The following is a 72,089-nucleotide window of genomic DNA, read 5'->3' on the forward strand; positions in this document are numbered from 1 at the left end:
TTGTAAGTAGACCACTCCCTAATACCCCAGGCTCTGGCTGTGTATGACCTCTTTGCTTACAACCTGTCTATATAGGTTTGATGTCCTGAGTTCCTCAAAGGCATAAAAACATCCCCAGGTTCTCTTCTTTGGAGAATCATCTCAAGCAGTGCATTCTCTCAGGGATATTGCCCCCAGAGCCCCAGGGTTTTAACTTCATGTGGATTTTGGTGCTTGGGTCTGTAATTATATTGGACCTATCTCTTTCCTGATTAAAGACTTGGTTTTTCTGACTATTAGTGGTTCTGTGTTTTTCCAAGTTGACAATACTAAGACAAAAGGTAAGAGTTTTTTTTTATTTGATTGATTAATTTAGAGCATTTTTCCAGGATTACAAAAATCATGTTCTTTCCCTCCTCTCCTCCCAACCCCCTCCCATATCCGACACACAATTCCATTGGGTTTTACATGTGTCTTTGGTTAAGACCTATTTCCATATTATTGATATTTGCACTAGGGTGATCATTTAGGGTTTATAACCCCAATCATATCCCCATTGACACATGTGATCAAGCAGTTGTTTTTCTTCTGTGTTTCTATTCCCACAGATTTTCCTCTGAATGTGGATAGTGTTCTTTCTCATAAGACTTTCAGAAATGTCTTGGATCATTGCATTGCTGCTAGTATAGAGAAGTCAATTACATTCAATTGTACCACAGTGTACCAGTCTGTGTACAATGTTCTCCTGGTTCTGCTCCTTTTACTCTGCATCAATTCCTGGAGGTCATTCCAGTTCATGTGGAATTCCTCCAGTTCATTGTTTCTTTGAGCACAATACTACCACAGATACCACAATTTGTTTAGCCATTCCCCAATTGAAGGGCATCCCTTCATTTTCCAGTTTTTGGCCACCACAAAGAGCGCATCTATGAATATTCTTATACAAGTCTTTTTCCTTATCATTTTGGGGTACAAACCCAGCAGTGCTCTGGCTGGACCAAAGGGCAGACAGTCTTTTAGTGTCCTTTGGACATAGTTCCAAATTGCCCTCCAGAATGGTTGGGTCAATTCACAACTCCACCAGCAATACATTAATGTCCCAATTTTGCCACATCCCCTCCAGCATTTATTACTTTCCTTTGCTGTCATGTTAAGTAATCTGCTAGGTGTGAGGTGATACTCAGAGTTGTTTTGATTTGCATTTCTCTGATTACAAGAGATTTAGAACATTTTTTCATGTTTATTGATAGTTTTGATTTCTTTATCTGAAAATTACCTATTCATGTCCCTTCCTCATTTATCAATTGGGGAATGACTTGATTTTTTTGTACAATTGATTTAGCTCTTTATAAATTTGAGTAATTAGACCTTTGTCAGAGTTTTGTTATGAAGATTTTTCACAATTTGTTTCTTTCCTTCTAATTTTAGTTGCATTAGTTTTATTTGTACAAAACCTTTTTAATTTATTATAATCAAAATTATTTATTTTACATTTTGTAATTTTTTCCTACTCTTCCTTGGTCTAAAAATCTTTCCTTTCCCAAAGATCTGACAAGTATACTATTTTGTGTTCACCTAATTTACTTATAGTTTCATTCTTTATATTCAAGTCACTCACCCATTCTGAGTTTATCTTGGTGTATGGTATGAGATGTTGATCTAAACCTAATCTCTCCCATATTGTCTTCCAACTTTCCCAGCAGTTTTTGTCAAATAGTGGATTTTTGTCCCAAAAGCTGGGTCTTAAGTTTTTTTAATTATTATTTATTATTTTAAATACTTTTCCATGTTTACATGATTCATTTTCTTTTCCTCCCCCCTCCCAGGCAAGAGTTTTTTGTTTGTTTGTTTTTAATAGTTCTAACCTGGAAGTAATAATGGTTCTGTGATTGCTTCCTTCATGGATTGGTAATTGTGAGACAGCAGGGGGTGGTGGAAGTTGAGGTATGATCTACAAAAGCAATGACATGAACAAAGGATAGAGTAGAATTAACCAATGGTCCGCAGGACCCAGAGCATGCCTCAGATACTCAACTGCCAATCATGGGAGGGGGGGGATGCAGAAGTTCTCAGTGGCACATGGCACCTTCACAAAACACTGACACTTTATTAGGGTATTAAAAACCTCACAAACAAATGCATAAACACAGAAATGTAAATTTCATCTTTTTCAGATGATAATGCAATAAAAATCATATTCAATATAGGGCATGAAAACAGATAAAATATTAATTGGAAACTAAAGAATGAGTGTTAAAGAACAAATTATATAAATAATTATTTCATTAGAGAGAATGCCAGCTGTTGTGGGGGGCTTGAGGTGAACCCCCAGGGTTCAGGAAGGGTACCTTTTGCAAGGATGCAAGACTCTGAAACTTAGCTTAAATATAAAAAGAGAAATTTATTCGTTTACAAAGTAATGTTAAATTTGGCCAGGAAGACTGCCTCCTAGGGGAACAGCAATCATGGAAATGCTGTTCTCCCAGATGACGTGATTTCTGGGATCTTTATACTCTTTACGACAGTGAAGACATTACTTTATGCCTCTCTGAAGATGTAACTCTAGAGTGGTATGCACTGACGTATGGGCAGAGGGGTTTGGTCATCTGACAGGGGACTACCTGAAGACACAGTGGGTGACCCTCATAGTTTAGGGGACATAACAGGTCTTAGATACAACCTGATGGTATCAAGGCATAGCCTAGAGGTGTATCTCTGGATAGTTCTCTCAGGGTTTTATAGGAGTTGATGCTTTTGGGTTAGGAGTCACAAAGATAGAAGAGAACAAAGGAATTTCCCTGCTTATAGTTTGCCTGAAACACTTCTATAGTTTTGGGGTCCAATGCCCACACCACCAACAATGAGACAACATATCAAAAATTAATGAGAAGCAGCCAAAGCAATACTTGGGGAAAATTTTGTGTATCTAATTACATCAATAAAATAGAGCAGATTGATGATTTGAGCATGCAACTAAAAATACTAGAAAAAGAACAAATTTAAAATCACATTTGGAAATCTTGTAACCTCCTGTAGCTACATTTTAACATTCTCATGGATGGACACCTCAGAAGGAGATTGGAAACTGAGGGAATATGGATAAAGGAGAGAAAGAGAGAGACATAGGAATAAAGACTCAGAGACAAGGAGTTAAAACATGAGGGATGTAGCAAGCTCCGTTGATGCTTCTCAATAGAAAAGAGGCCGGCTTTCACATGTCCCCAAACTTTTATTGGAGAGTTTAGGAATGTGGTGTGGGAGGTAACTAATGAATATGTGAAGTGGCATAGGTTTTAACATTGGTTGAATAGACAATCACATAATCAAAGAGGAGGAGGCTAGTCAAACATGAGACTTGGAAAGGAATGTGGTCTAAGAAGGTGTGAGCTAGGACCCTGTGGCAAATAATGTCCTGCTCAGGAATTCCCCTGTCCTTTGGACTGAAGATTCAGTAATACAATAATCAATAAGTAACATGGCCATGAGTCTGGTAAATGAATACATAAGATACAATATCAAAACATCAATAATAATTCCAAGATGCTAATATACCTGGTATGCTACAAATCTGAAAATCAAAGGCAAGATTAACCAAATTGAAATTAAGATAACCATTAAATAATAAAACTAGAAGCTGGTTATATGTAAAAACAAAACAAAACATTAGTTAACCTGATGGGAGAGGGGGGGAGACAAATTACCAGTATCATGAATTAAAACAGTGAATGTTACCAATGAAGATGGAATTAAAGCAATTATTAGAAGCTATTTTGTACAAATATATGCTAATAAATCTAACAATTTAAGTGAAAAGTGAATACCTACAAAAAATATAAACTCCCCAGATTTACCAAAAAAAAGAAATGGAATGCTTGAATTCTATTTTATAAAAAGATTTTTTTTAATGAATTTGTCTTTTCCTGTAACTGAGAAAAAAAATAGATAGCAGTGTTCCTCCTTTGAGGAAGGAAATAAACCTATACATTTATGGCACCATGGACACATGCCTATTTCTGGAAGTATGCATATAGTAGAAAGATTGTTCCATCATTTAGTAAATGCTTAGGTATTTTGTGACAGTTTTCCATCCATTTGCTACAAGGTGAAGAAAACCTTTTTCTGGCCAGTGAACCAGAACTGAGAGTGCATATGTCTCTTGCAAGTGTGCAGTGACACTGAAGACTACTGTTTAAACAGATCATTGCTTCTACCAAAATATTTCTATTGAACCTATTGGTAAATATAGAGTATTTCCATGTTATCCAAAATGAATTCTCCAAATAATTCCAAAAAGACGTTTCTCACAACTTTATTTTTGGGCACTGGGTGAAGGAGTAGTCAAATTCTATTGTAAGCCTCTACCTCTTGTTCTTTTGTCTTTTTCACCTGGAAAAATTTGGTGTAATTTGAATTATGTACTTAAAAAAAAATTTGTTGCTTGTGAAATTGTATGAATCTAGACCTTTAAGTCAGAATGGACCTTGGGGATAGAGGACTCCAGGATAATAAAATATTACTTTGTGTAGAGGCAGCTTGGTGATTCAGTGGATAAAATACTGGGTTTGGACTCAGGAAGACTCAAGTTCAAATTTGACCTCAGACACTTAGTTGTGTGACCATGGGCAAGTCACATTTAACATCTGTTTGCCTTAGTCCACTGAAGGCACCAGTATCTTTGCCAAGAAAAACCCATGGACACTACTGGCATGACCTTGGGGTTACAAGGAGTTGGACACAACTGAATGACTGAACAAGAGGCTAATACATCCATAGGGTCCTAAAAGAAACAATAGGTAAAGAATTTGAAAAGTTCTCTCTCAACTATACTTTGTTGCCTCAGTTTTTGTCATTTTGGGCTTATAGTTTAGCAATGATACAAGTGATTTTAATTTAGTGGTTGTCTGTTACTGATCAATGAATTTTGCTGACTTTTGATCTTCAGAAGTATAATAGGGAACTTAAAACATTTATTTTTTCAAAATTTTGTAAATCAGCTAACTTTTCTATTTTCTATCATCCAATTCTATGGTCTATTTCATATATCCAAATTTCTTCTAGTTGCTTAATTATCTTGGTTACTTTTTAAAAGCTTTATTCTATATTTTAGTGAAGCAGTTGTGTTTTCACTTTTGAATTTTCTTCTTGGTTATATTCTGTTCAGCTATTTCCTAATTGATGAGCATTCCTTCAGTTTTCAATTCTTTCCCATCACAAAAAATTGCTATAAATATTTTTGTACATAGAGGTCCTTTTTGTTTTCCCTTGATCTTTTTGAGGTTCAGGCCTAAAGATGGTATTAATAGTGGGTCAACGAGTATGCACAATTCTATGCACAGCCTTTTGGGCATAGCTGAAAATTGTTTTTCAGAATGGACCAATTTACAACTCCAACAATTTATTGTCGTATCTATTTAACTTCTAGCCTTCTAGCTTTGGAAGATGGCCTAGTCTTAATGCAAAATGCCCAAATTTAGGCCATAAACCCCCTTTTTTAAGGTGAGATAAGATTCTTCACTCTGATTTTTTCCTATAGGTATACTTTTCTCTGATGACTTATTTTTGCTGTTTGACTTGGATAAGTGGGTTTCTTTGCTACTTCCAATATGTGTTAATTGTTGAACTGATTTTGATGGAAAGGGAGTCAAGCTTTGCTTCTACCAAAATATTTCTATTGAACCTATTGGTAAATATAGAGTCATTTCCATGTTATCCAAAATGAATTCTCCAAATAATTCCAGAAAGACGTTTCTGGAACCTTGAAGTCCTACTTCCCCCATACATGAATCAGAAGTTAAATTGAATCAGAAGATCTCATCCCTAGACTAACAATATAAAGAGAGCAGATAGATATAATTTTAGCACAGTAACCACTCTCCCTAAGAGAAGAGTGACTAACCCTCTGCCCTCTTGCTTCTTTTGGCAGTAAAGTGTCCCTTAGAGAAGGACGGGGAAAGAAGTTAAAGATAACTATTTTCCATTTAAGCCACACGATACCTACATGCTGGGGGAAATAGTCATCACATATCTCATCTTTTCCACATGAATAGCATTTGACTTAACTCCCTAATGTAATAATCATACCAAAAGGGAGAATTTAGTTTGCCATGACTTGATCTTTTTTTTTTTAACTCTTTACCTTCTGCTTTAGAATCAATATTGTGTATTGGTTCTAAGGCAGAAGAGTGGTAAGGGCTAAGCAATGGGGGTTAAGTGACTGGTCCGGAGTCACATAGTTAGGAAGTGTCTGAGGCTACATTTGAACCCAAGACCTCCCATCTCTAGGCCTGGTTTTCAATTCACCAAGCCACCTAGTTGCCCCATGACTTGATCTTAATTGAAACACACACATAGGCATTTTGTGATTACCTTTTCCTTTCCTACATATTCATTAACCATCCCTGAATATATTGAAGTTGATGTCAAGTTCACTAGCTTTATAGTCTGCAGACTCTAACCTCTGGATTTTTTGAGGATGCGAATGTTTTGTCTTTGTCTAGTCTTGAGAGCCCTCTCATTCTCCATAATCTGTGAAAAACCACTGGAAAGGAATTAATGCTGCTATTGGTCAATTCTTATAGTTCATTTGGACCTGATGACTTGAACTCAATGAGGGCAATTGTGTAGGGACTCATCTTTCCTCCTATTATCTTGACTTTTCTGTTTCCTTTGATCTGTCCTTTCTAGTTCAAAGATAGATTTCTTGGCAACTTCAAACACTCATAATTCCAATGAAGTCTTCTTTATCATCATCCTACCTAGCCAAATAGCACTTTTTAACTTGCTAAAATTTAAAAAACAAAAATTTTTAAATCTTCCTTGCCATTCTCTGATCATCTTGAGCTTTAGTACTTTTGATATTATTCTTTATGCTGACCTGTCACACTTTGGCATTCATACCATGTTATCTGCCTTCATTTCCATCTTCTGTAGTTTTTGAGTTTAACCTATGTATCTACATCTTGCTTTATACCACTTGGCCCCCTTATAAGTTTTCTCTTTCTGTCCTCAAACTTTCATTTAAGGATTTTTCATTCCTCCTAAACCGATTTTTTCCCCCTTCACACATCTAGAATCTTTAGGCCATGGGCATCTATCTAGATTTTGGACTCTGATAACTTAAAAGATTAAATAACCAAAGAAAAACAAATGCTTGAATACATGGGTCGAAGGGATGTGATTGAGGATGTAGACTCTAAATGAACATCCTAGTGTAAACAACAACATGGAAATAGGTTCTGATCAAGGACACAAGTAATACCCAATGAAATTGCTGTTGGTTGTGGGAAGGGTGGATGGAGGGGAGGGAGGAAAATAATGTGATTATTGTAACCAAGGAATAATGTTCTAAATTGACTAAATAAACTAATTCAAATGGGGGAAAAAAAGATTAAATAGCAGACAAGATGCTGACCTGTAGGGATAGTGAGAGTTCTCTGTATCAAGAAAAATTACAAGTCCAGAACTAGCCTCTCTAATCAGGAAAGACTTGGGTTGTAGTCTGGCTTCTAAGTGTTTTAGGCAATACTTTTAAGATCAAAGTTGCAGAAAAGGTACTAACCTATATAGGTCCAGGTTTTATTTCAATCACTTTAGTTCATTTGCTAGGCCTGAGGATCAAAGTTCAAAGCTGTTTTGATTTGTACATATATATTTTACATATATACATGCATTTATCAAGCATATACTATGTGCCAGGCACTATGTTAAGTGCTGAGAATACTGTATGAGAATAGCTGGATTACTTGTTTGTTTGCAAATGGACTGTAACACCAAATTATTAGCAATAATAACAAAGTGAGCATTTCTATGGCACTTCAAGATCTGCAAGACGCCTTCCATGATCCTCAAATCATCCCTCAGGGTGGACAGGTAAGCAGGTCAGTAATCTGGTGACAGAACAGGGGCTTTGGTTGTGGTGACAAGTCTGCTCTACGAAGCCTTCTTTCTTCCTACCAAGGCCAGAGAACTAAGACACCCGAACCGGGGGCCTCCACTGGCAGTTCAACGCATTCCACAGATTGCTCTGGAACCCGACCCAAGGGACCGGGTCGATCTGCATACAGGGCCATAAAAAAGTACCACAGTAACCTATCGCAACATCCCACCCTAAGGTGAGGGGACCGGAAATCCTTCCCCTCTCGGAGGCAACCGGAAGAGCAGAAGCTGTTCTTCCCCCTTCCCCCCTTCCCCCAAGGGAAGGCTCTGCGAAAGTGGGGCTGGGGGGGTGAGGAGGTGACTTCTCTGCTGGAAGTCACTATTTCCCAAGTTCCAGGGTCTTTCCCCTGTGGGCTGAACAACAGTTAAAAAAAAAAAGTTATACACTAGGGGAAACAATGGCGGAAGTCTCTCGAGCTCTAACGAGCTCCGCAGCCAGCCGGGAAACACGCTCCGAAAGTAGATTTACGTGCCTGTATATTCCTCTCTGCCCCCTCCCAGCATCCTCGTTCTTTCCGTTGTTTTCGGCTTTCAACCAATCCGGAAGGCTCCCTGAACCGACCAATCAAAAGACTCCCTGTGGCAATCTACCAATCATGAGGTGGAGGCGGGAAATTTGAGTGTCCCGGAGGTGGACTGTCAGACTTCATTTTGAAAATTGGGCGTTTCCGGTTTGGGAGGAAGAACAGAGTTTTAGAAATTTTTTTTTTTTTTAGTTTTCTCAGGTCCTTTTTTTTGTTAGGAAAATCCATTTCACAGGTAAGTCTGTCTGGAGAAGATAGTTGGGGGAGGGAGAGAAGGAGAGAGTGACCGAGTGAGGGAAGCCCCTGTCTGTGCCTCTGCCTCCTTTGGGTCCCCCTGGGGAGAAGTGGCTTGTGAAGGTTCCTTCTCCCGGGAGGACTGTTGTAGAGAAATGAGAAACTGAGGAAATTACTATTTAGTCCTTGGGTAGTGGAAAAAAGAGCTATGTGGCAGCTACTGTTGAGAGCGGCCTCGGGAAATCAGCAAGCCTTGGGTTCTAGTCTTTTGACATAAACCCACAAACTGGTTGTGGGACCCTGAACAAATCAATTATCTTCTCGGTGTCGTAGGTGGTTCTTGAGGAAACTGTGGAGATGGTGCCAGTCTCCTTTGGTAGAGGGAGTTTCCTTATTTAGGGGTTTCTTCTACCATTGGAATCATAAGTCTAGTCCTCATGAAATTTTTGTTGTTTATGTTCAGTCGTTTCAGTCGTGTCCGACTCTTCATGACTTCATTTGGGGTTTTCTTGGCAGAGATATGAAGTGGTTTGCCATTTCCTTTTCCAGACCATTTGAATGAGGAAATTGAGGCAAATCGTGTTAAGTGACTTGCCAAGGGTCACACAATAACTGAGGCAGATTTTAAACGCTGGTCTTTCACATCCTAATGCTCTGTTCTCATAATATAGCTTGAAATTTGATACTACTAGGCCCCTTCCCACATCCTTCTCACTTTTTTCATTATTTTCCCTTAGATTCTTACATATTATTATATTATTTTTCTATCTCTCTAATTCATTGGCAATTTGTTATAACACTAAATAAATTAATTTAGGACATATTGTCATTTTATTGGCTCAGCTATTAGGAGCTAATATCCCCTTATTTAGCTCTATTTTTAAATTTCTGTAAAGAGTATTTTGTAGCTGTATTTATATAATTCCTGTGCATTCTTTGGTCTGTGGATTCTTAAATATTTTATATATTCTGTAGTATCTTGATGAAATTTCTCTTTCTTGTCCTTACTAGTTCTTTTGGTAATATACAGAAAGGTCCATGGTTTTTGTGAGTTTGTTTCATATCCAGCTTCGTTGCTGAAAGTATTTCAATTCTGTTGGCTTTCCAAGATTCATTAAAAATACTATCTGCAAAAAAGCAATATTTTGTTTCATCTTTAACGGTACTTATTTCCTTGATTTCTTATTCTTTTTGTTATAGTGCATTGTTGACTGTTAAATAATATTGATGATAATTGACATCCTTGCATATATCCCTGATTTACTGTAAAGGACTATACTTTATCTCCCCTTACATTTAAAGGCTACTATTGGCTTTAGAGAAACATTTAACACATTAAGGAAAAGAGCATTTATTCCTGTGCTTAATGCTTTTCTTAAAATACCAAATGCATTGTTGAGATTTGTTTTTTAAAAGCTTTTTCTTGTGTAATCGTGCTTTTGATTGTTTTTGTCATTAACATGGTCAGTTATTTATAATTTTGGTATTGAACCAACCTTCCCCACTTAGTCATGATGAACATTATTTTTGATTTGGTGTAACACTTTGTTAATGTTTTATTTAAAAATTTTACATCAGTCATCTTTAAGATTATTGGACTAATGTTTTTCTTCTAATTTGTTTCTCTCTAAGTATCAATACTTTGTCTCAAATTTGTAGCACTTTGTTAGTATTCCTCCTATTCCTAATTTTTCCAACAGTTTATTTAGCATAGAAGTTAATTTTTATTTGAGTGTTTAAGAATATTTAGTTGTAAATCCATCTGATCCTGAGTGGGGTTTTTTCCCCCAATTGGGGAGTTCTTTCTGGCATATTAAATTTCTTTTTCTGAAACATGATCATGTGATTTCTGTACTTGTTAATTGAGGATATTTTCTATGTTTATGACTTGTTTCGCTTATTTAAATATTCATTTTAGGCAAACTGGCATATAATTGGACATTTGAAATTTCTTTTATATATTGTGATTCCTACATAATATTCCTGATTCCTTTTGTTAATGGAAATTTTGTTTTCTTTTTTTAATCTGTCTACTTAATACTTTATAATTTTACCTTCCCAAATTAGTTTCTTGTTTTAAATATTAATTCAATGAGAATATTTTTTCTATTTTGTTACTATCTTTTTTGGTTTACGGAATTTTATTTTTGTGTTTAATTGGGAGCTCTTCTAGTTGTATACCCAGTTTTTGATTTGTTCTCTTTTTGATGAAAATAGATATGTAAAATTTCCCCTCCATACTTCTTTGGCTGCATCCAAAAATGTGGGGCTTGTTGTCAGTTTCTTTAATTATTAATTTTTCATATTCAGTATTCATTATTTTTATAATTTTCTCTCTGATCCACCAATTATTTTAGGATGTTTAATTTTCATGTCAGCTTGAATCCTTTACGAGTTTTTTGTTGCCTTGGGATATGTTTACTTTTTCTGCATTTGTTTATCAGGTTTTTTTATGCCCTACTGCATTTCAGATTTTATAAAAGTGTCATGCACAGCTGAGGAAAATTTTCTTTTTTTAGTTTTCAGTAATTACCAGTGATGTAACATCTGATTTTTTCCCTAAAATTCTATTGAAGTATTTAATTTTGCTCCTGTCCATCAATTCCTTTAAGACAGATAAATTAGCCAAAAAGATGTCCAGTATAAATTTGTCATATAATTTCAATTAGACTGCCACTACAGCAAAGCAGTTTATACTTTCTTAATGGATTTACCATCCTTATTTCAGATCTTCTCATCTCTCTTCAAACTTCCTATCCTACTTTCTCAACTGAGGATCTTGTCCTATCATCCTCCTCACTAACCTTCATTGTCAGCCTATCTACTGACAGCTGTCCCACTTTCTGCAAGCACACCCCTTTGTCTTGCCTATCTTGCCTTTTGTGGCTCAAGTCCTTGAGAAAAGCTGTCTTCTGTGCCACTACAGGATCTCTTTTCACTCTATTCATCTCATTATTCAACAGAAGCTATTCTCTCCAAAATTACCAATGATCTCATTAATGATAAATCTAATGACCTTCCCAATCTTCATCCTTCTGAACCTCCTTGTAGTCTGTGACACTGTTGATCATCCTCTTTTCATAGATATTTTCTCTCCTGGTTTTCTTCCTACTTGTTTAACTTTTTCTGCTCATTTTTCTAAATGTTTCAGATTACACTATGGCAGTTTCCCAAGGGTCTGTGCAGGGACCTCTGTTCTCTCTATTTAATCTTAATTGGTGATTTCCTCAGCTCAGTTATCTCTATGCAGATCATTCTCTGATCTATTTATCTACCCATAATTTCTTTCTTGAGCTCCAGTTATATACCACCAACTGCCTCTTGAACATTTTGGATGTTCCATAAGCAACTCAAACTTAGCATGTCTAAAATGGAACTCCTTTCTCTTCAAACCATCCCTTCTTTCCAATTTCCCTATTCCTTTACTTCAATCCTCCCAGACACCCAGACTTACAACTTTGGTTTCATCATTGATTCCTCACTTACTCCATGTATACAGTCTCTTAAAGTCTTATCATTTCTATCTTCTCATCATCTCCTGTATACATTCCCATTCTCAATTTACATAGAGATGCCATATTGATATCAATATTCATCACTCAGCCTAGATTATCATATTATATTATATTATTATATTATATATATAGTATATACTATACTATTATAATAGCCTGCTCTGCTCTCTCTCTCAGGGTTCTCCTTCTACACAGTGAATAAAGAAATTTCTATAAAGCTCAAGTCTGATATTGTCACCCCCCTACTCGCCCCCTCCCCCATTTAGTAAACTTCACTTACACCCTATTACTATCAGGATCAAATATTAAACCCTCTGTTTGATTTTTAAAGCCATTCATCGCTTGGTCCCATTCTACCTTTGGAGTCTACTCTTCAACCTATAACTATCCATTGACACTAGACTCCTTACTGTTCCTCACAAATAACATTTCATCTCCTTGCTGCCTTTTCACTAACTTACTCTTATGCTCAGAATACTATCCCTCCTCACCTTTCCCCTTCAAGATTTGGATTAAATTTGACTTTCTGCAAAAGGTCTTTTCTGGTCTTGCTTCCCCTCACCCTCCCTTAACAATTACCTTCCATTCTTACTATGTATATATACTTAGTCATTTGCACAGCGCACACACACACACTGTATATTTACTTGCATACTGACTCAATAAAATATAAGCCCCTTCAGGGCAAGAACTGTTTTTGCCCATCTTTGTATCTTTAACATTTAGCATAGTACCTGGCACATAGAAAGTACTTAATAAATTCTTACTAACTAACTGGATCAATCACTGATTTCTATTTGTTCCTTTCTATTTTTCATGGAATATGCTTCTTGAGTAAAATATTCTTGTCAGGTCTTAACAACAAATTATTCGGGGGGGGCCATCAAACCAGGATGAGAAAAATGGATCTAGGGTTACAGGAGGGTCGAGCTGCCAGACTGACAGATCAGACACGCAGACATCCTCTTGTTGGGCAGTGACAAAGTTTAATGATTTGGGGTACACACTTTATAGGAAAAATGATGTGGACTAAGGGATTAGATAAGCCTTTTTCAGGAACAATGGTTAGTAATGATTCACAAGATAGAAACAATGGATGTAGATTGCCTTAGTGACTCTGAGCAGTGTTTTCTATAGGATAATAAATCAACATGTCAGCATATCAATGTATATACCATTACTGTATATTCTTCTCATAGAACTCTTGTATCAGTAGTTTTCTTGACAGGACATCTAGTATTTGGGGAGGGGGAAATGTTTGCTTTTCTCATGCTGGGGAGCAGACTACATGCTTGGCAATATCTAATCTATGATTTCCTAGAGACTTTGCAAACTGGGGTGCATTGGGCATTCCACATCCTTGCTGGAATGAAAGCCCCTAATCTTCTTATGCTGTTCCCACATTTTCTATTTTCGGTTATAAGCTATTCTCTTTTTCCTTACAAACTCACATTTCATTTATAATTTACTTTTATTCTTTTACTTCAGATATTCTACCTTTTTTTTCTTGTAGTCTTTGAAGAAAAGCATTTTTTTCCTCTGAGGTTCTGCTTTTCACTGTGATACCACTCTTCTGTGTTTACCTTTTCAGCTTTTCTGAACCTATAATATTTCTAAATTGTTTTTTATGGTTTCTTCTTTTTATTTATATTCCTGAGTTTCTGATTTGAGATTTTGTATTTAGGCCTGCCTACTTGATAGTGGCAATTCAGATGGGGTAATTGGCATAAGACTCCAATCTCAACCCTAATCTTTCATTTCTGCCTCTGTCTCTCAGGAGTCCATTCTTGAGTTCTAGCCTTGACCAGGCTCTATCTTCTCCTTACCTGATCCTCAGTGACAATTTAGTGTGCTCTCTGACACACCCTAGTAGGATGGTTAAGGCAATGTTAATCTCAGGTCTCCTATATAGCTCATGTGCTGAAATGGCTTTGTTTCTTATAATGGGTCCCAATGCCCTGTCTTTTTTCTTTGGATAGTATTCTATGGGGGCTGGTTCTATCCTCAGCTTGTGTTCTGAGTTTAGTGTCTGGATCTTGCTTCAACTTTCCAATTAGTAGATCTTATGGTGGTTTCTGGCTGTTTGTGTTGACTTCCTTGGCAGAACCTCCCCACTTCCAATAGTTTCCAGTTTACTTACAATAGTGCTGTTTTTCTTTTGAGACTTCTTTACCCACTTCCACCAGTTTCTGGCCACATTTTTGTGCACTTTTGGATTGAAAAGTGCATACTTATGATTCTTTATATTTTTCTTTATCATTGTTCTTTCTGAGATTGTTTTCAAATTTTCCTGGAATTTATGTGGCAGAACTAGACTTTTCTGTATTAGCCAAAAGTCTAATCACTTTATTTTAACATTTTCTGACCCCAATGGGAGGCAGAACCAAGATGGTAAAATAGCAGGAAATACAATGAGTCCCCATCAGATCTAGAAAATTAATTAGACCAGGTCGTGATTGAGAAATTAAAGAAAAAACAACAACCACATTTGGCCATTTTTCTGCCTCCAGCCTGCATAGAGAGAGGTCTATGGACATTGGGTCCTGGATCTGGCCAGATGTACACAGTGTGAAGCATTCCAGGACAGAAAAGGCTATGTACCAGGGTAAGAAGAGGTCCCAGATCAAGCACCGAGAGACCTAAATATGCAGGCAAACTTAAAGGCCTGATACTCAAACTCAAACCCATGTTAAGAACTTGCAAAGATCAAACCGGGGACAGCAAATAGACTTTACTCTAGATCACACCATAAAGAGAGCACTAAATACCTGGAGATCTTTAATAAACTGAGTTGTCCTTAAGATCCTAGCATAGCACATTATTTAAACCTCCCATCTCCACCACAAGGAAAGCAACAGCAGTGCCAGCTAGACAATTCCCTCCAGAAATATACAGCAACTATCCTCAACATAAAGTGGAAAGTTAGGAAAAAGACTGGAAGGATAAGCAAACTTAAAAAGAACCCCTTCATTAAAAAAAAAAACTGTTATAGTGACAGGGATAGTCAAGATACAAATCCAAAAAGCAATGACTAAAACATTGACAAAACCTCTAAGAAAAACACTACTTAGGCTTTCATTCTCCTAAAAATGATCAGAGATGAAGTAAGTTTAAAAGAAAGTTCTAAAAAAAAGTTTTTAATAAATGAAATGAGAGAAATAGAAAAAAAATAGAAAGAAACAGGAGCTTTAAAAGAAAGAATTGTGAAAGAAATTCATAGCTTGTTATAAGAGATACAAAACCTTGCCCAAGCAACAAACTCCCTGAAAATTAGAATGAACCAATTAGAAGATAATGACTAGATGAGGCAGCAAGAAATAGTAAAACAAAGTCAAAAGACTAAAAAAATAAGAGAAAATGTAAGGTACTTCATAGCAAAAACAACTAAAATTTAAGAATCATTCGACTACTTGAAATCTATGATTTAAAAACAACCAAACAAAAACCCTAGACATCCTTTCTCATTTGAGGAAATCTCATACATTTCCACACCTCTTAAAACTAGAGGGCAAACTTAAAATAGGAAGAATCCAGCAAAGCATCCCCTGAAAGAAACCCCCAAATGAAAACACCTAAGAATTTTATAGCCCAAATCCAGACTTTCTTTGTCTGTTTGGTTGTAAGCAACCAGAGTGAAATACATGTCCTGAAGAGCTACTCAGGATCACTCATGCATGAGTTAGCTGCCACCACAATAAAGAAGGAGACCTTGGAATATGATATCCCAGGAGACAAAGGATATATAGCCTTACAACCAAGAATAATTTATTCAATAAAACTATAATTCTTCAGAGGAAAAAAACCAATGTACCTTTAATAGAGGACTCCCTCTATTATTCCTGATGGAAAGACAAGAGCTTCATAGAAACTTTGAAATTTCAACATAGAAGTTGAGAGAAATATAAAAAGGTAAAGTGCAAATATTTGTTAAGAGACTAAGGATAAACTTATATGAGAAGACGATATATATCTGTTCATTCTGAAACCTGTCATCTTCAGGGGCTATAGAGGAAATCTAATTCTATAGAAAGCCTGAGAGTGGTTTTAATTTGTCTTAATGATCTTAGAAGAAGAATAAAAAGAAAGAGAAAATACACTGAAGGAGAGAGGGAAGGTTTTGGAAAATCTTTATTTCGTGTAATTGGGGTGTGTCTATACAAACAAGGGAAGAGGTGGAAGCATCTGACACTTGAACTTTTCTCTCATCTGAACTAGTCAGAAGAGAGAATATATACACAGACCTGAATCCTGAAATACTTTCCTAAATAGGAGGAAAGAGAGGGGAAAATTACAGTAAGAGTAGGCTAAGGTGGGCATCAGACCTAAGGAAAACAAACTAATGATGTACCAAAAAAAGATAAGCTCTTTTTGCAGTAGCAAAGAATAGGAAACTGAAGGGAATATTCAAAACCTGGAGAATGGCTGAGCAAACTGTGGTATATAAATATGGTGGAATATTAACATGCTTTAGAAAATGATGAAGGAGATGGTTTCAGAGAAACCTGGAAAGACTTCTATGAACAAATGCAGATTAAAGTGGATAGAACCAGAATAGTTTATATAATGACAACAATGTTGTCATTGAACTTTGAAAAAATTAGGAATTTTGATCAGTGAAATGATGACCATGATTCTTGAGGATTCAGGATAAAACATACTACCTGCCTTCTGGTAGAGAGGTGAAAGACTGAGCACAAACTGAGACATGTTTCCTTTTACATTACCATTAAGGAAATTTGTTTTGCTTTATATGTTTTGTAACAGTGTATGAGGTTTTCTTTTCAATGAGGGGAAGGAGAAAGGAGGTCATAGAATGGGTCCTTGGATACTTCTTCATGTAAAATTCTTCTGAAAGTATCTAAGTTACAGAGAACTGATGTGTGTATATATATAGAAACTTGGGTTTTCATTTTTTTAACCTCATATTTTAATGTGGTCCAAAACCCCTAATACAAGCAATTTTTGAAACAATAAATGTTATTGATTACTTGGTATAGCTAATTTTGAAATGTCTGGGGGTATATTTTTTCTATCCCCAACACAAAAAAGTATGTATAAGTATACATATAAAAATGAAATTCACAGAAGCCCATTTGAATGATTGCTTTTATACAGCCAGATTGCTTCAGATTCATGAGATAGTCAGAGAGAGCTTTATTAATACATACTTTGACAACTCCAGTAGTTTCACCAAGATTTTTTAGAAGGATATTGGACCTTTTGGAAAAACTTTAAAAAAAAAATCCAAAACACATGTGCTCATTTGGCATTACCCTCAACCATAGAAACCTTTGTGATCAACTGTACCTTTCTTTCCCATATCTGGTACCTTTCTTCCTTTTCCATTTTCTCAAAATTAAACAACTGCAAAAAGAAAAAGCTTTAGAAACACAAACTTATCCCTAGTATTGCTTTGGTTTCTGCCTTTTTTTGGTCAATAACTAACATACAAAGGAGATATGAGCAAGTTCAAACAAACTATTGCTACAGTTTGGTGTGTTCCAAAATTATTGGGTACTGTTAAACCTTTATATAACATAATTATAGACCACAAAATTTAGACCCTATAATTTTTTTCCTATATTCATCCAGAAATAAGAAGGTTAATTTATTTTTGGAATAGGATGGCATCTTTATCAGTTCCTAATCACTACAGAAGGGATGCAAGCACAGAAATGATAAGAACAAAAGTTGCTCACCGGAAATCAATTACATGGAAGGAAAACAGACATAAGAAATATGAACAGAACAGACACTTTGGCTTACTAGATGTCAATACCACAAGTCTAGAAGAGAGAAATCTTCCTCAGTTGGATGAGACCATTGACAACATTCTGGAAAAGGACAATGTCAAGCCAAGTGAGTAAAATGCATTGTAGCCTGAAAGTCATTGGAATACTTAAGAAATTGATCTAGAGAGTAATTGCTTCCTGTGGAGAAGGAAGTATTTCAAAATAGTATCACTTAAACACTTAAGGTAAAAAGTTTTTAATTATGAGTAATGTAAAAAAGTAACTATAGCCACTTTTTGCCTTAAAGAATTTAGTTCAACAAATGCTTACTTACAACCTACTAGATATAACTCACTGTACTAAAATGCTAGAGATACAAAAATTTTTAAAATTATGCAGATAAAGAATTTGGCACCTGATAGGATATAGAAGAGAGGAAGAGTGATGATTTACTCAAAGTTTTGAGCTTTGGTGACTGGGAGGGTGACTATCATCAATGTGATTTTTTTTTAAACCCTACCTTCCTTTCAGAACCAATGTTTAGTGTTGATTCTAAAGCAGAAAAGTGGTAGGAGCTAGGCAATTGAGGTTAAATGACTTGCCCAGTCATTCAGTTAGGAAGTATCTGATTCAAATTTGTACCTAGAACCCTCCCATCTCTAGCCCTGCCTCTATCCACTGAGCTACCCAGCTCCCCCTCCCATCAGTGTAACAGGAATTCCAGCATATTTGGAGAGGGTTGGAAGAAAACAAGGATGAATTCAATTTGGAACTTGTTAAATTTAAGATACTTGTGGCACATCCATGTAGAGATGGTCAGGTAATGAATTATTCAGGGCCAAAGCATCAAATTCTAGAGATTGGTTAAAAGAGAAAGGTTGCAAATACAAATTTTAGTCATTAGGATTGAAGTAACATTTGATACCATGAACCAGAATCTGTTCTCCAGTGGAAAAGAGTGTGTGCAGATATACTTAATAAAGTAAAAATAAACAGAAACATTTATAGAGAACAGAAGGCCAAGAACTAAGAGTTGAAGAATATTACAACCAGAGACCAAAAAGGAGAGAGAGAATATAGAATGGAATTGAAGATAAAATTGAAGTAAGAAAGGATAATTTCAGGAAAGCCAACCAGAAGAGAAGTTATTCTTCAAGAAGAAAGTTATTTAGCAGAGTCTGATAAGGCTGAGAAAAGATCACTTAAGTTGGAAAGGATAAGGCTACTTAAGGTATTTAAAGTTGTGTTTTCAGTAAAATAAGATAAAGAAGTCAGATTTAATTTTTTTAATGGTGATAATGGTTTTTAAAAGCATCAATAAAACATTGACTTTTCTTAATTGAGAGGACAGTGTTTGAGGACTGATAGAAAATGTAAAATGTTTGATATAAACTTTCTGAAAGTATGCAGGGAGAGCGAACTTAAAATGCATAGTTTTACAGACTGGTCTCATATCAAATCATGGTGTCTGACTGCAGTGGGGCTATGTGATATTTTTAAGTATCTGATATGTTGTATTGCCTCTTGCCATGTAAGAGTCAACTCTGAATAGTCTACGTGAACTGCTTAGTAATCAGCGAAAGGAGATGCTTCAGCAGTATAAAGAGCGAAAGCAGCTTCAAAAAATGAAAGAACAGCGAGACAGAATGAGAGGAGGAGTATTTAAAGTTGGGCTTTACAAACCGGATCCACCACAGTTTCTTAGAGGTCTTCCAGGACAGAAGACGGTGAAACCTGAACCAAAGAAGGTAAACTAACATCTTAACTGAACAAAATAGGCTAACTGGCATTTTTTTTAATAGTTGTTAAATAATAATATCTAAAATTAATATACTGCTTAAGGTCTGAAAACTGTTCTGCAAATATCATCTCATTGAATCCTCACAACAAACCTGGGATTTAGGAGCTATTATTATCCCCATTTTATAGATGAGAACTTTGAAGCAAATAGAGTTTAAGTGATTTGCCCAGGGTGTCTGAGACTAGATTTGAACTCAGGTCTTCTTGACATTGCTGGTTCAGTGTTCTATCTGGTAATACCAAGCAACCTCTTAATGGGTTACCAATCAAAGGCTTATATTACAGCAAATGAAGAAGCTGATCAGAAGCTTCTATTCTAAGATAACTATCTTTACAAGGAATATAATTAAGAAATGAGATTTTGGAGACATAAATATGTGTGAGGCACAGGAGGAGTCAGCATTTGCAAATAAAAAGGCTAAAATGCAAGTAGAAGTAAAGAATTAACCAAAAACAATATGGAATTAGCTATTGTAGAGTTGGTCGGTAAAATTTGAATAATATTTCTGAAAACAAAAATAAATTCTAAATTTTTTCTTAAACTTTTACCTTCCATCTTAGAATCTGTGTATTACTTTCAAAGCAGAAGAACAATAATGGCAATGGCTAGGCAATGAGGATCAAGTAATTTGCCCATGGTCACATAGCTAGAAAATGTCTGAGGACAGATTTGAATCCAGGACTTCCCATCTCTAAGCCTAACTCAACCCACTGAGCCACCTAGATGCCCCCTTCCCCCAACTGTCAATTTTAATTAACTATTTCAGGACTTGAAAAAAGCATTGCTATGGTGTTTTTTTTTTTTTTGCCTATCAATATCTATGTCTGTGAATCAACATGCAGTTTGTGTCTGGAAATCTTCTATAATAGCTGATACTGGGCAGGAAATATCTGATACAGATACATAGGCCTTTTACCACAGAATGGAGAATTAATGAGTTCTTTTTGCATATTCTCTTCTCATTGAAAAGGATTTGGAAATGAGAACATAAAATTAAATATCTGTTTTCAGATGATACCAAGCTCTTGTAGGTATTGAATTGCCAAACTTATGATTTAATTCATGATTCAAGTAAGTCAAAGCTATGCCAGTTTGTAAATTTAATTTACCCTCTTAAAGTTAATAATGATATCAAAGTACTTAAATCATTTACTACTTTTAAATATGTTAAAATTGGTGTAAAAGTTGTGAAATTATTCAATACATTGTCTAAGTCAGTGTGCACTAAAATGTACAGTTTTATATTCATAATTGAAATAGAACTCCGCCAATATCGATCAACATCTCAAGGGGAAAGCTGGGTGGCTCAGTGGATTGAAAGCCAGGCCTATAGATAGGAAGTCCTAGGTTCAAATCTGGCCTCAGACACTTCCCAGCTGGGGAAAGTGACCCTGGGCAAAGTCACTTAACCCCCATTGCCTAGCTCTTACCACTCTCCTGCCTTGGAACTAATATATAGTATTGATTCCAAGACAGAAGGTAAGGGTTTTAAAAAAATAAAAAATAAACATCTTAAGTATTGCCTATCCTTATCTCACATCTCCTACATTGACATAAGTGTTATCAGAGGTTCTAAGTAATGAAGACTTGGGAATTTAAAGAGTGAAAGTGTATGGGGTGGACTTCAGAGGGAAAGAGTTATAGAGGTGTTTGAGGCCAATAATTACTTTAGGTTGTCTTGAGGACATCTTCCCATCTGCCCGTACTTGAACTGTGGCAAGACCTTCTGCCAGAGCACTCACTTAGGCCAAGGCAGCCAATATAGACTGGGTTGACCCAGGATTGGGAACTGCTCTGTGAGGACAGGAGATAAATAGAAATAGCAGGGAACCTAGAACAAGGAGAGCTTAACTGTGATGAGAAAAAGATCTAGTTACTGAACTAACACCAAAGATAGGAGAGACTTTCTGATTCTGAGTGTCATGAACAGTTAGACCATACCTTAGAATTATTTCTTTAACAAATATTTGTGGACCTACATTGAAAATCTTTGTTTTTAAAACCCTACAGATAAGCAGAACACTGCAGTTAAGCTGTTCAATTTATAGAGAATTTATTCCTTATTAAGAAAAGCAAGAACCTAAGTAGATGGGAAGAATCTCTTTTGCTCTATATTTCATTGAACATTTGATTTAAAAAAAGAAAAGAAAGAAGAGCCTAGAAACACATCTCTTACCGTTAAATTTTAAATTATTTAATTTACTTGTGGATGTTTCTAGGCTATTCAGACCTCTGAATGGATCACAAGGTCAAAGGTCAAGGACAAAATGGAGCAGCAACCAAAGGTATTTTAATCGGTTTATAAGGTTTCTTTGTTGTCTTCTCAAAGAATCCATAGTAAATTTTCTGGTTTTTACATATTTCTGGATTTTTGGTACCTATAAAACAATGTTAATTTTGTGGAATTTTTAAATCAATGAGACTTTCAAGTTCCTTAATAAAAGACATTTGGAGCATTGCATATTGCTATAGTAGAGACAAGTATTTAAAAAAAGATCACCATGAAAATAATTACAACTTTTATACCAACATTGGTTGACAAGGATGAAGTACTAATTGTTTCCTTGAGGACATCTTCAATCCCCTTCCAATCTTTTAAGCAAATAAAAGCAAACAACCAAAGGAAAAATTGCTTAATTAGCAGTAGTTTTTCACTGGAATCTGAAAGGGAAATACTTCCTGAAAGTGTTTGGGCCAAAGTAGTTAGGAATCATTATAACAATACTTAGTTTTCAGGGACAGAGTTCAGTGGGGTTGGGAGCAAGGGGAGGGGAATTTAAGGGTTTTTTTTGCTGCTCTGGCAGATAGAATAATACCAGTTTTGTATTTGCCTGAAATGAATACTTGATCCATGCAAGCGATATAGAATTTATCAAACTTATGTTTGCTTTTAACATTCTTACAATTACATAGTGATTGTTTCTCATCTTTTGAGTGATAACTTACCCAAGGTTCAAACTAAAATTCTATTACAGGATTAAGGGAAATCATGGAGGTTAAAACAGTTACACTAACTACTTTTCCCCAAATGGAGTATTTGAAGAACTGACTCAGGGAAGCAGGATTAATAGTCATGTTCTACTTGATCTGAAGGGACAATAATTTGAAGTTGAGCAATAATTTGAAGTTGCCAATAGGTGAATTTAGAATTGACTTGAGGAAAGAATGAACAATTAGAAGTATTCAAGATAGTTGAATGGGCTACCTCAAAAGATAGTGGGTTTCTCTACCCTCCCATCCCCACCTTCCTGGACTTCTTTAGGCTAAAGTTAGTCAGCCATCCCATAGAAAAGATTCTTGTTCGGTTAGAATTCATTAGATTAGAGAGCTTCTGAGGTCCTTTCCAACTCTTCAGTTCTCTGATTTGAATGATAATACCAGTTAGATCATGCATTAGAATTATTTGAAATAATTCCTTCATCAACAAACTTTTTAAGAAATAAGATAAAATTTATGTGAATTTATAGGAAATTTATTCCTTATTAAGAAAAACAAGGACCTAAGTGCATCTCTTGCTCCCAGTTTCACAGAACAGTGTTAAAAAGATGGAGCATTTAATTTAGAAAGAAAGAAAGCCTAGAAGAACATTCTTTGACCTCTAAAACTTTTTTCTAAATTCTTTTATTCACTTTATGGGTGTTTAGGTTTTTCAGACCTCTGTACGGATCACAAGATCAAAGGTGAAGGACAAACTAGAGCAACCAAAGGTATTTTAATCAATTTATGAAGTCTTTGCTGCCTTTTCAAAGAACCTATAGTAAATTTTCTGGTTTTTAAACACTTATATTTTTAGCATCTAAAGCAATATTAATTCTGTGGAAATTTTAAGCCAGTTAGGTTTTCAAGTGCTCTAATAAATGACATTTGATCATAGTATATTGCCCTATTAGGGACGAATATTTGCAAAGAAAAAAAAATTTTTAAAAGGTTACCATAAAAATTATTGCAGCTTTTACACTAACATTAGTTAACAAGGATGCAGTGGTAGAAAAATTCTTCAAAGCACTCCGTAAGACCTCTCAAATCAACATATACTCTGATACTTAGTGACTTAAATGCAAAGATGGGGAAAAGTAAGGTTATGAAGAAATCTTTGGGAAAATATGGTTCTGAAGGAAGAAATGAAAGAGGTTAAAGACTTATCTATATTGAAACCTCATGAACGCTTTAAAAAATTTTATTCTAGACATATTGAGCACCTAAGTATAATAAAAGATAAAATTGGCTAAATTTTAACTGACTTGTTATTAATATGGGAATTATCCTGGAGCTAGATGTTTTTATATATAGTCTAATCGTCAACTTCTCAGAGCTGATAAGAATTGATTTTAAAAAAATGAGGAAAAATGAATGAATGGAAAGACTCTTACTATTCATAAAGCTCTGTGCAGAGCAAAGAGATTACTAAGAGAAAAGCAACACTGAATTTGCTTTTTAACATTGGATCTCAGTCAACTGAAAGATATGGAAAACATAAAATTTCATTGTGCTTATTGTTGATTTCAAAAAAAGCATTGAATTCCATAGAACAAAACTGCTCTACAAACACTCATAGCAAGATTTCTTTTATCTCTACATCAAAATTATTCAGAATTCCTTGGAAGTCATAATAGAAATCATCCTATTCAATGACACAAGGTTATTCATAAAGCAAGGAAGATGTGATCCAGACAGAGATCAGATCAAGAAGACATTCCCTTTGACTTAATATGAAAGAAAATGTTATCCACTCCAGAGAGAAAGCTGATGAACTCTGAGTGCAAATTGAAGTATAATTTTCTTCATTTTTCTTACTTTTTTTCTGTTTTAGAAAATTGGCTAATATGAAGTGATTTCACATGTATGATGGATATGTTGCTTAACTTCTTAAGGGGGTCAGAGGAGAGAAAATTTGGAACTCAAAATTATTTTTAAAACATTGATAAGAATAAATAAATAATAAAGTTTTTTTAAGAGAAAGAAGAAAAAAATGACGTTCCCTCAGGATAACAAGGTCATCCAGGTTCTTCTGTTCAAACATGGCATTGAGATTGCTTCAAGTCCCAGGACACAGAAGAACCTGCCTTGATTTATAATAACTCTTGAGGAATTTGGTCTATCCATTCTCACAGAAGGGGCCAAGTAGACTTAAGAATATTTATCGAGCAGATTTTAACAATCCCTTTGATAGATGCCCCATAGACCTCAGCAGTAGGTGTATCTGAAACAGACAGTACAGCCTGACAATAAGCTGTGCTCAGAGTTTAAAAGGAGGCAAACCAAGCAGATCACTTTAAGGAAATTACAAAACATTTTCATTTACCTAAAATTTCCTGTGAAAGCAAAGGCCCATTTTTTTTTATGTTCAAGTTTTACTGATGCTTCTATGTGACAGAACCAAAGATGAATATTATTCAAAGGGCAATGGGGACAAACAGTGGGCGTTAGCAGCCTGCAAGATATAGCCAATGAGGAACTGAAGAAGAATAAAAGATGTCATGATGAAATTGTTTGATGGGAAGAAAAGATGGTCACAAGGCAAGAGTGAGTGACAAGACAGCCATAGTGTCCACTAGTGCCATCATTATGATGGAAAAAGTAAGGAGGGCCTCCTGAATGATGAGCCTCTGTAATAAACTGTTGGAACAACATATACCGAGTCTCATTGGATGTGTTACAATTTTGCAACATTGGAGATCAATAAGATGACAGCTCCATTTGAATATTTCTCCTATTGTATCATTTGATGCCCAAAAACAGCTGTGTTAGGAAGAATAGCTGATGATACTTTTATAGATGAGGAAACTAGGGCTTCAGAGTAAAGTGACTGCTGGTAAGTAGAGGTGAGACTAGAACTGGATCTTCTGATTTCTGGCCTAGTGTTCTTTCTACTATATCATGAGATGTGGATAATCTGAGCTATAAATAAACAATCAACGTACAAGAAATTAACAGGATCTGGTCCTTCATCTTCATTTAACATTAGTTAAATGCATTGGGGTAGTGCTATGTGCTGTAGGGGAGATTTAAAAAATACATTTACTTTGCTAACTGCCCTTAAGGAACTTACCATCTAAAAGGGGACATGAAGTATGTATTCAGTACTGGAAATAGTAGAAACTGATTATTGAAGGAAGAACAGGTCACTTCTACCTGAAGTTAGTATGTGAGCTAAGCCTTGAAGGATGAGTAGACTTTTGGCAGTTATAGATGGAATGGGAAAATAGCTTATTCTAAGGAGATGGAAGAACATGTCTAATGACATGGAGGTGGAAACTGGAAGACATTTCCAGGATGTGTCAAAATCCAGATTAACTGATGCTTAGAATATATGTGGATACATATATGGGAATAGTGGGAGATAGAGCTTGAAAGTTACTCCATATACCTGGTATTAGTAGTGACAAGCCAAATTCTGAAGGCACCAGTCATGACAGGACTAATGGTGTTAACGCTAAACAACTGGTCCCTCCCCATCCAATGTCTTTCTAATTTTTATTCTCTGCCCCCTTTATCCCATTGATTTGGAATTGGTGATTCCTTTCCCTTACTATCTCTCTCTCTCTCAACTTTGTAGATTTAGGTTCATTATAAAGAAAGGCTTTTTAAAAACTAGATCAAAAAAGAAAGTAGATGTCTTGGGAGAGAATGGGTTCTTCCCTTATTAGAGGTATTCAAGCAAATCACTTGTCAGGTATATTGTTCTTAGTTGTTTGTTTTTTAAAACCCTTACCTTCAGTCTTAGTCAATACTAAGTATCAGTTCCAAAGGCCAGAAAGCAGTAAGGGCTAGGCAGTTGGGGTTAAGGGATTTACCCAGGGTCTTATAACTGGGCTAGAGTTGAACCCAGGATCTCTCTCCAGGACTGAGCCAGCTAGCTACACCCCTTGTCAGGTATATTGTTGAAGGGATTCTTGTTTAGGTATCACTTGAGCTAATGGGTTTGTTTCGGCCTGTGATCTCGTCCAACTCTGGATTCTTCCCCTTATTATCTGTGTCACTGTGGCCTTTGTTGTCATTTGTGTTTTGTATGTTCCTGTCATCTGAGCCTATGCCACTTTTTGTTGAAGAGCTCAGTTTAGCCCCTAATAATTTTTAAAAGATCTATGTTGACCAGGTCAATAATGGGCACAATATGGAAGCAGTCCAAGCTGGCCAGAAGCCAACTTCTGAACACCAGTCTAGCAAAGAAAGGAAAGGTATGAAGATTTTGGAACTATAATGTATTAATGCCTTCATAATACCAGCTTACTGTATTCTAAGTAGGATTTGATTTCAGTAAAATGAACTTTTTTTTCACAGTTGTAAAACCTGATATGAGAGTAACCAGATCAGCTACCATAGCAGCAAAACAGATCCCTAAACCAACTTCATCTGTTGCAATGAGAAGGCCTATACCAAAACTTATCAGTGGTAAGTAAAATATTGATCATAAATTTATTAGATAAGCTGAAATGTTCTCATCACTGACGGTTTCATGGTTACTATTTCAAACAAAATTGTGTGTGTTTGTGTGTCTGTTTTATTCTTTAATTATGGAACAGGGGAAGAAATAGGTTTAAAGAAATCTTGAAAAAGTATATTAGTTTACTGAAAAGGGGATTTTTTTCTCATTTCTCCCATCCCCATTTTATAGTAAACTGTATAGTGATAAATCATTCCCAAATATACATTTTTATGATTTTCTTTTATCTCAAATAATTGTATGTTTTCATAGGTATAACATCTTTAATAAAATGAAATTTAATATTTTCATTTCATTTTTCAGAAAACCAACTGGAAAGAAAAGCATCAACTGAAGAAAGACCTCCTCCAAAGACTGAAGTTAAAGTTGACAAAGGAAAGGTATGAATTTAATCCATTTGATGAGTGAATTAAATAACCTTGAATAAGTTCATCCTTAAGTAGAAGGTATGGATGCTTTTCTTCACTGTATGTCTTTAAACAAAGATTGTATGAGTAGTCCTAGAGCTGATTCTTTTTCAGAAGTGTTTAGGATTATTTAGCTAACAAAATCGCTTAAGGTGATAAAGGCCTGAGATTCTATGATACTGTTGCATTTTACTTAACTAGGCTCTTATTATAAGCTCATTGTTATTCTTTCCCCAAAATTTTGGAACCAAGATGATTATTATCATCTTGAAGTCCTTGAACCATTTTCCTGTCCCCAAATCCCAGAAGATTGTAAGTTCCTTGAAGGAAGGGACAATATAGAAATCAATTTGTTTCGTTTCTTTTTTGTTTTGGGGTTTGTGTTCCCAGTGTGTTCCTGGAACATAGTAGGAAATGAATAAATAATTATTGAATGGGTGTGTGAGGCATTGTAGAGCTTAAGGTTTTCTAAATGCCTTTGGAAATTTCAAATATCTAAAATAACTGAAATAAAAAAGCAAAAATTGAGAATACAGTACCTGTTTGATTAACTGTTATGTTCCCAGGCTTTCCCTTATAAACATAAAGCCTTATGGCTGTTTCATGAACAAGCCACCCTATCTCTTGACTCCAGGCATTCTTTCTGGCTCTCTTCCCCCTGACCCCACAGTGGCCCAGGAATAGTCTCCTTTCTTTGCTCTGACTTCTTTTAAGTCTCAACTAAAACCCCATTTTCTTTAGGAATCCTTCATGTAGTACCTTCTCTATGTTAATTACTTCCTACTTAATTTTATGTAACTTGATTTGTATATATTTATTTTCTATGTTGTCTCCCCCATTAGATTGTGAGCTATTTGAGCTCTCTTCCCAGTGTTTACTGCAGTGCCTGGCACATAGTGGATGCTTGATAAATATTTATTGATTAGCACTTTTAGGTAACATTTAAATTAAACAAGCATACTTAATGTGTGGAGCCAGGAAGACCTGAGCTCAAGTCTTGTCTCTCATACAAGATATGTTATTCTCACCGTTCTCTAAGACTCTTAAATTGCTGAGAAGGTGACAGCCTGCACTGGTGGATTCTTCTCCTATGAATTCCCTAGGTCCATGAAAGTAGAGGTCCAGTCCCCCTTCTCATCAACAGTGCTTTTGTAATAAAGGAAGACTGGTAAGAGCCCAAAAGTAGTATGACTATAGAAGAAGGCTGCTGTGACAGTGACACATAGTTATGAGTAAGAAACTGGGTCTATTTAATGCTCTGTAACCTATCCCATAGTTCCAATAGCCCAGACTTTGACAATTTTTGGAGATTCAAGTTTTGTGTTTTTCTCCTATAATCTTGTATGTGTTTGGGTGGCCACAAGGGAAAAGGAAGAGAATACTGATCATGTCAATAATTGGTTGTGCAGTATTATAAATCTACAATTCTGTGGTGCCTTGACTTCTGACTAGGGACAAAATTCTTCTGCCACTGGAATTGCCATTTACCTTTTGGAATCATTTTATTAGTACTAAGATGGCCAGGAAACTTTTGAAATGAATGTCCCACTGCTGATTAATTTTCTCAGTGTTTGTTATCAGATGAATGTAGGAGGTTGGGGCATTGGATTTCATTGGCATTGATAACTTCCAGTAAGGAAATTCCTTCTACAGATATAGATTGCCAACTGTTTTACAGTATAATCCTAGAGAGTTGCTTGGAGACATTTAGAGTTTGCGATTTACCTAGGTTTATACAATGTGAGTCAAAGGCAGAACTGGAACTCAGGTTTTTCCTGATCCCAAGGCTAATTCTCTCTCCAGTATGCCTAGTTGCCTTTGTATGCCTTTATTCACTTATGAATTCATTTAACATATAATTGAGCAACAAATAACCTACTTTTACTACTTATTTAATGTCCAGATCCTTCCTTCTAAAGCTGGTGGTGAAGAAAATTCCTCAAAAGATGCACTTACTGAAGGACCTTCTCATAGCTTTAAAAAATCCCCATCAGAAGAAATTGCTGAATTTCTTGGAAAAGAATACATACCTGAGAAAAATGTTGCTTCTCAAGTGAGAAAGAAGTATTCCTTTGCACCTGAAAATTTTCGTTTCCAACCACCAGATAGTCTGGTGAACTACAGAATAAAACTCATTTCCCCACAAAGGGAATGTGTGGCACCTAGTTGTTTCTGGAGTCCTTTAGAAGTTAAAGAGTAAGAGTTTGATTTTAATTATCTTATTGTAGTTTGGGATTTTTTATAAGCTGTGTGAGGTCAGTGACTTATATTTAGTTTAGCCTTTATTTTTTAAAATAAGCACTACTTAAATATGATATCTTGAATTCAAGGGGTGTTTTTGTCTTTATTCTTCAAAAGATTCTATTAAGGGACATTGTCATATTGATTTGGGGAGGTAGGAGGGCAGGGAGAAGGAAGTCTAGTTAGTCTTCCTCTTCCTGCAATGGCATTGTTTCAGAGAAATTCTCCTTTCTAGAATTGTGCTCTTAAAGAAGACTGGCTATGTCTTTAAATAAGAAAACAAGTGTTACTTTATTCCTAGTGTCACTTTATAAACTAAGGAAAGCCAGTAGAAGTTTGACATAACAAGTTACAAAATTATTTTGCAATGATAGTAATTATATCTTCCATTATCCAAAATCTTTATTTAGTGGGTAATAAATTTCCTTCGTTTCTCTAATAAGATGTCTATAGAATTGCAGAATTTATTTGATTCAGAGTAAATATGAAAGGTGCTTCTAAATAAGATTGTTTTTCTGAAAATAAAAATTTTAGATAGTATGTAAATCTACTTTCAAATTCCATGAAGTAAACCTGAAATGATGTGTTTGTTTTCCATGTTGCCTAAAGTTGTGGGGTTTTTTTGTCTATTTGTTTGTTCTTGGCTTTAGTTATCACTCTCAGGAATCCAAAAGAGAAACTTTGAAAGAAAATAAAGTTGACTGTAATGCCTCAGCTCAGCCAGATTTGATTGATTTACAAAGTCCTCCCAAACCACTGGAAATTCTGCATAAAGGTATATTAAATGAACTTGTTAACATTTTCATCTGTGGGAGTACAAATTCTTAAAAGCTACTTACTGCAATTTTCTACTGTGTGATTCAGGATTAGTTTACCTAGAAGCCCTCAAGGCCAAGAGAGATGAGGAAGTAGAATTAGAGAACTGTGATAGAGACAGTAGCAAATACCAGCTGAGAAGAATAATAAGTAGTTTGCAAAAATGAACGGCTGAAAGAATGATCATACCCTTGGTTGTGCCATCACCGGCAAAGATTCTTCTTCCATGTTTAAGAACTGAAATTCCTTTATCTGATGTTAATCTACATTGTCTCTCTCTAAATCTGTTCTTGCTCCTCACCTCACTTTTCAAACCGTCTGCCTCCTCTTAGTACTTTTCTCTGCTCTCATTGTTCCACTGACTCTACTTTTCCCCTTCTCACTGTTTTTTAGTCCACAAGTTTTAAAATTTCCTCCACATCATCTTCTGCATATTTTTCTTCTTTTCACTCTAGTCACACTAATCACAACTCACCTGAAGTGTTGTAATCACCTATTTGGTCTCCCTTTTCCAAACTATTTTTGACAAAAATAACAAAGTGATTCTCCTAAAGCATTAGGCTGATCAACATCTCCCCTCCCCTCTTACGCCAGTGGCTTCCTTTTCTAGATTTGCCATAGAAACTCCTCTGTCTGGCATTTAAATCTCTTTATAACTTGACTCTTTTTTTCCCCCTTTTCCAGTCTTATGCATTATTCCTTTCCACATATCTTGTGTTACTTGCTCTTGTGAATCTACTACACTGTCTTCATGCACTGAAGGCTCTCCTTCCTTACTTCTGCCTCTTAGAATCCTAGGTTTCCTTCAAATCACAACTCAAGGAACTTTGTTAATTCTCTATACACACATATACCCAGCTGCTAATGGCCTCCCACCCATATATCCTTTATTCATTGTATGTCTATTCTGTATATACTTCTGCACATATAATTTTTCTTGATCTCTAAAGCATTTGGCACTGAAAATCCCTTTCTCCTCTTTGTTTTAATGACTTGTTCTCAGGCCTGGGACAGTTTGGTCTGGACAGTACGGTAAGAATATTGAAAAGGTAGGTTGAAGCCAAGTTGTAGGAAGCTTTAAAAGCCAAACAGGGGGCAGCTGGGTAGCTCAGTGGATTGAGAGCCAGGCCTAGAGACAGGAGGTCCTGGGTTCAAATATGGCCTCAGACACTTCCCAGCTGTGTGACCCTGGGCAAGTCACTTGTCCCTCATTGCCTAGCCCTTACCACTCTTCTGCCTTGGAACCAATACATAGTATTAATTCCAAGACGGAAGATAAGGGTTTAAAAAAATAAAAATATAGAAGCCAAACAGAGGAGTTGATGTTTAATTTTAGAGGTCATTGAGAATCAGTGGATTTTAGGAAAATGATTTTGGCAGCTGAGTGGAATTTGGATTGGAGCAAGAAGAAACGTAAGGCAGGGCGTTCCAATGACAAGACTATTGAGAGCCTCCTGAGAGGTCGTGAAGCTTTAAACCAGAGGGGTGGCTGTGTGAGTGAAGAGAACAGAATGGAGGTCAGAGGTTGGATGCAGAATTTGAAAATTGAATATGTGAGGGGAAGGAGAGCAGTCACACATGACAGAATGACACTGGGGCTGTGAATCTTAAGAAACTAGAAGGATGAGGGTACCCTCACCAGAAATAGGTGAGTTTAGAAGAAGAGTGAATTTGAGGGATAAAGTGGATACAATTGAGCTTGGGACATGATGAGTTTCAGATGCCTCTAAGACAACGTTTAAAATGGCCAGGAAGCAGTTGGTTTATGGGGACTGGATGGAGCTCAAGAAAGAACTAGGACTCAAATACATAGTCATCTATATTGAGATAATAATTAAACCCCATGCTAAGTTGATGAAGCCACCAAGAGAAAGGGTAGAAGAGAAGACTTAAGATATAGCTTTGGGGTATATCCAGGATCCTATTATTATTATATATCTACTGCCTTTGGAGGAAGAAAATAATATTGAAAAATCCAAAGGCTTGTGAAAGTTACTTGCTGAGGAGAAACTTTTGTAAATTTGAGTTGTCACACATGTTTTTGGCTTTTTTTCTCTTTTTTTAATTATAGATTGCCTTTCAAATAAAAATGGAGATACTACAACGATTTCAGATAACCTCCCATTGAACACACAGATCCCTTTGCTTGAAATAAATGAACATCAAACGGCACCGCCACAGCATGATGTACAATATTTCCGGTTTGTCACTGATTTTTGGCAGCTAAAGATTTCTGATTCCTTTTAATAAACTTGTTATTAAATATTGATTATGTTGAGGATAAGCATCAGGGGAGAATATGAAATAGAGATAAGATGTCATCCCTGCCCGAGTGGAGTTTACAGTTGCATAGGGTATAGTACACATTGATAAATATAAGGTAATTATTGCATTAAATGTTTGAGGTATTGCAAAAGGGCTTCATGAGATTTCAAGGGAGGAAACCCTGGGAGGAAGGCTTATGAAAGGTCTCATTGAGGATTTAACGTTTCAATTGGGTTTTGAAGGATGGTTAGAAATTCCATCACTAGGGGGCAGCTGGGTGGCTCAGTGGATTGAGAGCCAGGCCTAGAGACAGGAGGTCCTAGGTTCAAGTGTGGTCTCAGACACTTCCCAGCTGTGTGACCCTGGGCAAGTCACTTAACTCCCATTGCCTAGCCCTTACCACTCTTCTGCCTTGGAGCAATACACAATATTGACTCAAGATGAAAGGCAAGGGTTTAAAAAAAAAAACAACAAGTGGGGTTGGGAAAGGCTTCCAATTAAATGTGATTTTCATTAAAAAAAAAAAAGAAAGAAATTTGATCACTGAGGAAAGGTGAGAGAGACATCTTGGGCCAGAAGCGTGTGCAAAAATATTTGCATCAGGAAGGACAAGATGATTTTGGGGAAAAACAAATCATTTTGGTTAATAAATAAAATTCAAAATGTATAATGTCCTGCCTGCTCTGATTAGGCTTATCCCTATGAAAAATCAATAGAGAGCAAATCTAAAAGTATTACCTTGAAAACTGATAAAAGGTTTTTCTTTTTTACTATTTTTATCTTTGTTTCAAGGATGATGTTATGGTGAAGGCATAACCAATATGCAACTGCTTAATGTAACTTCAGTTTTTAAATTGAAAAATCTATATCATATTTTGTGTATAGAATAGTGTAAAATGTTTCTATGGAAAGAAATGAATACTTCCTCCTAATATTCACGGCCATCTCGTTTTGTTTATTAATGTGGAAATGGTAATTATATTCAGCTTCTAGAGTATGAGGAAACAGTTGTAAAATTAAAATATTCCTATCACAATTAGAAATATTCTTCAATCGGAAACTGAGAGATTAACAGGATTCTGCCACGACTGGGAAAAGAAACTTACGCTGGATATTCCTGATGATGGTAAGAAGACTTCATATATGGAATGTGGTTTTAAATTTATTTTGGTGATTTTGAAAAAAACAAACCGTAGTTGGTCTGGTTTAGAGTTCAATTATTGCTCTAGGAGAAATTTCAGTTTAGCATTCATTTTCTCCTATTTCTCTTCCCAACCAAAGTAGGCCTCTTGCTTTTCCTCACACACTACATACAGTAAGCGCAAATCTTACAGGCCTGGAATGTGCCTCACCTCTGCCTCTTAGAACCAATTCCCTGTGTCCTTCAAAGCTGTGTTCAAACAATACTATTTGCATCAAGGATTTCCTGATTCCTGGCCTTCCTCACTCCACTCACTGCCCATAGGTTGTTAGAACTCTCCTTCCCCAGAATTTGCCTTGTATTCATTTCATCTTTACTTTTTCATGTTCATGTTGCCTCCCCAATTGAATGAACTACATCCTCTTCAAATGCAGAGATTGTTTCAATTTTGGTTTTGTATCCTTGACCCCTTATTCAATAGCTGGCATAGAGTAGGGACCTAATGATGCTAGTTGCATAAGCAGATGCCCTCAGAAAAACTTTAGAATGCAACTTAAACTAAGATGGGAAAATGGTCTAAAATTACATTTTCCTACTTCTAGACTAATTCTTTTTGAGGAGCAACTGCTTTTTTTTTTTTTAAACCCTTACCTTCCATCTTGGAATCAATGCTGTATATTGGTTCAAAGGCAGAAGGTTGGTAGGGGTTAGGCAATGATGGTTAAGTGTCACACAGCTAGGAAGTGTATGAGGTCAGATTTGGACCCAGGACCTCCCCATCTCTAAGCCTGACTCACTCCACTGAGTCACCTAGCTGCCCCCTGGCAACTTCTTTAAAGAGGTCCTCCTTGAACCCGAGTTACATAACCTTTGCCAACTCTTCTGTCATCAAATTAATACTAAGACAAAAGTTGAGTTTTTTTTAAAGCCATATGTGGGGTTAGTCTGAAACTAAATGAATACTAACATGTGATAAATCATGTCTGGTATTATTTGGTGTCTCTTAGTGTCCTGCTGTGTTGTCCAGCAAGTTCTTGAGGCAGTACAGTGTTGATAGTAGCTTGAGAGTCAGGAAGATTTGGATTCAAGAACCAACTCAGACACATCCTGCTTGTGTGACACCGGACAAGCCACTTAATCTCTCAATATCTTCTCCCTGCCTAGGCAGCTTTCTAAGACTATAAACTATAAACTACAGAATACTTACCTGCCTAGGCTGGTGATACAGATTACAGATCTAGATCTCCCCTTTGCCCCTTTCATAATTCTCTCTTGTCACCTCTAAAATAGAAAAATAGATTGGGATCTCCTTTGCACAGTCAGGTGGTGGCTTTTAGGTCAGTGTTTTATGAATGAACTTTTTAAAAACTTATTTTTCAAACAGCCCAAGACCTCATTCGAACGACTATTGGTCAAACAAGACTCCTCATAAGTGAAAGGTTCAAACAATTTGAAGGGCTGGTGAATGATTGTGATTACAATTGTGGCCAAAAGAAGATTACCTGCATGGATCTGGATGGGTTTTGGGATATGGTTAATTTTCAAGTAAGTGGTGTTTATTGGAAATATAACTAAAAAAGACAATCCCATACTAAATCTGGATTTTTCCAACACTGATACTAATACATAATCACAGTATGTTGAAAATTTGAGGTTTCAAATTGAGTACTATGAGGTACTACTTTTGACTTTTTCTAGATACAGGGAAATTAATCAAGAACTCCATGCTTGAAGGTTTTACCTATCATTTTTGGGTCAAAAGAAATGACCACAGGAACCTTTGTTCATAAACAGGGTGCTTTTTATGTGTATTAGGACTGTAAACATAAGTGCACATTAGGATATCAACATTTTAAATATCTTAACCAGATTAATTTTTTTTAACCTTTACCTTCTTTCCTAGAATCAATGCTAAGTATTAGTTCCAAGGCAAAAGAGGTTTGTAAGGGTTGCCAGGCAATTGGGATTAAGTGACTTGCCCACAGTTAGGGAGTGTCTGAGTTTAGATTCGAACCCAGGACCTCCCCATCTCTAGACCTGGCTCTCTATCTACTTAGCTGTCAACATTATTTTTATTTTAAAGAACTCATTGATGCTTAAGAGCAATTTGTAGCTATTACTTTCTTGGTTCTTCTTTCACTGGCTATACCAGTTAGTCACTAATAGCTCTTATTATTTTAACTTTATGTTAAAATTTTTGTTTTAAAACACTTTAACATATGTTTAGGTTATCTTTTATTGCCATTAGTGGTATTTAGTTATTTATGTATTAATACCGTGATTAGGAACTATATGGGCAATAGTTATTTTCTGTCTGAAGTCATTGGGGAGACAACTAGTTAATTGTCAACAGGTAATACTGGGACTTCCAGTTCTTCAATATTTTATTCCAGAATTTGAATTGTCTGTTATGAATATATTGGACCATAACTTTTCATTTGAAAGGATGCTATGTTATTGGAGTTGTCATTTAAATCATTAATTATCGTGGATTTATAAACTGTTGACTTTTCATCTGTCAACAGGTGGAAGATGTGAACAAAAAATTTGAAAAACTGAGCAAACTTCAAGAATCAGAATGGCAGGAAAAAAATACGATAAACCAAAAAGTTATTCGGGTAAGCTAGTAACCTGAAAATCTGGTCTCAATTTTTATATAGACTTTCAACTGAACGTTTTTTCATACTCAGCTACAAAAATCCTGAGAAATTTTCTTTTTCATCACTAAATACAATTTTCAAAAAATCTTTATTAAGCACCTAATATGTGCAGGGCAGTATGCTGGGTTCCCAGCCAGATAAGCTCCCTAACCTTAGAGAACTTAGTAGGAGAGAAAAATACCAATCCTTTATATTCCTTAGCTCCCATCCCTTCCTGTCTTCTCCAGTAAATCACCCACACTATCATCTCACTTCTCCCTAATTTTGTCTCTCTTTATCTACTAATTCCTTTTCTTCTACCAAAAATAAAGCTTAGATATCCTTCATATTTAAAAAACCCTCATTGGAGTCTCTCATTTCCTCTAGCTATTGACCTAAATCTCTCTTCCCTTTCTCAGCCAATTGCGCCCCCCCCCCCCCCCGAAAAAAGAGCTACCTGATCACATTGCCTTGATTTCCTTTTCTCTCCATAATGTTTTTTATTAAAAAAAAAAATTATCCCCTCCCCCCCCTTTACATGTAGAAAGAACTTTTGATAATTGTTTTCTGACATTTTGTGATTCAGATTCTCTATCCCATCCCCAAACCCCACATGGTAAATAGTCCAATATAGGTTATACCGGGGCTCATTATATAGTACCTATTTCCATATTCCCTATAGTGTGACAGAAAATATACCACAGATACAATAAACTCATGAAGGAAATAAGTGGAAGATGGCATGCTTTGATCTGCAATCAGACTCCAATGGTTCCTTCTTTGGCTGTAGATAATATATTTTTCTTATCATGAGTCCTTTGGGCTTGTCCTTGGAACCTTGTTTTGCTGATGATAGTTCTTCACAGTTGGTCATCGGATAATATTTCTGTTACTGCAAAGATTGTTCTCCTGGTTCTGCTCACTTCACTTTGCATCCAGCTTTTTCTGAACTCATTCTGTTTATCATTTCTTATGGCACACTAGTGTTCCATTATAACCACAAACCACAACTTGTTCAATCAAAGAGAATGCAGTTTTATGGCCCTTTGACCTGCTTCCATACTGCTCTCCTGAATAATTGTACCAATTTACAGCTCTACCACCAGTGTATTAGTGTCCCAGTTTTCCTACATCCTAAGATTTATCATTTCTCCTTTTGGTCAAATTAGCAGATCTGTTAGGTGTGAGATGGATCTCAGTGCTCTCCATTTCTTAACCCTCTGCCACCTGACACAAATGAAATCTGTAACGTTTGACAGTGTTGTCCACCCTCTAGTACTGTCTTTTCTGATGCTTTTGTGATGCTATTTTCTTGTTTTTTCTTTGAGCCCATGAACTATTCTTTCTCAATCTCCTTTGCTAATTCAAGTTGTATTCAGACTTTTATCAACCTTCTTCTCAGCTATATATTTGCAAGAACATGATCATCTCACATAGATTTAATCATATCATCAACTGCCTATTAGATATTTGAGATGTCCCATAGGCATCCCTAAATCCAATATGTCCAAAATGAAACTCATCATTATTCCTAGACTCAACTCACTTCCAAATTTCTCAATTTTTGTCAAGGGCCCCATCATCTTTTCAATTTTTCAATATCAATTACTATTAATAACAAACTTTTGGGGGGCAGCTGGGTAGCTCAGTGGATTGAGAGCCAGGCCTAGAGATGGAAGGTCCTAGGTTCAAATCTGACCTCAGACACTTCCCAGCTGTGTAACCCTGGGCAAGTCACTTAACCCCCATGGCATATCCTTTACCATTCTTCTGCCTTGGAACCAGTACACAGTATGGATTCCAAGATGGAAGTAAGGGTTTAAAAAAAAAAAACTTTTGAAACATAGCTATCCAAATTCATTTCTCCAGTCCTCACTTTTGAGGAGAAATTTTACAGAGGCATGAAAGACAATATTTGGGGACTAATACATTTTTTTGAAGTCTAAAAGGGTAAGACTGAGGAAATTGGCAGCTCTTGATGGGAAATTGGGGAAGAGCGGTCTTGAAAGGAAGATTAGGTTGCAGGATCTTAAGTTCTTGCCACTGCCAGTCTCCTATAACCTGGGAATGAAGTGTGGCATGGAGGTTCTTGCCCTCTGCTTTTTTGGATATTCATTCACCTGACTTCCCCTTATCTCTTTAACTGTTCTTCTCTATCCTCTTGACTGATCTTATTTTCTTCCCAGCTTCTTTTGGTGGTTGTTCTTCTAGGTTTTTTCCATGACTCTCTTTTCTTTCTAAGTCTCTTTCTTTCTTAACCTGTGGTCTATGAATTTTTGTTTTTAATATTTCAATGATGTATTTCAATATATTTGGGGTTATTTGTCATCTTAATTATTTTATTTTTCCACATTTAATAACATTCTGTGAAGGGAACCATAGGTTTCACCAGACTGCCAGAGGGGTCTATGACATAAAAAAGTATAACAATTCTCATTCTAAGTTTATTCTCAGTGTTAATTTCATTTCATGACTTCAATTATATTATTTATGTACCTTCATGGAAATGAATCCCAAAACTATGTCACTAGTCTTAGTTTTGTATGTTCAGTTCCTAGGAATACCTCTCAAATTGGATATCCTTTCAAATTCACCATGTCCAAAAAAACTGGGCTTATCTTTCTCATTAAATCTATTCCCATTCCTGCTTTACTGTTTCTCACATTTATCACCTTAGCTTTCCTAGTTCCAAAACTTCTTATTCTTGCTGTTCCCTCTTGCCTCACTTCATATTTAATTAGTTACCAGGTCCTATTGATTTTATATGTCATTCTCCTATTCACTTGCCCCTCTCCCTGTACAAGCTCCTAATATTCAAGTCCTGGACTACCTTCATCTTTTCCCTTTCCAATAACACTAGATTTCCTAGAATTGAAAGCCTACTGAAGTCATTCTCCAATTATTGACAGAACTGTACATTAAGAAAAGCCAAGTTTGTATAGAGTTAGAAAACAAGGAACTTTAGCCAATGGAAAATAGATGGTTTACTTTCTTAAAGCAATGGATAGAACAAAACTATTTAGTCACATTTTCAGTGATGGGCTCTTCAGTGAGCACTCTAAGTGATTTGCCATTGCTTCTTCAAAGTTCTTTGCCTGATACTCTATAACATGACATCATCATTCCTTTATATCATTATCTCTTGCTGTTCCCCTCTATATACTGAATTCTCCAGCCAAATTTGCCCATTATCCCATCTCATAATACCACCTCCCCAGTTTGTCTATCAAATATCACTCATCTGTAGATTCTCAGAACAAATTTCAGGGGTCATCTAGTTGGAGCTATACTAGGGTTTTTTTCTGATTCTTTTCTGAAGAATCTCCAACAAATCTTTCAACTTTGATTTGAAAAATAAAGGAAAACTTTTTATAAAGTCTTAACTCCAATGCCATCTTCTCATTGAACAAACTTTGATTTCCCACTACCCTTTTTGTTGATGAAATTGATCTTATGCCATCTTAATAAATTATTGTTCTGTCATGTATCATAGTTAAACCTATGGGTTTTATTTTTGTTTTAACCTTCCCCTTCCTCTCCACTAGGATGCAAATTTTGTAGAAACTCCTTATCCCCTCACCTTTGTCCCAGTAGCTGTCCCTAGGACTGCTTAGTAAAACCTTTGTTAGGTAGAATGAGCATATTCACTATATGACATAACTTTTTCTCTTTTTAGAAGAAAGCTGTCCCAGTTGAAAAATGCAAGTCAAAACAGGATGATGCTGCAAGAACAGCAGCTCGAAATCGCCTGGCTGCTATAAAAGCCTCAATGAAAGAAAAAATTAAACAGGAAGAACCTTCATTGGAGATAGCAGTTCCTGGGGTCTCAAAAGCAAAGGAAATTGACAAGATAGTTTTTGATGCTGGGTTTTTCAGAGTTGAAAGCCCAGTTAAGTCATTCTCAGGTTAGTTGTGTTACTGAAACCATTCATTGAGTAGAAAGAGCCCTATATGTATGAAGGGTTGAAAAGAGAGAACTTACCTTGCAGAAAGGCGACAGTATATTTTCTTCAAGCAATGACTAGAACAAAAATATTTCATCTTTTGGGGGGGGGGGGTGGTAGGCAAGCGTGTTTGTAGATAAACTGACTTGAATATGTAAAAAGTTCTTTTGAAAGTATATTTTTTTAGGAGCAGCTAGGTAGTTCATGGATAGAGAGCCAGGCTTGGAATAATGAATTCCTCGGTTCACATCTGGCCTCAAACACTTTCCTAGCTGTGTGACCCTAGTCTAGTTACTTAACCCCAATTGTCTAGCCCTTCTGCCTTGGAACAAACTTAGTCTCGACTGATAAGGGTTTCAGATTTCTGCTGCACCTTTTATTTCATTTTATCTTCATGAAAGTGACTGTCATCATTGGACAGATAAAGAAACTAGTCCATAAAGTCTTATGTGATTTGTGCATGGTTACATGGCTAGCTGAAGATAAGTAGGGCTAGATATGGAAAGATAGTCTATATAATTCAGGCTTGTCTGGCCCAATCTTTACATATTTTGTTTGGAACCTTAGAAGGAAGATTTGTCCATCAGAAATTAATTTTTTTGGTCTAAGGTTGAGATTCTTAGTATCTCTTTTTGATGAACAAGGGTTATCTTTCATTTCCCTGAAGTTTTAAGATTACTTAAGTAAGTTGTCTTTCTGTACATTTTCTGATGGCAAAATCTTAGATCTAGTGAAGAGAGAAGAGCAGTAATGACTGAGTGGAACTGGTAGGGGGGTTCCTGGCTAGTTTATTTCACCTGCTGGGAATGCCAACAAACCATAGACTGGTGTGTGGAAGGGGCAATGAACTTGAAGGACTACTGAATAAGACTTTCAAAGACCTGCTAGTAGATGACAGTCTACTCATTTGGAACAATTATACTTCAGTCTTCAATTTTTTTATGACCAATATGTTTCTTTGATGCCTTTAGAAAATATACCACCTTGGAGTCAAGGTACACATATTTTGGATATGGCGAATGTGGGAATTAATTTTACCTTTGCATATTCCTTTCAAGAGTTTTGTTTTACATTTCCATTATTTAACACAATTTTCCTAAAAAAGAAAAAATACATTACCTGAATCAGTGTTCAGTATTTTCAAGGAAATCATTCTCCTTTTCTTTCCCTACTTTCCTATTCTTATTTTTCTTATTTCCTATTCCTATTTCATATTAAATGGTCATATTTAAAAATCAGTTTCATTTTCCATAGCCTCCATTTAAATCTAGGTTAAAGTATAAAATGAGCTTCCAGAGCTAAACTTAATATCTTTAAATTATCTTGAGACTTAACCCTTGGTGAATGTTCCAGTCAATATATTTAGGCAATTAAGTGTGGTGGAAAAAGCTCAACCTCCTAGCTTTTTTTAAAATTATTATTTGAATTAGTTTATTTAGTAAATTTAGATCATTATTCCTTGGTTACAATATTTACATTATTTCCTTCCCTCCCCCTTCACCCACCCTTCCCACAGCCAAGGGCAATTTCATTGGGTATAACTTGTGTCCTTGATCAGAACCTATTTCCGTTTTCTTGTTTGCACTAGGATGTTCATTTAGAGTCTACATCCCCAACCATATCCCTTTGATCCATGTATTCAAGCAGTTGTATTTCTTCAGTGTTTTTACTCCCACAGTGTTTCCTCTGGATCTCGATAGTGGTTTTTCTTGTAGATTCCTGTAAGTTGTTTAGGGTCACTGCATTGTCACTAATGGAGAAGTCTGTTACATTCGATTGTACCACAGTGTATCAGTCTCTGTGTACAATGTTTTCCTGGTTCTGCTCCTCTCACTCTGCATCAATTCCTGGATGTTGTTCCAGTCCCTATGGAATTCCTCCAGTATTATTCCTTTGGGCACAATAGTATTCCCTCACCAACATATACCACAATTTGTTCAGTCATTTCCCCAATTGAAGGACAGCTCCTCGTTTTCCAATTTTTTGCCACGACAAAGAGTGAAGCTATGAATATTCTTGTACATGTCTTTTTCCTTATTATCTCTTTGGGGTACAAACCCAGCAGTGCTATGGCTGGATCAAAGGGCAGACACTCCTTTATCACCCTTTGGGCATAGTTCCAAATTACCCTCCAGAATGGTTGGATTAATTCACAGCTTCACCAGCAATGCATTAATATCCCAACTTTGCCACATCCCCTCCAAAATTTATTACTTTCCTTTACTGTCATATTAGCCAATCTGCTAGGTGTGAGATGATACCTCAGTTGTTTTGATTTGCATCTCTCTGATTATAAGAGATTTAGATCACCTTTTCATGTGCTTATTAATAGTTTTGATTTCTTCAACTGAATATTGCCTATTCATGTCCCTTGCCCATTTATCAATTGGAGGATGGCTTGATTTTTTGTACAACTGGTTTAGCTCTTTATTATTTTGAGTAATTAGACGTTTGTCAGAGTTCTTTGTAATGAAGATCGTTTCCCTATTTGTTTCTTCCTTTCTAATTTTGGATGCTTTAGTTTTGTTTGCTTGGTTTTAAAGTCTTTCCTTTCCCAAAGATCTGACAAGTATAGTATTGTGTTCACCTAATTTGTTTATAGTTTTCTTCTTTATATTGAGGTCATTCACTCATTCTGAGTTTATCTTGGTGTAGGGTATGAGATGTTGATCCAAACCTAATCTTTCCCATACTGTCTTCCAATTTTTCCAGCAGTTTTTATCAAATAGTAGGTTTTGGTCCCAAAAACTGGGATCTTCAGGTTTATCATAGACTCTCTTGCTGAGGTCATTTACCCCAAATCTATTCCACTGATCCTCCTTTCTGTCTCTTAGATAGTACCAAATTGTTTTGATAACCACTGCTTTATAGTATAGTTTGAGATCTGGTAATGCAAGTCCTCCTTTCTTTGGATTTTTTTTCATGATTTCCTTGGATATCCTTGATCTTTTGTTCTTCCAATGAACTTTGTTATGTTTTTTTTTTAATTCAGTAAAAAAGTTTTTTGGTAGTTCAATAGGTATGGTACTAAATAAGTAAATTAATTTGGGTAGGATTGTCATTTTTATTATGTTAGCTCATCCCACCCAGCAATCAATGTTTTTCCAATTGTTTAGATCTAGTTTTAATTGTGTGGAGAGTGTTTTGTAGTTGTATTCATATAGTTCCTGTGTTTGTTTCGGCAGATAGATTCCCAAGTATTTTATTTTGTCTAGGGTGATTTGAAATGGAATTTCTCTTTCTAATTCTTGCTGCTGAAATGGGTTAGAGATATTTAGAAATGCTGATGACTTATGCGTGTTTATTTTTTATCCTGCAACTTTGCTAAAACTGTTGATTGTTTCAACTAGCTTTTTGTTTGATTCTCTAGGATTCTTTAAGTAAACTATCATATCATTCGCAGAGTGATAACTTGGTCTCTTCATTGCCAATTTTAAAACCTTCAGTACAGCAATAAGTATGGCAATCTAAGTGACATGGATGAATATTTAGAAAATATATAAACTGCCCAGATTAACAGAGGAAGAAATAAATTACCTAAACATCCCTATATCAGAAAAAGAAATTGAACAAGCCATCAAAGAACTCCCTAAGAAAAAAATCCCCAGGTCCAGATGGATTCATAAATGAATTCTATCAAACATTCAAAGAACACCTAATCCCAATATTGTACAAAGTATTTGACAGAATAAGCAAAGAAGGAGTTCTACCAAATTCATTTGACAACACAAACATGGTACTGATCCCAAAGCCAGGCAGGTCAAAAACAGAGAAAGAAAACTATAGACCAATCTCCTTAATGAATATAGATGCAAAAATCTTAAATAGGATACTAGCAAAAAGACTCCAGCAAGTCATCACAAGGATTATTCACTATGACCAGGTAGGATTCATACCAGGAATGGAAGGATGGTTCAATATTCGGAAAACCATCCACATAATTGACCATATTAACAAGCAAACTGACAAAAATCACATGATTATCTCAATAGATGCAGAAATAGCCTTCGATAAAATACAATACCCATACCTATTAAACACTAGAAAGCATAGGAATAGAAGGGCCTTTCCTAAAAATAATAAACAGTATATATCTAAAACCATCAGCAAACATCATCTGCAATGGGGACAGACTAGATGCATTCCCAATAAGATCAGGAGTGAAACAATGATGTCCATTATCACCTCTATTATTTAACATTGTACTAGAAACATTAGCAGTAGCAATTAGAGAAGAAAAAGAAATTGAAGGTGTTAAAATCAGCCTCGTAGCTTTGATTTTTGCCTAGAGTACTTAGTGGTTATGTGACTTGGGCAAACCATTAATCCTCTTTGAGTTGTAATTTCAACACCTGTAAATGTGGATAACTAGTTCTTGTCATTACCAAGGTCTAGGCAGTGTGCAGACAATTGAGATTGGAATCCACATACTTTGGCTCAAATCCTAGCCCTACCAATAAATAAATATATATGTGACTGTGAAGAAGTAAATTCTCTCTGAGCATCCATTTCCTCATCTGTAAAGAAAGATATGGAATCTGGCATTGATGCCTATTACAGACCCTTTCAGCCCTAAATACTTATCGAGATTCTACTGGAGAACACACTTTTGAAAGGCAGCATAAAATGTCAAAAAGCACTGTATTTGGAGTCAAGATCTGAGTTCTAATCCTAAATTGGCTGCATACTTTTACTGCTACATTTTTTTTGGTCATGTCACTTAAGCCCTCTCTCCTTCCATTTCTTTATCTCTGAAATGAGAATTTTTACACAAGATAATCTCTTAAATGTCCCGTTTAACTCTTAAGTTCTTGACCTGGTGAAGTTAACATTATACAGGCTTATGGGAAAGTCATTTCTCAGTGCCCTATGAATCCCTCCATGTACAAAGAAGTTGCTGATATTCATTGTTATGAGGTATTTCCAAGCTTGGAGTTCTCCCTAATGAAATCATAGATCCAAAGTACATGGGTGAAGGGGAGATACCTTTTTTAGAAAGGTAAGGCAAATTGATTTAACTGCTCTTCTTTCATGTCTGTACCTCAGAAAAGTTTTCTGAAAATAAAACTTGAATTCCTGATTTAAGAAGAAAAACTTAGCTCCTATTCCAGTCATTTTTTAGTATAATGGACATTTTAAAATGGACCTAACATCTTCAGCATTTTGAATGAATCAATGAAGAAAAGCATTTATTAAGCACTTACTGTGTACATGGCCACAAAATTTTAAGTCCCTGACCTTGAGGACTTACTTTCTATTAGGAATAGATAACCCAGGGTAGTGATGACTTCAGTCATATCTTATAGATCATCAAAATTCTATAGAACATACCTTTAAGAAATTTTGACATATAAGAAAAGACCCAGGGTTGACCTTGGGACAGTGTAACAAAAGGGAATGCTAAATGAATTTGTCTTATAGAAGGAAGAAGTGTAACCATTTGAATAAGGGCAAGCTGATCACCGGCTTGGACACAGATGGATATTATGACTACTCCTCTCAGTGGGAAAATGCCCTCCCAGTGGAAGCAGCACAGCTAAACAAGTAGACATGAATATAGTTTCACACTGAAGTACATGCCCAGGCTATAGATGCAGAAACTCCTTGAGTCAACTTATAGGAAAAGTTAGGCTTTGATAGAGAGGTATCTTCTACTATAGCTCCTCCAGGACTGGAAACCAAACTTCATTTTAAAAGTCCAGTAAGCCATCGCAACGGAGCTTGTTTTGAGATGTTACTATGTGGTCACTGATATTCCCTGCAGCAAGCTGCTTGTTCTACCATCTTGAATTTTGCCCCATCTATGATCCTACCTTGTTCAAAGTAGAAGGAACCTTAGATCATGAAGATAAAAATTCCCCCTCATTTTACATGGGAGGGAACGGACTGCCTCCCCCACAGACAGGCAGTGACTTGCATAAGGCAATAGCCAATAAGTAGCAGAGCCTGGGCTGAATCTCAGGTCTTCTATCTCTAAAGTTCAGGGCTTTTCCCAGAGAACTATGCTGAGCTTCTGTCCATATCTGAGGAACAGGTTGATTCCTGATTTCTTTGCCTAGGGAATTCCACATTTCATTCTGCCCTAAAGTAATTCAAGGCTTAGTTTGAGTGTCACCCCCTTTACAGGGCTTTTCCTGATTTCAAGCACCTTCCTAGTTGTTAGTGATATATCCCACCTCCACTGAAGTTATTTTATAGATGTTTCATACTTATTTATCAGTTTGTAGTGTTATGTGAAGAGGGAGAGGCCTTGATATTCTCCCAATAAAATAGGAGTTCTGAAGCAGGGACCATTTTCATTTTTCCCTTTTTATCTCTAATATCCATTCCTTGTAGAAAACAGTTCATGGATACTTATCAAGTTGAATTATTTTGAGTTAGTCCTCTGACATCACATCATTTTATGAGTTCAGTATTATCGATATCATCAGTATTATCCTAACATCTTAGTTTTGATCATTATGATTTTTTAAAAATCAGTGAAATATGACAGATCTTACTTTTCTGAATATTTCCAAAGTTGTTCCAACCTAGGTTTCAGCGGTCATGGTATCAATGTGTTTTTTGCTCCTGATATTCAAAATATCTGTTGGGATTTCTTGGTTCTTATAAATTCTAAGCAATATTCTTTTTCCCCCCACTTTAGCCATCAGTGCATCTAAAGAAGCTGTACATAGTAAATCAGATGATCCAGCTGAATACAAAACACCTGGGAATAAGAAAAGAAATCTTATTGAAGGAAACTGGACCAAGCTATGTTCTCCCTCATATCAGTAATGTAAAAAAAGCTACAACAAACCCTGAGTGAACACTGTCAAAGCCTTTCATTAATATTTTGTAAGCCGCTGTTTTCAGAGGATTACAGGTTGGCTAAGAAAACCTTTGTCTGAAATTGACACTGATCGGCCTGGAAATGTTACTTAAGTACATTAACAGAAAGATTTCATTGATCATTGAAATTGGATCTTTATTTTCATTGTTGTTCTTTTTCATGTTAGAGTGATTGTATGTGGTAAGATATTTTCACAAATAGTATTAAAGGGTGAAACTACTTCTATTCATGCTTTGAATTTTTGTGCATATGTATGTTGTGTTAAATTCAACATTGAATACAACATTTTTATTTGGAATAAAGATAGCAGTAATGATAGCTTACAGTTATATAACATTATAAAGTTTGCTAAATGCTTCATTGTATTCTCATTTAATCCTCACAACAACCTGTGAGTTTTGGGTGTCATTATTCTTCATTTTACAGATAAGGAAACCAAGGTTCTGAAAGATCCAGTGACTTGTACAGGATCACAGAGGTATTCAGGTGTTACTTTCTCCAAGTCCTATACTCTCCCTTAGAATAAATAAGTGCTTATAAATATGTCCTCAGCAGATTAATAGTAAATTAGTGGGGAAGGTTTATTATAAGGAGTGGTTTTGTTCATCAGAAAATTGTTTTCTATAACAGCAAGAAAGTGTCTCAGACTTTTTTTTAATGTTAGTATGTAACTACAAATGGTGATGTCCATATTCTACTTAAGGAACTCAGTCCACAAATCAAACAACTTGTTAAAAAAAATTGGTTTAGACATTGAAACCCAGAAAACTCCTTAGGTTAGTAATGCTTGTACCCTTTTCAGTGTTTTCTCTATAATTTTTTCAAATAGGAATTTTCAAATTCAGCATTTTAAAGTGATCTGGTTTAGTTGCAACTTTCTGAGATTATTGTGTATCATGATTTTATCTGTGATGTGAAGAATTCAATCTTTAAAATTATCATCCTCACTTTTTTCAGTACTCCATTTATTATGAAATATTTGCAAATGAAAACAACACCCAAGAAATCCCCACATTACAATGTCATTTTTACCTCAACTCAACATTCAGGAACCAATAACTTCTTATTGAGTATTTGTAGAACAAACAGAATTAGTTTAATTTCTTTTTGAGGGAAACTATAGCAATTTTGAAATCATCAATGAAGTGGCTTTAAGAAAATAGGCATTGTGGCAGCTAGATGGCATAGCGGATTGAGAGTCAAAAGGACCTGGTTTCAAATGTTACTCTAAATATGGCCTAGATGTCTGACAGTGGGGCAGTCACTTAACTCCATTTGTTATTAAGGCAAAAAGTAAAGATTAAAAAAAAAAAGAATGAGAATCATTAAGAGCATAAAGGTCTCCCATACAAAAGGTTCACAGTTGTTTCACTTCATACTGCAAGTTGTTCAAAAGTCTTAGTGCAGTTTTAAGTTGGAAACACCCTCTATCTTATGCTAATGTAAATTTATTTTGTATAGATGAGAGCACATCTCTAAGTACTTTAGGGTCTGTGATGTTAGTGCCCCAAGTGTGGTAGTTCCTCTATCCCCAATTTCTTGATGGATCTTTAAAAAAATCTTTTAAGTATCATCGATACCATAATGGAATTGAGTATATACTGTAACTGAACTGAATCAATTAGGACATTAGTAGCAAACAAGCATTTTTTTTAATGTAGCAGATACAAGATCCCATTGTGCTTAGCAATTACAAAAAAAATTTTTTTTGATTCCATAGAACAAAACGCCATTCTACAGGGAGTCCCAATCAAGGTGTATCCCGTCTAGACATCAAGATCATTCACTATCGATATAACACAAATAGCCCTATTTGGTGAATGATAATAAATATCAAGTGAGGCATAAAATAAGGAGACCTACACTGGCCAGTGGGATAAGGAAATCCAGCACAGAGCAAAGTGCAAGAAAAGAATTCCCTGTGGATGAGGTCTTTCAGATGGTCCTGGTTTCAGATAATATCATGCTAATTGCATCAATCTCCAAAGGTCTCTTATTGCTATAATTGCTCAAAAGGACTGAACCTGTCTACCAGCTCTGCAAAGACCAAGTGAGGTAAAGCATGTTACCCAGATTTCAACATGTATGTGGATGGATAGTCCATAGGCTTTGTTCAACAGAATATCTGGAACAGGCAGCTCAGATAGTGAACTTGTGAGGCGGAGTCAAGATGGCGGCAAAGAAACAGCAGAAGTTCAGACCAGTGAAAGCCCTTCCTTATCAATCAGAAATTGAATGCTCCTAGGGGACTGAAAATCAAACCTAACAAGACAGAACCAAGGAACCCTCCTGCTGGACTCAATTCAAAAGGTACTCCCCCCTGCCCCCCAAAGCTGGAATCCAAGAACACTTGGGTTTAAGGGGAAGGCAAAAGGAAAGCCCCAGGACCCCTTCCCTCCCCCACCTAGAATGCTCAGTCTCCAGCAGCAGTGAGAACCTCTGGGCGGGCAAAGGAGCTGGTCTGGAGGGTGTATTTGAGGGCAGGGCTGTGCCAGGCTCAGCACATCGGACACAGGTGGTGGGGAAGGAGCTGGAGAGGGAGCGCAGAATGGTCACATCGGCTGACAACCTCCATATTGCTCTAGACTTCTAGGAGGTTTTGGCCTCAGGGCACATCCAGCACAACCCAGCTGAACTTAATGCCATCAAAAGTCTTCAGAAGTCAAGGAAGCCCAAGCTCCAACATTCCTCCCTCACAGACTGCTGGATTTAATCCAGTCAAAAGCCTCCAGAGCACAGGGAAGCTCACATTCCAACACCCCTCCCCCACAGACTGCACGGATAGATCTGACAAAGCTCCAAGAGGGGAGACTGACAGAAAACCCCAACCCCCCCCCCAAAAAAAAATGATAGGAGCAAGAGCACAGACAAATACGGGGAGTAAAGAAGGGGTAAATACGAGCAAACAACAGAAAAAGAAGAAAGAAATTACAATCGACAGCTTCTGTACAGGCAAAGAACAAAGAGCAAACAGAACAGAGGAGGAGGCAAGCAATGAAACAGAAATCCCAGCGAATTGGATACAGGCTTTGAAAGAACTCAAAATGCAATTCAAAACACAATTAAGAAAGGCTGAAGACAATTGGGAAAATAATTTTAAAACTAAGATAAGTCATATGGAAACAGAAAATAGTGTTTTGAAAGCCAAAATCAACCAGCTTGAAAATGAGGCAAAGGAGAGGAGAGATGAGGTAAAGAGAATGAAAGATGACCTCCAAAGAAAATCAGACCAGAAGGAGAAGGATGACCAAAAATCCAGTGATGAAATCTAGTCTTTAAGAACCAGAATACATTAAGTGACCTCACAAGGCAGCAGGGCAGTATAAAACAAAACCAAAAGAATGAAAAAATTGAGGAAAATGTGAAGCATCTCATTCACAAAACAGAGGATTTAGAAAATCGTTAGAGGAGAGACAATTTAAGATAGTGAACTTGTAAAGGAGGAAAATGGGCCCAACTGCTTTCAGGAAACCACAAAGATTGTTTACTGACCATCCACCCCACAAGTCTCTGGTGAAAGCAAATAACCGTACTTTCAATACTAATATTTTACTCGTGCTGTTAACACAAATACCTAAGATGAGTAGTATCACAGAGAATTCAGTGGTGAGGAGAGGCACATAGTGGTTGTGAGCAGGCTCCAACATGACCAAGGACTTCTGAATAACAGTAGGAAAGGATGTCATGGTGGAGTTGTCTAAGGAAAAGGGGGCCTATCACATAGCAAGAGTAGGGATGACAGATGGATAGCAACAGTGCTCTAATATAGTCTTCATTAAGTTTATAGAAAGTGAGGAAAGTCTCCAAGAGTCAGTGGACTTCTATCCAACCCTAGTGAAATTTTATGACAATGTGGACAAGTCCCTGAATTAGCAAGCCAAAATGGATTGTGATCTACGTCATTGGCAGAAACTCTCAATTCTGTGACATCATAGAGCATTAGAGCATTCAAAAGTAATGAAAATTTATAATATAGCATTTTAATGTATTTGTTATATTTTTGAATATGTTCATTTCATTAAATGTCTTCATTAATAAGTAGTTGCTGCACTTAATAAATGTCAACATTGTGTCAAAAAAGTATTATTTTAAAACTGGGTGGTGCTACCAAAACCTCTTTTTTTCCTATAGGCCTAAAAGTAATGATCCCAATTTGAGGAAGACATTGAAGTCATTATAATGAGTAATTCCTCAACAACCTTTAATTTAGACTGAGTAAATATCATTTTTTAAAAATTTGCAATATTAAATGAGGATTAAACTATACTAGTTGCCATCATACATATCAGAGTAGATTTATTTCTTCAAAATAGATGAATAAAATAAGTGATTTATTCTATTTGGTGTATCACAAGTAATAAAATTTCACAAGCTGGCCAAATTGAATTGTAATGGATAATTTTAGCGTTTTGACCTAACTATATTAATTATTGGTCACCATGGATATCCCAAATTAAAAAAAAAAACCAAGTCAGCTGGAAACTTATGGTGACTTAATTAATCTAGTGAAAAGAAATTAAGAAGAAGGAAGAAGGAACGGGTGTAGGATTTCTCTCGCCTGGCTTGTGCCAGGAGGAAGACCAGAGGCTCTACGAAGGTAAGGTTTTGGAAAGTAAAGGAGGAAGGAATCAGCCTGAACTCCAAGAGTGGTCAGCCAAGATGCCTGAACCTGGATGAGCTCAAGGGCAAACTCACTGCCAAAACCCAGACAAATAGCTGCCACCATGCCAAGATGTCAGAAAGCTTAGCACACTGCCAGCCAGAGCCGCCTCTGCCAGGAAAGAAGATGAAGAGAGGAAGTTATGTGCCCTATATAGATGGTTTTACATCACTTTCCGGCATCTCATCTGTACCAATGTTAGTTTAGCTTGACTTAGGACAGCCCAGGGGTTTGTCAGCTCTTTCTGCACATGTCTGTTGAAGGCCATCTTCTTAGATACTTAATCCTTGAGTTTGGGTGCAGGCATTCCTGACCTTGTAAAACTAAGTAGGGTGGTGCAATGTAGAGTTCCCAAGACCTGATTCTGTTAGACCAAGTATCTCCATTGTTACAAATCAGGAAATAGATAAATCAAATCTGAAGTACAGTCTGAGTAGGGTCGGATAGTTTTGAAATTCACAGAATACAGAGTAGATATATAGAAAGTATATTTGTAAAAACTATATCTGACTTACTCTAAGGGCAGTGTTGTATGGTAGAAAGCACTTACTCATTTTGGTGTTTGAGGACTTTGGTTCAAATCCTGGCTCTGCAACTTAATACTTGGGTGCCTTTGGAAAAGTAACAGTTACCCTGGGCCTGTGGTTTTTTTTAGCTATAAAATGGATGGTGTGCTAGAACAATATTCAAAGGCCCTATGAGTATAGGCTGGTTCCTTCTGAAAGGGTATTGAAGTCATCCTGGATTCTTAATGGCTGGCCTAGGAGCCTAAGGCTTGAGCCATTGATGTGGCTTCTTGGTGACCAGTCATCAGTCAGCAAGCACCTCTTTCTTCAAGCATCATCTGCATAGGTGGGGCTGTTACACCCAACTGAGCCAATGCTCTCGTCTTGCTCAGTATGCCTACTCTGCTATAGCTAGTAAGCCTTTTGTTAACTATAACAAAATTAAGACTCATTTCTTTTACAATCTCAAGCATAAATTGCCAGCCTGCCCTGAGTGAGGTCTGACCTGCTCCAAGGGGATTGGAATAGGTCCCTTCTGACTCAATCCATATCTCTGTAGATTCTTGACTCCCCTCTGAAATGTCATCAGTTTTTTTAAATTAGACACAGAAGATTACAGTTGCTTCTAGGCTTGAGTCACTAAACTATCATTTGTCAGTTTTAAATAATAAAAGTGCAAGAAGATCTATTGTTAATTAGACATACTATTAACTGTAGACAAGCCATTTCCTCAGAACTTGATTAAGGAAGTTCCTGAAACAATATTAAGAGATTATTTAGTCCAATTTTCCTCATTTTACAAATGAGGTAACAGGTTTGGTGGAATTTTTTTTAAGTTTTTTTTTTTCAGTTAGTAAAAATCCACCTTACCCTCCTACTTCAATTAATCCCTCACTCCCCACCCCAAATGAGAACAACAACAGATAATCTGTTATAAATACACATATAGTCAAGCAAAACAGATTTCCACATTAACCATGTTGAAAAAAAATTTTTTTTATCCAAATCCTTCACTTCTCAATCCTCTGGATTCATGTTTGATCATTACACTAATAAATTTTCATAGTTCTTCCAAAGTTGTTGGTCTTTACAATATTGTTATTGTTTAAACTGTTCGCTTCACTGCATCAATTCATAAGATCTTCCAGGTTTCTATGAAACCATATTCTCAATCATTTCTAATTTTCTAATCACCATCACATTTACATACCATAATTTGTCCTTACCTTTGTATGTTTTGTATCAGGCTATTAATCCCCTTAACAATTTTTCTTCCATATGTCTCATTTCTTTTCAGATTATAACTCTCATTTTATTGATAAAAACAATTTTAAACTTTTTTTTTTGCTCTGCTTCATCTCTTCCAAGAATTCTAGTTCAAGTCATGCCCAAGTTGTATTTTCCTTTGAGGCTTTTCTAGGAGATATTCTGGAGTCATTATCTTCTGTGTGTTTGCTTTTTGAGTATCCTTGTCATCCTTGTAACTGTTTTTTGGTGAGATGCTTTTTTTGGTTTTCATTCTGAGATATGTACACTTCTTGACTTAGGATTTGATCTTAGGGCTGGGTACTGACACACTTCTGGAGGGGGTTAGGCTGAACCATTCTTGATGCAGCTTTCTTGGAGTATTGACTAGTATTATTACTAGATCTCAGAGACAACTCAATCTGGACCAGATCATTAACCTTTCAGTGCTCCCCGAGTGCTCTGATCCAAGGGAAAGTCTGATTGTTGTCCTATAGTCTGAACCAGGGATCCCCAAACTACAGCCCACAGGCCATATGTGGCCTTCTGAGGCCATTTATCCAGCCCCCACCACACTTCTGGAAAGTGTGTGTTAACCAAGAGATAGACAAATGTAACCATTCTTATCCAATAGCCATACACTGCCTCATCCACCAACAAGCACTGCTATGTAGTAAATCACTGAAGTGGGACTCTGTTATGATCTTGTGTTAACTTCATTAGAGCTAATGCACTAAACTACAGACAATTTCAGGAATTTCTGTCTGAGCTAAATGTTGCTTATGAAGAGACATTTCTATGACTTATGCCACAGATTATAACTTTTATGCTTTCAAAAAACAAAGAAGTACCAGAATTCAATGATGCAGAATGGAAATGGCATCTCGCCTTTCTGACTGATGTAACAGAGCTACTCAACAGTTATAATGTGCAACTTCAAGGAAAAGGGAAGCTCATCTTTGCTATGCAATCACATGTGAAAACATTTGAAGTAAAATTAGGCCTCATCAAACAATTGAAGGAGGAAAATTTCTGCCATCTCCCCTTAATTCAATATCTGTTAGCGGAAAAACCCTTGATTGCATTTCCAAAAGAAACATTTGTGGATTCGCTGGAAAAGTTGCAAAAGGAGCTCCAATTTAAATTTAAAGAGCTTCATCTCCACGAACAGAACATGCGGCTTTTCTGTAACCCATGTTCTGTTGACATTGAAAATGTGGATACAGTTTACCAAATGGAACTGGCTGACATGTAGAATTGTGACTGAAAGACACATTCATGTCAAGCAGCTTTCCTAATTTCCATGCATTTCTTCCCTCTGAGACATATCCTAATCTTAGGAACCATGCACTCAAAATGGCAACCATCTTTGGCAGCACTTATGTCTGTGAACAGACTTTTTCCAGAATGAAACATGAAATCTCCAACCAGATCTAGACTAACTGATGCACATTTGCATCACTTGTTATGACTAGTAGTGACAAATATGGAACCGGACATTGACCATGTCATTAGCCAAAAGCAGGCCCATAGTTCCCATTGAAATACTGGTCAGTTTGTTGATTTAAATTTACTTGTTCTTTATTTTAAATATTGTATTTATTCCCATTTTGTTTTTTACTTTAAAATAAGATATGTGCAGTTTGCTTAGGGATTTGTTCATAGTTTTTTTTGTTTTTTTTTTTATTATTATATTTTATTTGATCATTTCCAAGCATTATTCATTAAAGACATAGATAATTTTCTTTTCCTCCCCCCACCCCCCATAGCCGACGCGTAAATCCACTGGGCATTACATGTTTTCTTGATTTGAACCCATTGCTATGTTGATAATATTTGCACTAGAGTGTTCATTTAGAGTCTCTCCTCTGTCATGTCCCTTCAACCGCTGTATTCAGGCAGTTGCTTTTCCTCGGTGTTTCCACTCTCATAGTTTATCCTTTGCTTATGAATAGTGTTTTTTTCTCCTAGATCCCTGCAAATTGTTTAGGGACATTACACTGCCACTAGTGGAGAAGTCCATTACGTTCGATTATACCACAGTGTATTAGTCTCTGTGTACAATGTTGTCCTGGTTCTGCTCCTCTCGCTCTGCATCACTTCCTGGAGGTTGTTCCAGTCTCCATGGAACTCCTCCACTTTATTATTCCTTTTAGCACAATAGTATTCCATCACCAACATATACCACAATTTGCTCAGCCATTCCCCAATTGATGGGCATCCCCTCGTTTTCCAGTTTTTGGCCACCACAAATAGCGCAGCTATGAATATTTTTGTGCAAGTCTTTTTGTCCATTATCTCTTTGGGGTACAGACCCAGCAGTGCTATGGCTGGATCAAAGGGTAGATATTCTTTTGTCGCCCTTTGGGCATAGTTCCAAATTGCCCTCCAGAATGGTTGGATCAGTTCACAACTTCACCAGCAATGAATTGATGTCCCTACTTTGCCACATCCCCTCCAGCATTCATTACTTTCCTTTGCTGTTATGTTAGCCAATCTGCTAGGTGTGAGGTGATACCTCAGAGTTGTTTTGATTTGCATCTCTCTGATTATAAGAGATTTAGAACACTTCTTCATGTGCTTATTAATAGTTTTGATTTCTTTATCTGAGAACTGCCTATCCATGTCCCTTGCCCATTTATCAATTGGAGAATAGCTTGATTTTTTGTACAATTGATTTACCTCTTTATAAATATGAGTAATTAAACCGTTGTCAGAGGTTTCTATGAAGATTTTTTTCCCAATTTGTTGTTTCCCTTCTGTTTTTAGTTACATTGGTTTTGTTTGTACAAAAGCTTTTTAGTTTGATGTAGTCAAAATTATTTATTTTACATTTTGTGATTCTTTCTATGTCTTGCTTGGTTTTAAAGCCTTTCCCCTCCCAAAGGTCTGACATGTATGCTATTCTGTGTTTACCCAATTTACTTATGGTTTCCTTCTTTATGTTTAAGTCACTCACCCATTTTGAATTTATCTTGGTGTAGGGTGTGAGGTGTTGATCTATTCCTAGTCTCTCCCACACTGTCTTCCAATTTTCCCAACAGTTTTTATCGAATAGTGGATTTTTGTCCCAAAAGCTGGGATCTTTGGGTTTATCATATACTGTCTTGCTGAGGTTGCTTTCCCCCAGTCTATTCCACTGATCTTCCTTTCTGTTTCTTAGCCAGTACCAAATTTTTTTGATGACTGCTGCTTTGTAATATAGTTTAAGGTCAGGGACTGCAAGGCCCCCATCATATGTGTTTTTTTTTTCATTATTTTCCTGGATATCCTTGATCTTTTGTTCTTCCAAATGAACTTTGTTATGGTTTTTTCTAAATCAGTGAAGAAGTATTTTGGTAGTTCAATGGGTATGGCACTAAATAGATAAGTACGTTTGGGTAGGATGGTCATTTTTATTATATTGGCTCATCCTATCCATGAGCAGTTAATGTTTTTCCAATTGCTCAAGTCTAGTTTTAGTTGTGTGGCGAGTGTTTTGTAGTTGTGTTCATATAGTTCCTGTGTTTGTCTCGGGAGGTAGATTCCTAGGTATTTTATTTTGTCTAAGGTGATTTTGAATGGGATTTCTCTTTCTAGTTCTTGCTGCTGAGCTGTGTTGGAGATATATAGAAATGCTGATGATTTATGTGGGTTTATTTTGTATCCTGCAACTTTGCTAAAGTTGTTGATTATTTCAATTAGCTTTTTGGTTGAATCTCTAGGATTCTTTAAGTAGACCATCATGTCATCTGCAAAGAGTGATAACTTGGTCTCCTCCTTGCCTATTTTGATGCCTTCAATTTCTTTTTCTTCTCTAATTGCTACTGCTAGTGTTTCTAGTACAATGTCAAATAGTAGAGGTGATAATGGGCATCCTTGTTTCACTCCTGATCTTATTGGGAATGCATCTAGTTTATCCCCATTGCAGATGATATTAGCTGATGGTTTTAGATATATACTGTTTATTATTTTTAGGAATGACCCTTCTATTCCTATGCTTTCTAGTGTTTTTAATAGGAATGGGTGTTGTATTTTATCAAATGTTTTTTCTGCGTCTATTGAGATAATCATGTGGTTCTTGCTGGTTTGCTTGTTGATGTGGTCAATTATGCGGATGGTTTTCCTAATGTTGAACTAGCCCTGCATCCCTGGTATAAATCCTACTTGATCATGGTGAATGATCCTTCTGATCACTTGCTGGAGTCTTTTTGCTAGTATCCTATTTAAGATTTTTGCATCTATATTCATTAGGGAGATTGGTCTATAGTTTTCTTTCTCTGTTTTTGACCTGCCTGGTTTTGGAATCAGTACCATGTTTGTGTCGTAAGAGGAGTTTGGTAGAACTCCCTCCTTGCTTATTATGTCAAATAGTTTGTATAGTATTGGGATTAACTGTTCTCTGAATGTTTGATAGAATTCACTGGTGAATCCATCAGGCCCTGGGGATTTTTTCTTAGGAAGTTCTTTGATGGCTTGTTGGATTTCATTTTCTGATATGGGATTATTTAAGAATTCTATTTCTTCTTCTGTTAGTCTAGGCAGTTTGTATTTTTGTATATATTCATCCATTTCTCCTAAATTGGTGTATTTATTGCCATATAATTGGGCAAAGTAATTTCTAATGATTGCCTTAATTTCCTCTTCATCGGAGGTGCTGTCCCTCTTCCTTTTCTTAATTAGATTGACCAGTACTTTGTCTATTTTGTTTGTTTTTTCAAAGTACCAGCTTCTTGTCTTGTTTATTAAATCAATAGTTCTATCACTTTTGATTTTATTAATTTCTCCCTTAATTTTTAGGATTTCTAGTTTGGTTTTCTGCTGGGGGGTTTTAATTTGATCGCTTTCGAGTTTTTTCATTTGCATTTCCAATTGATTGATCTCTGCTCTCCCTTGTTTGTTAATATAAGCATTCAGGGATATGGATTTACCTCTGATTACTGCTTTGGTTGCATCCCAAAAGGTTTGAAAGGATGTCTAGCCATTGTCATTTTCCTCGATGAAATTATTAATTGTTTCTATGATTTCTTCTTTAACTAAACGGTTTTGGAGTATCATATTGTTTAATTTCCAATTGGTTTTAGATTTGGTTTTCCATGTACCATTACTAATCATTATTTGTATTGCCTTGTGATCTGAGAAGGCTGCATTCATTATTTCTGCTTTTCTGCATTTGTTTGCTATGTTTCTGTGACCTAATGTATGGTCAATTTTTGTGAATGTGCCATGTGGTGCTGAGAAGAAGGTGTATTCCTTTTTATTCCTATTTATTTTTTTCCATATGTCTATTAATTCTAATTTTTCTAAGATTTCATTCACTTCTTTTACCTCTTTCTTATTTATTTTTTGATTTGATTTATCTAAATTTGATAATGGTTGGTTTAAGTCTCCCACTAATATGGTTTTACTGTCTATTTCATAGTTTGTTTTTTGTAGTCCAGCCCTCCAACAATCTGTGTATAAAGTTTGGGGACAGAGACTCTGACCTGTGCAACTGTCTAATCTGAATTTGGAGCTTAACTTTCAACCACCTGAGAAACTCAGTTAGTTCCAAATGATAGAAGTGCAAGCTTCCCTTTGCTCTGGAATTTCTGACATTATTTTTCTGTAGGTTTCAGACTAGGTTAGAAGCTGGAACCTCGAGACCCATTCTATTCCCAAAGTCCAAGCCACCACACTGCTGCTTCCTTCTGAATTTGCTCCTCTCTCAATGTAATAGGGCCTATGGTCATTCTTTGCTCTGGAAATGTCATCCATAGGAAGAAGTCCCCTTCTCAGTCCACCTTAGATCTGTGGCCTAAAACTGATTAGTGAACAACAAAGGTGCAGGTTGGGATTTGTCCCTGTATTCTGCATGAGGTCAACCTCTTCTTGCCAAGGTACACAGCATCTCCCTGTTCTAGAGTGCTTCCTGCAGAGCACTGACCAGACTTCTTCCTCTCATCTGCATATCTCTCTCTGTGCTGACCTGAGTTAGAAAAACCACTCACTGACTTTTTATCGGATTCCCCAATCAGGATCTGGGCCAGTAGGTTTTCTGGATCTGTTTGGAGGATTTGGAGTAGGGAGTTTAGTATACAAGTCCCTTTCTGCTCTAATCTCCCAACAAAGAGCAACATCTTGAGAATCTGACTTTTTAGAGCTGCCATGAGTCTCAGGAGATATTGGGTCCAGTCCCAAAGGAATCCTCATTTTAAAATAGACCTAACAAATGGTCGTCTATCTTTGAGGAGAAGTGGAAGAGTGATCTTGAAGCCCTGCATTAAGAAGATCCCTGTCATCTCCCAAGTCAGTCCATTTCATTTTGGCATAGCTCTATTCAGGAATTTCCGCCTATATTTGCTTCTTTGCAACCTACACATTCACACACATTTTCCAGGTTCTGCCCTTTAGGAGCAAACATCAAATCTAATCTTCAGCATACAAGTCTCTCAGGTACTTAAATTTCTACTTGCTTAACCCCCTAGTCTCTTCCAGGTAAATGTCCCTATTTCTTTCAGTGATCATATGGCATGGACTCAAGATTCTTCAGTGTACTAGATGTTTTCCTCTCCATGCTTTCCACCCGGTCAGTGTCCTTTTTATTTTGTGTTATTTAGCTATTTTTTAATCATTTGTGATTCTCCATAACCTCAAATGAGCTTTTCTTGGTAAAGATACTACAGTGCTTTGCCATTTCTTTCTCCAGTTCATTTTATACATGAGGAAACTAAGGCAAACTGGGTTAAGTGACTTGCCCAAGGTCACACGGCTACTAAGAGTCAGCACAGATTTGAACTCAGGAAGATGAATCTAACTTCAGGCCCCATACATTATCCACTGCACCACCTAGATGCCCCATGATTTTATATATACACACATATATTATATGTCTCTATAGAGCTATATTTTTTATCTGAATCTATGATTGTCCTGGGGTAGGGATTTTTTGCTGAAGAAATAACTTCTACCAATGTAGGCCTGTAGCCATTGCTCAATCTCTGTTCTTAGAATGCTGCCAGCAGCACCAAGAAATTAAATGGTATAATTAGTGGACAGCCAACTGCTTAATACATAACCACATAATGTCAAAAGATCTCTAGATACAAGTCCCCAATATGTGGGGCAGGCTTCCATGATGAATTGATGGATGAGTTACAGAGAATGGTTTGGGGTAGATAAATTGCAATTGGTAACTTTGTCCCTAGTCAGCTTGTAGAGTTAAAACCTTGGCAATAGACCCCCACCCCCACCTCCATCTTCTTTATGCCTCAGTGGTTCAGATGTTGTTAATCAGAGCCATCCCCGGGATTGGGATGAAGATGGCAACTGTAGAAGATGCTGAAAGCCAGACATACTGGACTTGTTCAAATGCTATTTAGTTGAGTGCAGGAGGCAAGTTGCCATTAGCAGGAGAATCAAATGAAAGGTGAAGAGGCCCAGAGGGCAGAGACTTTTTGGAGTCTCCTCACCCTTTCCCTGTGTATGGCACCCAAATTTGTTTCTCTTTTTCCCTGGATTCCTATCTCTCCCTGCTCCCCATATACAAGTTTAAAATATGTTTGTGTGTATGTGTTTATAAGTTTCTTTTGGTTTCTCTCTTTTACCAGAAGATTTTACCCCATCTGTTAAAGGACTTGGGCCTATGCATCTGACCACCCCCAGAAAAAAGCCTAGGGGTGAAAGAAAATTGGTGGTCATGGGAAAGAGAGGCACATAACTGTGGAACTTATTAGAGCTATTGGCTACAACAGTAGATAAACAAAGCAGATAGATTGGAGGGAAGCAGGAAGATGGTTCATCAGAGTGAGAAAACAATAATAGAACTTTAACTTGTACTTAAAAACAAAGAAATTAAACTCTACTACTATTTAATATAGATTGGCACTGGTGCTCTATTTCCATGTGTCGGAGCTTCAATTTCATATATCATATGAGAGGAAGAAGTGGTTGTTCTACATATAACACAGAAGGGTTGACGATAGCATAATTAGCTATTCATTTGCAAGCTATTGTGACATGTTACAGTTTATGTGTGCTTCTGCGGATTTATAAATAATCTAGCTTTAACCTAATCTTCATAAAATAGACTCAAAAAGATTCCCTCAAAAACCTCATTGTTTGACGGTAATTATAATGAGCACAAAAGGAAATGGCAAAGATTCAGATCATTTTGGAAGGCATTTTGTAGGCCTTTGATTAAACCCACTCATTATCCAGATAAGGAAACTAAGGGACAGAGAAATTAAGAGACTTGGTAAGGGTCACACAGTATCTTATGGGAGAGACAAATGCCCTTGCACTATGCTGCCTTCTTCTTCTAATTCAGCCACATTGCCACATTAAAAATAGTCAGATCTGACAAGCATTCAGCCAAAATAAATCTAAATTGTCAAGAATATTCTTTGAAATAGGAATTTACATCCAATTTTATTTTTTAAACCATTACCTTCTGTCTTAGAATCAATACTGTGTCTTCGTTCCAAGGTAGAAGAGTGGTAAGAATTAGGCATTGGGAGTTAAGTGACTTGCCCAGGGAAACACAGCTAGGAAGTATTCTGAGGGCAAATTGGAGCCCAGGACCTGCCATCTGTAGACCTGGCTCTCAATCTACTGAGTCACCCATTCTTATTATTAACACTGAACCTCTCCATAAGTGTAAGTTGTGCCTTGACAGAGTAGATGATGACAATATGAAACCATCATGACTACCAATAAACTCTGAAATCACTGAAGTCACAGAATATTTAATATTTTATGAAATTTATCTCATTAAATGCTAATAGTTTAGAAGTCTCTTTTAGATTTCTTACTTAATAGCAAAAATATAAAAGGCTTCATACCGACATGAAGAGTTGTGGCTTCTTTCCCTGCCAAGGTAAAAATGGCTAAAAATAATTCATAGAAACAATGAGGTAACAAGATTAAATACCTTCCTTTATGAATAAATATTGTTGTAAAATGCGTAAGAAAAATTGCTAAAGTTTCTTTTTCTTTAGCGAATGAAGAAACAATTATTAGAGGAAGTTTTTCAGTTATTAGAGTTTTGCTGTACAATTACATGACAGTGTAGCTATTTCTAACCTATCTACGCTTTTGGTGTTTGCTCAAATCAGTTTCAATAATGAAATACATAAATAACTTCTTTCTTTGTGAGCCATAAAAGAAAAGATTTACCAGAAAAGCTATATCCTCAACAGTAAATGACTTCTTTAATAAACAACATGGGAAAACCATGTAATTGTAGGTATTGATGGAGCAGCTGTTTTGACCAGAATAAAGAAAAGGATTCTGAGTTAAGATTACATCTGAAATTTGTTTGCTACATGCTTACTAGGCAGCCCCCTGCAGCAAGATGGTGGAGCCAGAAATACCCAAAGTACTACAGTATGTCATCAATATCTCCAATTTCATGAAAACAAGAGTTTTAAGTAGTAAGTTTTTTACGATACTCTGTAACAAGATGGGGCACAACCACGAAATTGCTTTGTACTGTACAGAGGTTCACTAGCTCTCATGACAAAGTGCTTAAAAGGGCTGCATAAAGAAGTTGCATATTCTTCTTTTACAAAAAAGATAAGCGTTCTGAATTTAATGATCTTTTCTATGATTACCATGGTTGTTATTTTTATGCTACCTAACATGCATATATACTTATGCATATAAATATATATATATATATGAAAGTCCATGCTTAATCTGCCTTCTTTTTTTTAAAACCTTATCTGGTTTAAGGTTCTGGGAGTCAAGTGACTTGACCAGGGTCACACAGCTAGGAAGTATCTGACTTTGGATTGAATGCAGGACCTCCTGTCTCTAGGCCTGGCTCTCAATTCATTGAGCCACCTAATTTCCCCCTCAATTTGTCCTTTTAAGGTAAAGGTGGATTTTTTTTTTTCATCAATGAGTGACAAGATAGCTGTTTAGCAAAAGAAATTCAGGCTATGGAAAGAACAAAAATTGTAATGCTTTTATTGTTTTGTTTTTTTTATTAGACATTGCCTCCTTTCTCCCCAGATTCCACCTTTCTCTCTTCTCAGAGAGTTATCCCTTATAACAAAGCAGCAGGGAAAGGTGTGCTTTCATATCTCTTATTTGGGGATAAGTTTGATTTTTCAAAAAAATAATTTCACAACATTCAATTTCAAGTGTTTGTAGTTGTTCTTTCCATTTATATTCCTATAGCATTTCATAGACCACCTTTCTGACTCTGCTTATTTTATTTTGCACCAATTTATATGTCTTCCCATGCTTCTTTTTATTCATCATATTTGTCATTTCTTGAAGGACAATAATACTCTATTACATTTTTTTGCAAGGACAGCTAGGTGGCAGAGTTGATATAGTGATAGGCTTTAGATAGAATCCTGAGTTTTCTTGGCTAAAATAGTGGAGTGGTTTGCCATTTCCTTCCCTAGCTCATTTTACATTGAGTTAACTGAAGCAAACAGGGTTAAATGACTTGCCCAGTGTCACAAACTTGGAACAGATTTGAACTCGGGAAGATGAGTCTTCCTGATTCCAGGCCCAGCACTCTATCCACTGTACCACTTAGCTACGCATTTGTCATATATGAAGTTTAAATACCAACCAGTCGTGCTCTGTTACAATAACAAATTCAATTTTAACCTAGTAACTATTTTGTAGTTTATATTAGATGAAAATTTATTTTTAAAAATAACATCGTAGAGCTTCCAATTAGGAAAATTCTTAACCTTCAATGTTTTAGCTCTCTGCCCCAATTTAAATTTTATGTCTTTCCAGCTAATCTCTGGCTTCTTCTATTCCCCTTTTCTTGGCTCAGACTAAGTTAACAGATATAGAATACAAATCTTCATGAGAGATCAAGGGTTTTTTTGTAGGAAACAGCTAAAAAGAAATAAGCAATGCCTATAAAAGTGCTTGCTAAGTCTGAACTTCCCTTGGACCATAAAGAAGAGATTACAACTGATATCTTCTGCCCGACTTCTTTGCTTCAAACTATGATGAATCTTTCTCTATGCTCAAACCTCCTCTGTGATCATTCTTTGCTACCATTTCTCTTCTGGTCGGTTCCATAAGCCCTTGTGGGCCTGAGGACACTGCCTCCACCATTGCTACTGTTGTTCCACTCCTGAAATCCCACACTGCCCTCTCGTAAACTGTATGTATGTCTCTTTCCAAACTTTCAAGCTAGACTCAAGTTCACCTCTTGGACCAAAGATTTCAAGATTCCAAATCTCTTTCAAAGCCAAAGGGAAACCCTTTGTCCTTCTGAACTGCAAATCCCAGAATGCTAAGGCAGTCTTTACCTCCCATTATAAAGCTTTTTTTCACCAAGTAAAGGATGGGGAAAGTTACAGGATTGTTATGTGTTATCTGAGATCAACTATTTATGTCACATGTCAAAATGTATCGGTCTCCAGAAATTCATTTCCACTTTTGTTCATTAGTGTTGGCTATTAAAGTAGCCACCTGTATTTAGACAACAGGATCATGGAAGGATGCCCAAGTGCCAAGAAATTACTCCTAGATTGGGACCTCAATGGTTTTAAAAGGTGAATTAAAAGCTATAATGAAAAAAATAAAGAACATTGGAAAATCAGCAAGTATTTTAAATAGTGCCAGAAGCCCTTCTTGATTTCCTGTTAGTTTGATACAGCAATCAAAACAATTTAGGGGGTGAGGGGAAGTTGGTATATATTCCTCTGTAAAATACCCAAAAACTTTTTAGCTAAAATGGCAAAAGGGATTAACTGCTATCTTTCTAGGTCACTAGTGACTGCTTGATTGAATGAAGGTTCTTTGCTTTGGATTTGGAAGAGAAGTAGAATTTACTTCCCCGAAAGCAGGGAAGGAAAAATTGGTCCACACAGTCATAAAACATTTATGCCTAGAGATGGCACTAATGTGCCACAATGTACTTAGAGCTCTTAAGTATGCTTTAGGAACTAGGATGAATTTCATAACGAAATCACTGTGAGAAATATTACTTCTGATATTCAAGCACGTAAATATAACATGTTGCTTGTATTTTTACAAATTATATTTTTCTGATTTTAAAAAATCATCAAATCATGTAAACCTTCATGATTTTGCTTTCACTTATGAGCATCTCGTCAGAGAATCAAATGTGAAGGTCCAGGGACCCTTAATTTTATCTGACAGATGAGTAAGTTGAATTGTTTAAATTAAGTCTTACTTTAAATGATTTCTGGATGAATCCCTTTTAAAAAATATTTATTAATGTTATGTTTATTTTATGTAACAAATACATTTTCATATTGAGAAAGATTTCTTGTTTTTATCTCACTACATAAAAACCTAGATTTATATAAGATTAATTTAGAGAAGGAATATCCAAATTATAAATAGCTAATACTGTTTGGTTTTGGTCAGTTATTTGGAACTTTTCCTTTGGAGACAGTGTTATTTTATATGGTTAGTTTATCAATCTATCGCATAAAAATTCATAATATAACTGATATATGGTATTCTACTGATAAATAAAATCTAACTATTGTGTATAACTGTTTCTGAGGAGGAAATACATTTGGAAGTTTATTAAGTTATCTCAGAAAAATTCACAATGTAACTATCTGATACATGATACTCTACTGATAAATAAAAGCTAATTATTATGTATAACCATGTTTCTGAGGGGAAAATGCATTCAGAATCTTAATGTGCAGACCTCCAGGTACATATCTTTTCCTACAGTAATAGGAGAAGAACTTTTCTTCCTCTTGTCTTTATTAAATCTGTGTCCTCTTCCTGCCTTTTCTTTATTTTTTCTTTATTTTCTTTTATTTTCCTGATTGCCCACAGAAACAATTTTTAACATTGGTTTTCTGACATTTTGTGATCCATATTCTCTCTCTTCCTCTTTCCTCTCTCCTGTAATAAAAAGATAATCTGTGGAACTATTTCTGGTTGTGGTACCTGAAATATACTCTGGCTGCTAGAGAGCTGCTAGGGCAATCTGTGAGTGCCTAATTATAATGGAGATAGAGGTACTTCTAGGAGATAGAGAGATGCAGGGTTACTCTCTGGCTAATAGATCAAGATATTTCCTACCCTCCTCCTCCCTTCACCTCCCTTAACCACCTTCTTCTTGAAGCTCTTTTGGCTTTGCCCCTCCCCCCTGAGTGGACTGTGATATTTATGAGGAAAAACTCCTTTCTTTTCCTTTCTTAAAGTAAAGGGGGTTTATTGAGAACAACAGGAATGGGATTGAGGTGAGAGAGAGAGGTGAGAGTTGTCCCTAATCTATAAGGAGGATTGGAAGGATTTTGGGAAATGTCAGTCCTGTCACAGCTGTGACTCAGAGACATTCAGAGAGATGGAAGACAACTGTTAAATCTTCTTTTTACTTCCAATTACACAAAGCCACCAACAAAAGTTAATTTCTTCTCAGCTAAACTCCAGAAGCCCCTCAAGGGTTCTTCAGCCTGGGACAGAAGCTAACAGGGATCAGTTCTCAGCTTCTTCCCCCTTCAGCCTGGCTTGACTCTCCCTTGGTCAAAAAACCCTAGAGCAGAAATCTCAGTTCATCTCCTCTGGCCAGCTCCAACTGCCTTTCCTGGGAACATTCTGTTTTGGAATCTTCACCTTGATTGACAGATCAGATCCCCAGCTTTCTTTTGTGAGCATGAAGTTCTCTCTTTCTTCATGCCTCTTCCATCCTCCCTTCCCCAAGGCAGCAAGCAATATAAGTTATATATATATATATACTCTCATGCAGTACATATTTCCATATTCATCCTCTTCCTGCTTTTTCTACAATAATAACTTAAGAGATTTTTATCAATTGCTGAGATAAAAATCTAGATAAACTAGGTTTACAGTTTTCCCTTGACTTTTCAATTTAGTAATCTTGTCCAAAAGAGAAATCAAGTGGCCTCTTGATGAAGCATCATTTACTTTTGATGATCCCTGATTACTTTTCTAGACATATTTTAATTATCCTTTTCACATTTATTCTAGAATTTTGCCAAAAATTGAAGTAAAATCTATTATAGTTTTCTTCTCTTCCATATTTTGAAAAACCAATATAACATTTGCCCTGCCCGAAACCTTTTCTTCCTCTTGCTGTCTACTGCTAAAGACTTTGAACTTAAGAAAGCTAGCATAGATTAGCATATACAGGAATAAAAGAAATCCTCCACCAGCCTATGGTCTCAGCTCAAACCTGGTCTCAGCTCAAAAGCTGAGAGAGTCTCAAACCCAATCTGGGGAAAAGTCTAGGGAATCCCTCTTCCCTCTACCCTGATACTTTCCCGATCCAAACTTGTTATTAAATTCCACTTGAGTTAAATAACCCACAGTCAGATAAGAGGACTATCATTTCAAGGGAACATAGAGGGAGCAGAACCTAAGGACCGCCACTCAACCCTAAATGGTGACCTTGGTGGGTGGAGGGGGGGAGGCTTGTCCCTCAGGAGGGTCTGTGCTTACCTGCCCTGGGGTGTCTTCAACATCAGTCCATAGAGAAGAGGTCCCCTCAGGCTATCATAGTTGGCCCATTTCTCAGGAACCCCATTTTTCAAAGACAGCCTTTCAGCAGGGGCTATCTCTCTCCTTTTACCTCACCAGCATCCATATTCTCTCTATCCCTTCAACTCCTCCATTCCCTGTTATAAAACCTTCCTTATCCCCTGTACCTTTTCCATCCTCTACAATTCCTTTGACTATCACAGTGTGTGTATCTATCTCTATCTCTATCTCTATCTCTATCTCTATCTCTATCTCTATCTCATCTAGGCCACTAGGTGGCATCATGGATAAAGCACTGGTCTTGGAGTCAGGAGATGTTCAAATACAACCTCATACTTTATTAGCTATATGGCCTTGGGCAAGGCAATTAAACCTCTATTTGCCTCAATGTCCTTGACTGCAAAATGGGAATAATAATAACACCTATCCATCAGGGTTTTCATGAGGACAAAATGTAAAAGTATGCCTGGACCCTACTAGGAACTATATAAATGTTAGCTAATATAATTATTGTTATATTTAGATTGCCTGTCTCTGTTTTTTTTTTTCAATTCTTTTAAACCCTTGCCTTAGTCTTGTAATTAATACTCAGTATTGATTCCAAAGCAGAATAATGACAAGGACTAGGCAATTGGGGTTAAGTGACTTGTCCAGGACCACCCAGTTAGGAAGCGCCTGAGGCTAAATTTGAACCCAGGATCACCAGTCTCCAGGCCGGGCTGTCTATCCACTGAGACACCTAGCTGTTTTCTAAAGTTATGAGTGCTATGACCAAACTGTCCTTGCTGGACCACAAAAATCCCCCTCACTTGATGGCAAGGGTACGTGATAGCAAAGGAGAATGGATGGAATAGTGAAGAGAAGGAAATCAGTTGGCCTGTTGTTAATCCTTAAAATAAGAGGAAGTACAATGTTTATAAAGTTCCCTTTGCTTCCCAACACCTGCTTCAGTGGTGCTGTGCCCCACCTTGCTTTGAGATAAAATTATATAAATATACATCTATATATTTAATATAAATAGGGTTTAATAAAAGGTTGTTGACTTGGTGTCAATCCAATCAACCCATCAGAGGTGAGAACCCAGAGATGTGCCCACAGCCTGCAATGCTACTGAATCAATCAAATAAAAAATGCACACTAGGTGGTACCAGCAGAAAGTGTATGAGAATTAGTTGCAGAATCATTTATGCCCTGTAGGACTTAGAATCGGGCATTCCAATGGTCAACCAGCCTAGTGGTGGAGCATTTCCAGTCAGATCCCTGAGAAGGAATGGCTTGGGGGCTGAAGTAAGAGGGGACAAGTGGGAGGAGGAGAAAGCCCCAACTTCTTCCCCCCACCCTTCACTTTGATCCAGTAAAAAAAGCTATTCCATAACTAAGGAGAACTTCCTGAGGATGCTGTGAAGGGGAGAAAAAGACTTCCCACAAGTAGCAATTGAGGGTTCACTCTTTGCCCTATGTGTTCTCTAAGTTTCAATCCACTTTCTGCTTAGATTCTGTATGGACTTATGGGAAAAGTTTTGGTGGGAATCTTTTATACTAACTGTAACACCTTATTAAATGCTTGTTTGTAAAAGCTATGGAAGCCTGACTGGCTAGTTGATATTAACTGATAATTGATGGAGAACATACCAGTGAGGGGTTGTAAATAAAGAAACTATGAGAGAAACCATTCCCCAGGCCCCTGGGGTTACTCCTCAAACCCTGAAAAAGTAAGTAGTCACCTGCTCGTCAGACCCAGACACACCCAGTGTGTGGGAATGAGGATTAGGAGAATGAACCTTAGAACCTATGCTACAGATGGTTCAGCATCTCCTTCATGGTCTCCTTGCTTAGTCCAGACAATGACTCATTCTCTTTCAATGATAAGATCATCACTTTGGAGCTGGAAGCAACCTTACATTTATCTTCTCTCAGCCTCTCTTTTCAGAGATTGGTGGGAGTGCCAGAGAGGGACCTGGAATAGCAGAGACTTCAGATAGCTTTGGAAATGGGGATCAAAGTGAAGAGTGGGGAGAAGAGGTAGGGACCTCTTCCTTTCCCTCCAGGCCCCAAGTGATTCCTTCTCAAGTACTTAGCTGAAACTGCACCACTACTAGTCTGGTCCACCTTTGGAATGCCTGATTCTTAACTAAATTGCTCTAAGGCTAAGCCCTACAGCACATGAATGATTCTTGAACCAATCCTAACACATTTCCTGTGTGGTATCATCTAGTTTGCACCTTTGATTGATTGATTCAATAGAGTTCTGGATGTTGTTCATATCCAATTCCCAGTTCTACCTACTTTCACATCTTTGGCAGATTTAAATCAAAGCTCTCTGAATCCAAATCTAAGAGCTCTTTCCATTGAACCACACTGCCTCATTTCCCCCCTCTTTCTCTTCCTCCTCACAAATCCCTGTGATGGTGGAATAAATTCTCACAAACCTATTGAATGTCTGGAAATAGGGCTGAAGGATGCTGGCAGTGCTTTTGGCCCCAAGATAGCAATCACTTAAGAATAACGTCAGCAATAGCAGCAGCAGCAATAATAGTAGTAGTGCTAGCAATAGTAACCACTCCAATTTCTATTGCTTCAAAGTTCATAATCACAGTTTTAATAGCCAATATTTATGTTTTGATAATAGGGTTGCAAATAAGATTTGTAAAACATTTTATCTCAAAGCACTCTCCTCATGATAATTCTTGTGAGGTGGATACAAATGCCATTATCCTCATTTTATAGAATAGGGAAATCAAGGCTTAGAAAGTTGATGCCACTTGCTCAAGGTCACACAGCTAAAGTGTGATAGAAGCAGGTCTCAAACCTTGGTTCTTTGACTCCAAGCCCATTGTACTTGACAAGGAAAGGGCTGATCCTGTCCCCCCACACCTGGTAGGAAATACAAAGGATGTTCCTGTAAGATTGAGAGACCAGGGACTGTGGGAATCTTGTGCACAATAAATCTTAAGAACAGAACAAGGGACTTTTTGAACTATCAGTACACTCAGAGATTCTCCCCACATGGGTGAGTCCTTAGAGAGATGGACTCTTGGAAGGCAACAAGTGCCACCTTCTGGAAACTGAGAACAGTGGCCAATTGATGCTTTCTGAGAACAAGAAGATTATCAGTCCAGTAACCACTTCAGAGAGGTTCTTCATTCCTCAGAGAGAGTCCAGAGGGGAGTAATGATGTGATCGGGTGAACTCTGGCTATTAGTGTAGCACAGGGCAGCACTAGAAGTCATGGACACTGTTCATATCTCTAGGAAGAGAACTGCTCACTCTCCCAAGCGGAATGGCAAACAGTGTGTGTGTGTGTGTGTGTGTGTGTGTGTGTGTATTTACTTTTTTTTTTTAAACCCTTACCTTCCGTCTTGGAGTCAATACTGTGTATTGGCTCCAAGGCAGAAGAGTGGTAAGGGCTAGGCAATGGGGGTCAAGTGACTTGCCCAGGGTCATACAGCTGGGAAGTGTCTGAGGCCAGACTTGAATCTAGGACCTCCCATCTCTAGGCCTGGCTCTCAATCCACTGAGCTACCCAGCTGCCCCCATGTGTATTTACTTTTAGCTGGGTTCAATGTGAATCCCATCAATTTCCATTTACTTGTAGATAAAGGTATATTGTCAGTCTGTATGCCTATAAGAGAAGCTGGAGCTATCCTGTGGCAAGTGATTCTGGGATATCATTAAAAGTTCTGAGAATATAAAGTCAACAAACAAGTGAAAAGAAGACCAACGCCCTCCTGGGGGAACCTCTGACATAGTGATTCCCATATACAGAGTCTTTTTTTTCTGATTCCAAATTTAAGCA

At 36.6% G+C, this 72,089-nt stretch overlaps 1 protein-coding gene across 3 annotated transcripts; it reads left to right on the forward strand.

Annotated features, from left to right (window-relative positions):
* Window positions 1–8,092: 8,092 nt before the first annotated feature.
* DLGAP5 (DLG associated protein 5) lies at window positions 8,093–47,674 on the forward strand. 3 transcript variants are annotated; one of them, XM_007473432.3, is made up of 16 exons: window positions 8,093–8,673; window positions 17,811–18,046; window positions 19,456–19,667; window positions 21,940–22,005; window positions 23,365–23,427; window positions 26,802–26,898; window positions 27,002–27,112; window positions 27,468–27,544; window positions 29,475–29,767; window positions 30,463–30,587; window positions 32,700–32,829; window positions 33,934–34,019; window positions 35,419–35,579; window positions 36,560–36,652; window positions 40,350–40,578; window positions 47,264–47,674. In XM_007473432.3, the coding sequence occupies exons 2-16, from the start codon at window positions 17,812–17,814 to the stop codon at window positions 47,392–47,394; spliced, it is 2,109 nt and encodes a 702-aa protein (XP_007473494.1). In that variant the 5' UTR covers window positions 8,093–8,673; window position 17,811; the 3' UTR covers window positions 47,395–47,674. The 3 variants fall into 3 exon arrangements, with proteins under 3 accessions (XP_007473494.1, XP_007473495.1, XP_056667127.1); XM_007473433.3 differs by having other exon boundaries at window positions 8,203–8,673; window positions 26,817–26,898; XM_056811149.1 differs by having other exon boundaries at window positions 8,288–8,673; window positions 40,353–40,578.
* The last annotated feature ends 24,415 nt before the right edge of the window (window positions 47,675–72,089 follow it).

Source organism: Monodelphis domestica, chromosome 1, assembly GCF_027887165.1.
Source record: "Monodelphis domestica isolate mMonDom1 chromosome 1, mMonDom1.pri, whole genome shotgun sequence".
Lineage (NCBI taxonomy): Eukaryota > Metazoa > Chordata > Mammalia > Didelphimorphia > Didelphidae > Monodelphis > Monodelphis domestica.

Bases quoted from the DNA above. Each gene is read 5' to 3' on its own strand.
- DLGAP5 (XM_007473432.3), top strand. From the start codon at position 17,812: ATGGCATCTTTATCAGTTCCTAATCACTACAGAAGGGATGCAAGCACA. The intron at 18,047-19,455 runs GTGAGTAAAATG...TTGCCATGTAAG, and splicing joins AAAGGACAATGTCAAGCCAA to AGTCAACTCTGAATAGTCTA. The intron at 27,545-29,474 runs GTATGAATTTAA...TTTAATGTCCAG, and splicing joins TTAAAGTTGACAAAGGAAAG to ATCCTTCCTTCTAAAGCTGG.